Raw genomic sequence first — 72,089 nt, forward strand, 5'->3', positions numbered from 1 at the left:
AGACAACAATCCCATTCCCTAAAAGCCCCAAAATGCAAAATAAAATTGTGAGTATAGACAAAATATATATATTTGGGTGAATATCCAAATTCCATTCTGGATAATCATAACTACTATTGTTGGAGAAGGAAGTTGCATTGTCTTCTTCATAATAGTCTTCTTTAGCACTGAAAGGAGACAGGGACATTGGGCTTAAACTGGCCATTGTACTCAGTCGTTGCTGTTGCGCTTCTTCTGTAGATATGTCTGCTGGGGGTGAAAAGGGTGGAATTAGTCTTTGTTAATGAATAAAGATGAAACTAAAGCTTTTCAACCTACTCTTCCATGTCTTTGTGAGTTAATTCTTGAGTTAATTCCTAAAATGAGAGTTAATTTTTAAGGTGAAATGGCTCATCTGTTTCATCTTGAGTTCAAGCTACCTCTTCAGTAACAAACCTAATGTCAGGGCGTGGCTGGATGAAGAGGAGTGGTGGGAGCCTCGTGCCCTATAGCCCCCCGCCCCCGAGGATGTGGAAGATTAGGACATTTTTAATCCAGCAGAAAGCTGTACTGCCACATGGCTTCTGAAGTAATTTCTCTCCCATCTCTGTCCTGCAGAGAACAAGGGATGGGGTGCTGTTAGTCCACCTGTCAATCACCTGGCATCACAAGTGGTTCTCAGGTGCCTCAGAATTTACACAAGGGGCCTTTGCAGGCATGGTTAGTTAAACCCATTTTGGTCAAGCTCTACCTTTTCTTCCTCACACAAACTAGGACCCTTGTACCTATGGGACCACCTCTCCTGGTATTTCCCACAGAGGACCTTACGGTCTTTAGATAAGAACATCTTGGAGGTTAGGCTGGCCTCAACCAGAGATAGGGCTTTTTCAGCCATGGCCCCGATCTGGTGGAACGCTCTGTCACAAGAGACTAGGGCCCTGCAGGAGTTGACATCTTTCTCCAGGGCCTTCAGGACAGCGCTGTACCATCAGGCCTTTGGCCAAAGCACAATCTGACTCCCTCCTTCCTTCCGTAATCCTCACAGACCTCTAGCCCAATGGTTGCCATTAATATGATTCTGAATTGATTTTAGGATGATTTTTAATTAATTAGATGTGATTTTATGTAAAATGTGCTGTTTTTCCTGTTGTTAGCCGCTCTGAGCTGGGCTTTGGCCAGGGAGGGTGGGGTATAAATAAAATGTTGTTGTTGTTGTTATGGCATAAATGCAGAAGGTTGACAGGCCATATTTGGCCCATCAGTTGGAGGTTCCCCACCCCTGGCTGATAGAGGTACAAAGATTTTTGGGTCATGCATAATGAACAACGGGGAGCTTGCTCCAAGGCTCCTGGTTTTTCTTTTGCAGTTTCACTGGCCAAATTAGGAACCTGGCTAGGACTAGATTTGTCCATGGGTTTGGAGATTCTCAGTGCTTGATTTAGTACAACATCAGGCTCAGCGCACTCCCTGTCCTACTGGAAAAGGCAAAACAGAAATGGGGAACACAGAACAAAATGAAAAAAGTGGTGAAACTGGTTTACTGAGATAAGCAAGAGATGGCTAGAGGTATTCATTTTATTGTAAAAAGTGGAAATAAGCAGGCAAGAATTTCTAACATGAGCTTTTTGCTTACCTGTGACAAACATTGGATCAGATATCATGATGGAGAGAGAAAAAACCAGCAGTAGATATTCCTGGGCTGCAATAAACAACCAGAAGATTTGCAGACATAAATGCCACTCCCAAGTCTTGAGGAAACATTCAATGTATTTAAAAGCTCATGGAAAGATGTACAGCAATGTGCCCGTTTGCCTTCACTTATGCTTAATCAGTTTGCCAGTATCATGTGACAAGACAAAAACGATTATCACTGGATTGCCAATACAATCACCTGCAAATTTAGGAGGAGATTATTTTTTGCAATACCCTACAATATCACTCTTGCAAAAAGTGGGCTTGCAAGTAGTAGGGGAAAAATGACTCTGAATTGATCAGGTGAAATGCATTTATTGAATAGAATCATAAAAAGCTTCTAAATTTTCATGCTGAAACGGGAATTATGGATGTACGAAACTGGAAATTATGGATGTACGAAAAAGCACTAAGAGCATGCAATATTATAGCAAATGTAAAAACTTAGGGTGGTATAGGTGAGAATAGGGTATTAAACAAATTCTAATAATAATAATAATAATAATAATAATAATAATAATAATAATAATTTATAATGCCATATTATTATTTTTCTCACTCTCCTATAATACTAGAACTCAGGGCCATCTAGTGCATCTGAATGCTGGACAATTCAAGAGAGACAAAAGAAAATACTTATGTGAAAAGTAGATACATAAACTGTGCAATCTGCTCCCAAAGTATATACTAATGGCCACCAGCCTGGATGACTTTAAAAGAGGAATGAACACAAGGATATGAGAGGTGATTCTTTTGTGCCATTGCTTATTCCCCTGAAAACCTGCTACAGTGGTACCTCGGGTTATGTACTTAATTCGTTCCGGAGGTTCGTTCTTAACCTGAAACTGTTCTGAACCTGAAGCACCACTTTAGCTAATGGTGCCTCCTGCTGCTGCCACACTACTGGAGCCCGATTTCTGTTCTTATCCTGAAGCAAAGTTCTTAACCTGAAGCACTATTTCTGGGTTAGCGGAGTCTGTAACCTGAACCGTATGTAACCCGAGGAACCACTGTATTTGCTGTTGATTGGGGACAAACATCAGTAGGGTTTTGGAAGGGACATTCAAAGCCTTAGTGTTGGACCTGAAGCTACTAAGTTATCAGGCGCTGAGATCTCCTGAACTCATTCTGTCCTAGTCCTGCCACCTGGGATCACTATAACTCCTGCCACCCTTGCAGATGAAATATGTTCACATACCTGTGAGAATCTGTGGCTCAGATATCATGAGCAGGAGGAAGCAGGAGTAAGAGCGTTCTGTGGTGGAGAAAGTAGGCAATCAAAGGATTTGCAGGAATCAATGCAATCCCCAAGTCACAAGGAAAATTTGTAAGACTGACCCAGCCAACTTCAAGATGTCCTGTGAATTATCCTCTCTTCTTCATCTGCGCTTAATCGGTTTGCCAACATCTTGTGACAAGAAGAAACTGTTTCTTTACTGGTGATCAAGATAGCCGTCAGTGAAATTAGGAAGAGTTTGTTGCCGCCTTAATTCTCACTGTTGTAGAAAGTACTCTTGATAAAAGGCGGTTTCTTAGTCATCGGGGAGCAGAAAGCAGTTACCAACTCTGTGACTGCATCGAGCGATATTCATTTATTGATTAATAGCATAGTATGCTTCTATCTGGGACGCAGGTGGCACTGTGGGTTAAACCACAGAGCCTAGGACTTGCCAATCAGAAGGTCGTGGTTAGAATCCCTGTGACGGGGTGAGTTCCCATTGTTCGGTCCCTGCTCCTGCCAACCTAGCAGTTTGAAAGCACGTCCAAGTGCAAGTAGATAAATAGGTACCGCTTCAGCGGGAAGGTAAACGGTGTTTCCGTGTGCTGCTCTGGTTTGCCAGAAGTGGCTTAGTCATGCTGGCCACATGACCCGGAAGCGGTACGCTGGCTCCCTTGGCCAATAAAGCGAGATGAGCGCTGCAACCCCAGAGTCGGTCACGACTGGGCCTAATGGTCAGGGGTCCCTTTACCTTTACCTTATGCTTCAATCTTTCCATGCTCAATTTGGTTAACATAATAATGTATATACCAAAAAGTACAAAAACACAGGGAATATTGCAGCCAGTGGATACAGTAACATAAGAGCCATGAGACGTTTCTTCTGGAAAGTGGCGAATTCCTGTAGATTTCCCCCACTGCCACATGTCACCCCCTACTAATGACTCAAAACTCTGCCATTTCTTAAAACCTCCACTTTCCTCATATCAGATTCCCCCAAGGATGCAGCATCCTCAAATATACCATTGCTTGAAGGTATTTAACTCAAACTGCTGCTTTATTTAAAATTGCCACTTTCCCCCCTCTCAGTTCCCTCCATCACTGCTTTACTCAAATGTCTGCTGTTGTTTGAAGTCACCATATCCCACTTGAAAAGTGCCCATTCTTTCGTTGGTATCTCTTCTTGTTTTCATCTTTGGGCTAATAATATTCTTGCTGCAGTTGTTGCATTTAAAAACAATGTTTTATCTTGCTTATGCATTTCTCTACCTATTAAGAAGGCTTCTGGTTTTTGTGTTTGTTTTTTTAAATGTATATTTCAACATTTTTTTAAAGTTCATTATATATCATTTCCCAGAAAGCCTTCACCTCCTTACACACCCACCACATATGATAAAAGGTACAATCTTTTTCTTTACTTTTCCAACATTGGTTATTTGTTCCATACATTTTTTCTAGTTTCACTGGCGTTAAATACCATCTATACAGTGGTACCTCAGGTTAAGTACTTAATTCGTTCAGGAGGTACATTCTTAACCTGAAACTGTTCTGAACCTGAAGCACCACTTTAGCTAATGGGGCCTCCTGCTGCCGCCACGCCGCCGGAGCATGATTTCTGTTCTCATCCTGAAGCAAAGTTCTTAACCTGGGGTACTATTTCTGGGTTAGCGAAGTCTGTAACCTGAAGCATATGTAGCCCGAGGTACCACTGTACATCATTTTCATTACATTTTATTTCAGCAAACTACATGCAGTAAAATTTATTTCATCTTTTCACAATCTTTCCCAATCTTCTAAAAGTATGTTATGCCCAATATCCTTGCCCCAATGTCTCATTACAGATTTAGCTACTTCATCTTTTGTATGCCATTCCAAAAGCAACTTTTACATTTTTGACAACATTTTTACTTTATTACTTAGAAATTCCAATTCAAACGTAGATCTTATATATTCATATCCATTTTTCTTGTTGTCTTCTTTAAGCACTTCATTTATTTGATGATAATGCAGCCAATCATTTACCAGGTTTTTTTTATTTCCTCATAAGGTTTTAGTTTCTACTGGTTATCCATCTCCATCACCAAATCTCCATAGGTGGCCCATCATTCCCCCCATATTTAACTTTTTTATAGTTGTTGCCTCTAACAACAACAGCCACCATGGTGTTTTACATTCTATTAAATCTTATATCTATTCAACACATCATATATTGATTTTCGAATTATGTGGTTCAGAAAATCTTTATGGACTTTTGCCTTCTCATACCATTAATATGTGTGCCACCCAAATCTATTATCAAATCCTTCCAGATCTAATAGATCTGTATTTTTTTAACAATATCCAATCCCTTAAGCAACAAAGCTTCGTAATACACTTTCAAATCTGGTAGAGAGAAACCTCCTCTTTCTTTGGTATCTGTAATTAATTTAATTTTTATTCTTGGTTTCGTTCCTTGCCAGATAAATGTAATTAATTTCTGCCACTCTTTAAAAATCACGAACACCTTTTATAATCTCCTATGTCTTCCAACAGGGAAATAAATCAAAGGGTTAAGACAGCTGTTCAGGCACTCACAACAGTTTTCATAATATAGGATCTAGGGAGGTTCTGAAATAAAAAATGCTGATGCATAAGGGATTCAATGTGTGTGTAGAGGTTCCCTTCTGCCAGCCAAATCGACTTTCCCACCCCAGCCTACAACTTTCCCCAGAAGCTCCAACCTCAAGCTCAGGGCTCCCTGAATACATTAAATGCTCTTCCCATCAATGGACCCAGGCTTCCTTCATAGTCGTATACGATCTAGATTTATAAAATAATAAGAATAATAAGAAGTTCGTCAAGTCCATCCATCTGTTCAAGACTGAAATTCTATGCACACTCTGAAGTCAATAGCCAGCATTGAGCACAAGTTTGTAAATTGGGAACTAGATTGTGTCATCAGAATAACGGTGATAAAGACATATTTTGGAAATATTTTTGAGCCATCATAACTAAGTTTCCAAAGACATCTCCATTGGCTCTGTAGGGTTTTCATCCTCTTTGAAAACATTCTGGAATGTGGCTTTCATGCTCTGCCTACACCTGCCTCTCTTCTGTCTTCCAACCAGGAAATAAATTAGAGGGTTAATACAGCTATTCACACAGGTGAGTATGGAGGCATATTCTAAGAAAGAAGGAGGTTCTGAATCAAGAACATAAACAGTGATGAAAAGGGCATTGAGTGGAAAAGAAAAAATGATGAAGAAGAAGAGAGCAAGCAGGACAATAATTAGAAGTTTCCCCCTCCTCCTCTGGTGTGATTTAAAGCAGACCCTGACAAAAAGGATCAGAGTGGCGACAGTCATGAGTGGGAGGCAGAGGAAGCCACTCACAATAAGATGAATCTCCAGTATGTTAGAAACATTTAAATTAGCCAGAAGGAGAGTGAAGTCAATTGCAGGGGAAATAGAACAAACTCCCCATATTGAGGCACAAACAGCGGTGGACATATTTGGTGGTCGGTGGCATCGATGCCAAAGTGGGAAAAGGACAGCCACACACCTATCAATGCTGATGGCTGTCAGCAGAAATTGACCCGTGCCGTAGAATAGGAACATGAGAATAAGAATGTATACTAGAAGGTGTTTGAGGACAGATACTTCTAACAGGGACAATATATACAAAATAAGATTAACTGTCAGTAAACCAAAGTCAGCCATGGAGAGGTTCAGGATGTAAGTGGTGAAAGGAGTCCTCTTAATGCAGAAGCCAAGCAGCCGGATGACAGTCCCATTCCCCAAAAGCCCCAAAATGGTGATTAAAAGGTAGCTGATATTCAATATAGACTGTCCTAATGTCAATCCTGAATCATTACCAGTGTAGCTATTGTTAGAGAGAACAGTTCCATTGTCCGTTCTGTAATATTCCTCTCCAGCATTCATTGGGGACGGTGATGAAAGGGTGTAATTGATCATCGTGATCAATCTTTGCTTTTCTACTTTGTCCGTTGTTTTCCTGCTGGAAGAATTTAGAGAACAGTAGAATTAATCTTTACTAACGGAAATAAGCAAATAAACAAGCTAAAGCTTTGGAGATTAGTCTTTCATACTTTGTAGCTATTTTGGAGTGGGTGGTTAAGGTGACATGACTTGCTCTTTAATTGCCAGGTAAAGGGGCCAGTGGGGCTTGCAGCTACCTGAATATATTTGGGGTTTCAGAGAGTCTCTATGATAGGGTTCTCATATTCCCCAAAGTAAAAATGCTTCTGAGGGCAAGGAACATAGCTCTGTGGTGCAACATCTGCCTCCTGTGCAGAAGGGTTCCATCCCTGGCATCAACCATTAGGACATACCCTTATCTGAAACCCTTGAGAAGTGCTGTCATCCAGAGTCACACAACCATAGAATCTTAGAGTTGGAAGGGACACAAGGGTCCTCTAGTCCAAACCCCTGCAATGCAACAATGTAAAGCAGTACTGGGCAAATTGGAAAGAGCCAATGTGGCATTGTGATTCCAATTTTGGAGTAAGATCTGGGAGACCAGCGTTCAGATTCCCACACAGACATAAAACTCACTGGATAACCTCAAACCAGAGTTCCTCAGCCTGACCTATCTCACAGGTTTGTTGTAAGGATAAAAAGAGGAGCAAGACAAACTGTGTATACCACCTTGAACACCTTGGAGGAAAGGTGGGTATAAATAAATAAATGGACTAAATTTAGGAGGCAGCTTCCTATACTTTTCTGTTCCATAAAACTCATACAGAACCTTTCACAGCTGGGTTATCTTTTAATTTTTTAACCCCAGGGATCGAAGCTGTGCTTGTCAATCATCATCATTATCAATGCTTAATTCTGCCACACCAATAACTCGTCTTTTTACTCCTGCAAGTGAAGAATTTCTAACTTGAGCTTTTCGCTTACCTGTGACTAACGTTGGATCAGATAATGTGATAGAGAGAGAACCAGAAGTAAGTAATCCTGTGCTTGAAGATTTGCAGACAGCAATGCAACTCCCAAGTCTTGAGGAAGCATTCATTGCATTTAAAAGCTCATGACAAGATGTGCTGGAATATGCTTGTTTGCCTTCATTTATGCTTAATCAGTTTGCCAGTGTCATGTGACAGGAGAAAAACAATTGTCACTGGGTTGTCAATATAGTCTTTAGAGGATTGTGATCATGCACACTAACAGCTTCATTTGTAAAATATACAAAAGTGCTTTGAAGGCTCCATTACAATTGAAAAGCCTGCAAGTAAGTTTTAAACACTGAGAAGCACTTTGCTCCCAACGCAGGAGATTTCCAATACACCCGGGGAAAGAAAGCCCAGCAAATGGGCTCTAAAGAGCAGGATGATGGTACAGTAGGGATACAGAACCTTTTTCCAGCAAGATGAACTCATTCTTTTCAGGGAAACCTCTTAGAAGGAGATACATAAAGCCAATCTACTCCAACTTCTAAGCAGAGAGTTATGTTTGGATAAAAGTAGGATGCTTGGAATCTCTCAAGCCTCTTTCCTCCCAGATGCAAGCTACACAAATTCTATGCATGGCAGGAGAGAGTGCAGGAAGGTAAGGAAGGCCCTTCTCATGGCAGAATTGGGGTGAATGGGAAGGATGAAGGCAGGAAAAGGGGCACCAAGACTTTAAGAGTGACGTTTGTTCCTCTGCATCAGGCAGGAAAATGTCTTGCACCAGCACTAACACATCACATCATTTCTTCTTGCTTTTTTCCTCCTTCTCTTTGGTGTCCTCACATTTCTTTTCCTTCATGCTCCTCCTCAAAGGCAACCTTTATGGTGAAGCTTCTGGACTCCATTTTCTTCATCCCTGACCAGCAGGGATATAGGCAGGAATCAATCCTGTCCCTACCTGGAGCTGCCACTGAGTGAATCCTTTCTGCACACTAAGTCAAAGCTCTGCAGATGAACAAGTGCCCTCAAAACACCTGCAAGCATAAAGTGCATATGTCTCTGGAGACTTGGATAAGTGTTGTCTTTTTTCTTTTTCTAAAATTGTGTTTGTGTGTTTGTGTGATAAGTTCATTTCCTGAACACACAAGAGATTGCTGAAGTATCTATGTTCAGAAAATAGAAACCTGCCCATGACTAATTGGAACACCAACTAGTAGATATGAACAGTTTTACAGGATATGAATTAGCCCTACCCGGCAGAGACTGAATCTGGAATCTTCTGCATGCAAACCTCTCAGCCTTAGACTTTGGATACAAAACTCTACGTATACCTCTCTAACATACATTGAACTGTGATTTCTATGCAAGGAAATGAGAGGTTATTCTTTTGTTCCATTAGTTTCCCAATGAAAACCTGCTGTTTACTGTTGATTTGGGCCAAAGATCAGAAGGGTCTTTGAAGGGACATTCAACATCCTAGTGCTAGACCTTAAGCTACTAAGGCTATCAGGCACTGAGATCTCCAGAACTCATTCTTTCCTAGCCTGCCACTTGGGATCCCTATGATTACGTTCATGTCAGTGTACAAAATGCTTGCTAATTATCCCACAGAGCAGTGGCTCTCCTGCCACCCTTGCATGTTAAGTATGTCCACATACCTGTGAGAATCTGTGGCTCAGATATCATGAGTGGCAGGAGGAAGCAGGAGTAAGAGTGTTCTGTGGTGGGGAAAGTCGGCAATTGAAGGATTTGCAGGAATCAATGCAATCCCCAAGTCGCAAGGAAAACTTGTCAGTCTGACCAAGCTGAATTCAATATGTCCTGTAAATTATCCTCTTCTCTTTGTCTGTGCTTAATCAGTTTGCCAACGTCTTGTGACAAGAAGAAACTGTTTCTTTATTGGTGATCAAAATAGCCATCAGCAAAATTAGGAGGAGGTTGTTGTTGTCTTAAGTCTCACTGTTGTAGAAAGTACTCTTGATAAAATGTGGTTTCCTAGTCACTGGGAAGCGGAAAGCAGTGAACAACTAAGTGACTTCATAGAGTGATATTCATTTATTGATTAATAGCATAGTATGCTTCTATCTTTCCATGCTCAACTTGATTAACATAATACAGTGGTACCTCGGGTTAAGTACTTAATTCGTTCCGGAGGTCCGTTCTTAACCTGAAACTGTTCTTAACCTGAAACACCACTTTAGCTAATGGGGCCACCTGCTGCTACCGTGCCGCCTGAGCACAATTTCTGTTCTCATCCTGAAGCAACATTCTTAACCCGAGGTACTATTTCTGGGTTAGCAGAGTCTGTAACCTGAAGAATATGTAACCCAAAGTGTATGTAACCTGAGGTACCACTTTAATCTATATACAAAAAAGCACAAAAACACAGGGTATATTGCAGCCAATGGATACAGTAACATAAGAGCCATGAGAAGTTTCTTCTGGAAAGTGGCAATTTCCTGTAGCTTTCCCCCACTCCCACTGTCACCCCCAGCTAACTACTCAAAACTCTGCCATTTTTTAAAACCTCCATTTTCCTCATATAAGATTCCCCCAAGGATGCACCATCCTCAAATATACCATTGCTTGAACGTATTTAACTCAAACTGCTGCTTTATTTAAAATTGCCAATTCCCCCCTCTCAGTTCCCTCCATCCCTGCTTTACTCAAATGTTCACTGTTGTTTTAAGTCACCATTTCCCCTTTGAAAAGTGCCTCTTCTTTCGTAGGTATCTCTTCTTGTTTCCATCTTTGGGCCAATAATATTCTTGCTGCAATTGTTGCATTTAAAAACAATGTTTTATCTTGCTTATGTATTTCTCTACCTACAATACCTAATAAGAAGGCTTCTGGGTGTTTTAAAAATAAATGTATATTTCAACATTTTAAAAATTTCATTATACATCATTTCCCAGAAAGCCTTCACCTCCTTGCACACCCACCACATATGATAAAATATACCATCTTTTTCTTTACTTTTCCAACATTGGTTATTTGTTCTATACATTTTTGCTAGTTTAACTGGCATTAAATACCATCTATACATCATTTTCATTACATTTTCTTTGAGCAAACTGCATGCAGTAAAATTTATTTCATCTTTTCACAATCTTTCCCAATCTTCTAAAAGTATGTTATGCCCAATATCTTTTGCCCAATGTATCATTACAGATTTAGCTTTTTCATCTTTCGTATGCCATTCCAAAAGTAACTTATACATTTTTGACAACATTTTTACTTTATAACTTAATAAATCCAATTCAAACCTAGATCTTATATATTCACATACATTTTTCTTGTGGTCTTCATTAAACACTTCATTTATTTGATGATAATGCAGTCAATCATTTATCAATGTTTTTATATCCTCATAAGATATTAATTTCCACTGGTTATCCATCTCTATCACCAAATCTCCATAGGTAGCCCAACCTTTCCCCATATTTAACCGTTTTATAGTTGTTGCCTCTAACGGCAACAGCCACCAGGGTGTTTTACATTCTATTAAGTCTTCTTAATAGAATGTAATCTATTCCACACCTCATATATTGATTTCAGAATTATGTGGTTCAGAAAACCTTCATGAACTTTTACCTTTTCTTACCATAAATTTTCGTGCCACCCAAATCTATTATCAAAACCTTCCAAATCTAATAAATCTACATTTTTTAACAATATCCAATCCCTTAAGCAACAAAGGCAAGAAGCTTCATAATACTATTTCAAATCTGATAGAGAGAAACCTCCTCTCTTTTGGTATCTGTAATTAATTTAAATGTCATTCTTGGTTTCTTTCCTTGCCTGATATATACTGTAATTACTTTTTGCCACTCTTTAAAATCACGAACACCATTTATAATCTCCTGTGTCTTCCAACAAGGAAATAAATCACAGGGTTAACAGAGCTGTTCTGGCAGGGACAAAAGTGGTCGTAATATAGGATCTAGGGAGCTTCTGAACTGAAAAAAAATAATGCTGTTGCATAAGGCACTCAAAGTGTGTGTAAAAGTTCCATTCTGCCAGCCAAATCTACCTTCCCACCTCAGCCTACATCTTTCCCCAGCAGCTCCAACTGCAAGCTAAGAGCTCCCTGAATACATTAAATGCTCTTCTCATGAATGGACCCAGGCTTCCTTCATAGTCATATACTATCTAGATTTATAAAATAATAAGGATAATAAGAACTTCATCAAGTCCATCCATCTGTTCAAGACTGAGATTCTATGCACACTCTGAAATCAACAGTCAGCACTGAGCACAGGTCAACCAGGTTACAGACAGAAAGTTTGTAAACTTGGAACTAGATTGTGTCATCAGAACCACAATGATAAAAACATATTTTGGCAATATTTTTGAGCCATCATAACTGAGTTTCCAAAGACATCTCCATTGGCTCTGCAGGTTTTTCATCCTCTTTGAAAACATTCTGCAATGTGGCTTTCATGCTCTGCCTACACCTGCCTCTTTTCTGTCTTCCAACCAGGAAATAAATCAAAGGGTTAATACAGCTATTCAGACAGGTGAGTAGATAGATATATTGAAAGAAAAAACGAGGTACTGAATGAAGAAAATAAAGAGTGATGGCAACGGCATTGAGTGGAAAAGAAAAAATGATGAAGAAGAAGAGAGCAAGCAGGACCATAATTAGAAGTTTCCCCCTCCTCCTCTGGTGTGATTTAAAGCAGACTCTGACAAAAAGGATCAGAGTGGCGACAGTCATGAGTGGGAGGCAAAGGAAGCCATTCACAATAAGATGAATGCCCACTATGGTAGACACATTTAAATCAGCCAGGAGGAGAGTGAATCTAATTGCAGGGAAAATAGAAGAAAGTCCCCATATTGAGGCACAAACATATTTGGACATATTTGGTGGTCGGTGGCATCGATGCCAAAGTGGGAAAAGGACAGCCACACACCTATCAATGCTGATGGCTGTCAGTAGAAGTTGACCAGTGGTGTACATACATAGGAAAATCAAGAAAAGCATGTAATCTGCAAGGTAAGTGGAGAAGTCTGCTACCACTATCACACATATTATATGAATAAACACAACAGTGAGTAAACCAAAGTCAGCTATGGAGAGGTTCAGGATGTAAGTGGTCAAAGGAGTCCTCTTAATGGAGAAGCCAAGCAGCCAGATGACAGTCCCATTCCCCAAAAGCCCCAAAATGCAGAGTAAAAAGTAGCTGATATTCAATATATACTGTTCTAATGTCAATCCTGAATCATTATCAATGTTGCTATTGTTAGAGAGAACAGTTCCATTGTCCGTTCCGTAATATTCCTCTCCAGCATTCATTGGGGACAGTGATGGGAGGGTGTAATTGATCATCGTGATCAATCTTTGTTTTTCTACTTTGTCCAGTGTTTTCCTGCTGGAAGAATTTAGAGAATGGTAGAATTAGTCTTTATTAATGGAAATAAGCAAAGACAAATCTAAAGCTTTGGAGATTAGTCTTTCATGCTTTTATAGCTATTTTGGAGTGGGTGGTTAAGGTGAAATGACTTGCTTTTTAGTTGCCAGGTAAAGGAGCCAGTGGAGCTTGCAGCTACCTGAATATATTTGGGCTTTCAGAGAGTCTCTAAGATAGGGTTCCCATAGTCCCCAAAGTAAAAATGCTCCCGAGGGCAAGGAACATAGCTCTGTGGTGCAACATCTGCCTCCTGTGCAGAAGATTTCCATCCCTGGCATCAACCATTAGGGCAGACCCTTGTCTGAAACCCTTGAGAAGTGCTGTCAGCCAGAGTCACACAACCATAGAATCTTAAGAGTTGGAAGGGACCCAAGGGTTATCTAATCCAACCCCCTGCTATGCAACAATGTAAAGCAATACTGGGCAAATTAGAAAGAGCCAATGTGGCATTGTGATTCCAATTTTGGAGTAAGATCTGGGAGACCAGCGTTCAAATTCCCACACAGACATAAAACTCACTGGATAACCTCAAACCAGAGTTCCTCAGCCTGACCTATCTCACAGGTTTCTTGTGAGGAAAAAAAGAGGAGCAAGACAAACTATGTATACCACCTTAAAAGCCTCGGAGGAAAGGTGGATATAAATAAATAAATGGACTGAATTTTAGAAGGCAGCTTCCTATACTTTTCTGTTCCCAAAACCTCATACAGAATCTTTCACAGCTGTGTTATCTTTTTACCTTTTTAACCCCAGGGGTTGAAGCTGTGCTTGGCAATCATTAGCATCATCATCATCATCAGTGCTTAATTCTGCCACACCAATTACTCGTCTTTCTGCTCTTGCAAGTGAAGAATTTCTAATGAGCTTTTCGCTTACCTGTGACTAATGTTGGATCAGATATTGTGATAGAGAGAGAGAGAACCAGAAGTAAGTAATCCTGTGCTAGAAGATTTGCAGACACCAATGCAACTTCCACATCTTGAGGAAACATTCAATGCATTTAAGAGCTCATGACAAGATGTGCTGGAATGTGCCTGTTTGCCTTCATTTATCTTAATCAGTTTGGCAGTGTCATGTGACAAGAGAAAAAACGATTATCACTGGGTTGTCAATATAGTCTTTAGGGGATTGTGGTCATGCACACTAACAGCTCCATTTGTAAAATATACAAAAGTGCTTTGAAGGCTCCATTACACTTCAAAAGCCTGCAAGTAAGTTTTAAGCACTGAGAAGCACTTTGCTCCCCTCGCAGGAAATTTCCAAAACACTCGGGGAAAGAGAGCCCAGCTAATGGGCTGGAAAGTGCAGGATGATGGTACAGTAGAAGAGTTTGGATTTGATATCCCGCTTTATCACTACCCGAAGGAGTCTCAAAGCGGCTAACATTCTCCTTTCCCTTCCTCCCCCACAACAAACACTCTGTGAGGTGAGTGGGGTTGAGAGACTTCAGAGAAGTGTGACTCGCCCAAGGTCACCCAGCAGCTGCATGTGGAGGAGCGGAGATGCGAACCCGGTTCACCAGATTACAAGTCCACCGCTCTTAACCACTACACCACACTGGCTCTCAGTAGGGATGTTGCTGTTGTTATTTAGTCGTTTAGTCATGTCCGACTCTTTGTGACCCCATGGGCCAGAGCACGCCAGGCATTCCTGTCTACATATAGACAATCTACTCCCACTCTTAATCAGAGAGTCCTCTATGGATAAAAGTAGGATGCTTGAAATCTCTCAAGCCTCTTTCCTCCCAGATGTAAGCTACATAAATTCTATGTGTGGCAGGAGAGAGTGCAGGAAGGTAAGGAAAGCATTTCTCATGACAGAATTGGGTTGAATGGGAAGGATGAAGGCAGAAAAAGGTGCAGCAAGGGTTTGTGAGTACAATTGCTCCTCTGCTTCAGGCAGGAAAATGTCTTGCATCAGAACTAACACATCACATCCTTTCTTCTTGCTCCCCCCCCCCCTCCTTGGTGTCCTCACATATTTCTTTTCCTTCATGCTGCTCCTCAAAGGCAACCTTTATGGTGAAGCTTCTGGACTCCTTTGCCATCATCTCTTCTTCAGTGTGTGTTGGTATCCAGCCCAACAATACACACATCCGTTCTCAAGCCATGCATACATTCAAAATTCTGAATAAATAAATAAATATAGAAATCTACCTTGTAGAAGACAAGACCATTATTCCACCCAGCTCAGATTGATGACACTGATCACCAGGGATATAGGCAGGAATCAATCCTGTCCCTACCCAGAGCTGCCACTGAGTGAATCCAGGACTTTCTGCATGCTAAACCAAAGATCTGCAGATGAACAAGAGCCCTCAACACACCTGCAAGCATAAAGTGCATATGTCTCTGGAGACTTTGATAAGTGTTTTATTTTTCTTCTTTCTTTGTAATAGGTTCATTTCCTGAACACACAGGAGATTGTTGAAGTATCTGGAATGAGAAAATAGAAACCTCCCCATGAATAATTGGAACAATAACTAGCGGATATGAACATTTTAACAGTATATGAATTAGCCCTACCTGGCAGAGACTGAATCTGGAATCTTCTGCATGCAAACCACTCAGCCTCAGATTTTGGATACAAAATTCTATGTATACCTCTCTAACATACATTGAACTGTGATTTCTATGGCAGGATATGAGAGGTTATTCTTTTGTTCCATTAGTTTCCCAATGAAAACCTGCAGTTTACTGTTGATTTGGGCCAAACATCCGCAGGGTCTTTGAAGGGACATTCAACAGCCTAGTGTTAGACCTTAAGCTACTAAGGCTATCAGGCACTGAGATCTCCAGAACTCATTCTTTCCTAGCCTCCCACTTGGGATCCCTATGATTATGTTCATGTCAGTGTACAAAATGCTTGCTAATTATCCCACTGAGCAGTGGCTCTCCTGCCACCCTTGCATGTTAAGTATGTCCACATACCTGTGAGAATCTGTGGCTCAGATATCATGGGCAGGAGGAAGCAGGAGTAAGAGTGTTCTGTGGTGGGGAAAGTAGGCAATCGAAGGATTTGCAGGAATCAATGCAATCCCCAACTTGCAAGGAAAACTTGTAAGTCTGACCAAGCTGAATTCAAAATGTCATGTAAATTATCCTCTTCTCTCTGTCTGTGCTTAATCAGTTTGCCAACATCTTGTGACAAGAAGAAACTGTTTCTTTATTGGTGATCAAGATAGCCGTCAGCAAAATTAGGAGGAGGTTGTTGTTGTCTTAAGTCTCACTGTTTCACTCTTGATAAAAGGTGGTTTCCTAGTCATTGGGGAGTGGGAAGCAGTTAACAACTCTGTGACTTGATAGAGTGATATTCATTTATTGATTAATAGCATAGTATGCTTCTATCTTTCCATGCTCAACTTGGTTAACATAATGCAGTGGTACCTCGGGTTAAGTACTTAATTCATTCCGGAGTTCCGTTCCTAACCTGAAACTGTTCTTAACCTGAAGCACCACTTTAGCAAATGGGGCCTCCTGCTGCTACTGTGCCGCCTGAGCACAATTTCTGTTCTCATCCTGAAGCAACGTTTTTAACCCGAGGTACTATTTCTGGATTTGCAGAGTCTGTAACCTGAAGCATATGTAACCCGAAGTGTATGTAACCCGAGGTACCACTGTAATCTATAAAGTACAATAACAGAGGGAATATTGCAGCCAATGGATACAGTAACATAAGAGCCATGAGAAGTTTATTCTGGAAAGTGGCGAATTCCTGTAGATTGACCTCCACTTCCACATGTCACCCCCTGCTAACTACTCAAAACTCTGCCATTTTTTAAAACCTCCATTTTCCTCATATAAGATTCCCCCAAGGATGCACCATCCTCAAATATACCATTGCTTGAATGTATTTAACTCAAACTGCTGCTTTATTTAAAATTGTCATTCCCCCCTCTCAGTTCCCTCCATCCCTGCTTTCCACAAATGTCCGCTGTTGTTATAAGTCACCATATCCCCCTTGAAAAGTGCCTCTTCTTTCGTTGGTATCTCTTCTTGTTCCATCTTTGGGCTAATAATATTCTTGCTGCAATTGTTGCATATAAAAACAATGTTTTATCTTGTTTATGTATTTCTCTACCCACAATACCTAATAAGAAGGCTTCTGGGTTGTTTAAAAAATATATGTATATTTCAACATTTTTTAAAGTTCATTATATAGCATTTCCCAGAAAGCCTTCACCTCCTTACACACCCACCACATATGATTAAAGGTACCATCTTTTTCTTTACTTTTCCAACATTGGTTATTTGTTCCATATATTTTTGCTAGTTTCACTGGCATTAAATGCTCATCCTTGCTTATAAAACCTAGCCGGGAAGGGCTGGGCGATGGGCTTCGCGGTGTGGTGAATGCTTCTGTGAGGGAGCCTTCCCAGACCCACTAAAAGAGACGGTTATCAAACAGATTCTTAAAAAAAATCTTTATATGCGGCCAATATGGCCAACTATCACACAGTCTCAAATCTTCCATTCCATCATGGGACTGAAACTGTCTTGTTTGCACTGGTCAATGATCTCTGGTAGGCTGGGGACCAAGGTGATAGCTGCTTCCTAGTTCTGCTGGATCTCTCTGCGGCTTTTGACACCATTGACCATAACATCCTTTCGGACCGTCTAGAGGAGCTGGAAGGTGGGGGCACTGTTATACAGTGGTTCCGCTCCTTCCTCCTGGGCCGTGTTCAGAAAGTGGGGGGGGGGTGTGAGTGTTCAGATCCCTGGGCTCTCACTTGTGGGGTGCCTCAGGGTTCTGTCCTCTCCCCCATGCTTTTCAACATTTACATGCAGCCGCTGGGAGAGATCATCAGCGGGTTTGGGCTGGGTGTTCATCAGTATGCGGATGATACCCAGCTCTACCTCTTTCAAATCAGAACCAACGAAGGCAGTGAAGGTCCTGTGTAAGTGTCTGGAGGCGGTTAGAGAATGGATGGCAGCTAGCAGACTGAGGTTGAATCCTGGCAAGACAGAAGTACTGTTTTGGGGGGACAGGAGGCAATGAGGTGTGGAGGACTCCCTGGTCCTGAATGGTATAACTGTGACCCTGAAGGACTAGGTGAGCAGCCTGGGAGTCATTCTGGACTTAAAGCTGTCCATGGAGGCGTAGGTCAATTCTGTGTCCAGGGAGTAGCAGTTGATCAGCTTGATCTGGTATGCCGGCTGAGACTCTACCTGCTCGTGGACTGTTTCGCCAGAGTTGTGCATGATTTAGTTATCTCTTGCTTGAACTACTGCAAAGTGCTCTATGTGGGGCTACCTTTGAAGGTGACCAGGAAACTACAACTAATCCAGAATGTGGCTGCAAGACTGGTGACTGGGAGCAGCCACCAAGACCACATAACACCTGTCTTGAAAGACCTACACTGGCTCCCAGTACATTTCGAGCACAATTCAAAGTGTTGGTGCTGACCTTTAAAGCCCTAAACGGCCTCGGTCGTTACCTGAAGGAGAATCTCCACCCCCATAGTTTTGCCTGGACACCGAGGTCTAGTGTTGAGGGCCTTTTGACGGTTCCCTCACTACGAGAAGCCAAGTTACAGGGAACCAGGCAGAGGCCCTTCTCAGTAGTGGCACCCGCCCTGTGGAATGCCCTCCCACCAGATGTCAAAGAGAAAAACATCTACCAGACTTTTAGAAGACATCTGAAGACAGCCCTGTTTAAGGAAGCTTTTAATGATTAATAGACTATTGTATTTTAATATTCTGCTGGAAGCCGCACAGAGTGGCTGCAGAAACTCAGCCAGATGGACGGGGTATAAATAATAAGTTATTTTTATTATTTGCATTATTTGTATTATTTCATTACATTTTCTTTGAGCAAACTGCACAAAGTAAAATTTATTCCATCTTTCCACAATCTTTCCCAATCTTCTAGCTGTATGTTATGCCCAGTATCTTTTGCCCAATGTATCATTACAGATTTAGCTTCTTCATCTTTTGTATGCCATTCCAAAAGTAACATACATTTTTGACATCATTTTTACTTTATTACTTAATAAATCCAATTCAAACCTAGATCTTATATATTCACATCTTTTTTTTTTGGTCTTCTTTAAAGACTTCATTTATTTGATGATAATGCAGCCAGTCATTTACCAAGGTTTTTTATTTCCTTATAAGGTTTAAGTTTCCACTGGTCATCCATCTCCATCACCAGATCTCCTTAGGTGGCCCATCCTTCCCCCCATATTTAACTTTTTTTAATAGTTGTTGCCTCTAACGGCAACAGCCACCATGGTGTTTTACATTCTATTAAGTCTTAAATCTATTCAACACCCCATATATTGATTTTGAATTATGTGGTTCACAAAAGCTTTATGGACTTTTGCCTTCTCATAACAAAAATATGCATGATAGAGCTGTATTTTTTAACAATATCCAATTCCTTAATCAACAAAGGCAAGAAGCTTCGTAATACAATTTCAAATCTGATAGAGAGAAACCTCCTCTCTCTTTGGTATCTGTAAGTAATTTAAATTTTATTCTTAGTTTCTTTCCTTGCCAGATACGGTAAATCTTGGAATTACTTTTTGCCACTCTTTAAAATCACAAACACCATTTATAATCTCCTATGTCTTCCAACAGGGAAATACATGAAAGGGTTAATATAGCTGTTCAGGCAGTCACAAAAGTAGTCATAATATAGGATCTAGGGAGGTTCTGAATGGAAAACAAAAATGCTGTTGCATAAGGCATTCAAAGTGTGTGTAGAGGTTCCATTCTGCCAGCCAAATCTACTTTCCCTCCCCAGCCTACATCTTTCCCCAGCAGCTCCAACCGCAAGCTCAGAGCTCCCTGAATACATTAAATGTTCTTCCCATGAATGGACCCAGGCTTCCTCCATAGTCGTATACTATCTAGATTTATAAAATAATAAGAATAATAAGAAATTCATCAAGTCCATTCATGTGTTCAAGACTGAGATTCTATGCACACTCTGAAATCAATAGCCAGCACTGAGTACAGGTCAAGAAGGTTACAGACAGAAAGTTTCTAAATTGGGAACTAGATTGTGTCATCAGAATCACAATGATATAGACCAGGGGTCTGCAACCCGCGGCTCCGGAGCCGCATGCGGCTCTTTTACACCTTTGCTGCGGCTCCGGGGCAGATACTAGCGAGGGGAGGAGGCGCATTGTGCACCCCGACACTCCCCACTGTGGCGGGCGCTGTACTGGCTGTGACGTCGCATGGGGCGGTGCGTGCGTTAGTCACGCACCGTCCCAATGTCACCTTCCCGCCCGCTGTCAGATCGGAGGGCAACAGCGCGCATGCTTTACATGTCGCAATGGTTTTGCGGCTCCCAGTTGTTGTTTTTCTTCGGAAACGGGTCCAAGTGGCTCTTTTTGTCTTAAAGGTTGCAGACCCCTGATATAGACATATTTTGGCAATATTTTTGAGCCATCATAACTGAGTTTCCAAAGAGATCTCTCCTGCTTCTGGAGGGTTTTCATCCTCTTTGAAAACATTCTGGAATGTGGCTTTCATGCTCTGCCTACACCTGCCTCTTTTCTGTCTTCCAACCAGGAAATAAATCAAAGGGTTAACACTGCTGTTCAGAGAGCCGAGTATGAAGGCATATTGTGAGAAAAAAGGAGGTACCGAATGAAGAACAAAAAGAGTGATGAAAACGGCATTGAGTGGAAAAGAAAAAATGATGAAGAAGAAGAGAGCAAGCAGGACAATAATTAGAAGTTTCCCCCTCCTCCTCTGGTGTGATTTAAAGCAGACTCTGACAAAAAGGATCAGAGTGGCGACAGTCATGAGTGGGAGGCAAAGGAAGCCATTCACAATAAGCTGAATGCCCAGTGTGCTAGAAATATTGAAATCAGACAGAAGGAGAGTGACGTGAATTGCAGGGGAAATAGAACAAACTCCCCATATTGAGGCACAAACAGCGGTGGACATATTTGGTGGTCGGTGGCATCGATGCCAAAGTGGGAAAAGGACAGCCACACACCTGTCAATGCTGATGGCTGTCAGCAGAAATTGACCGTTGGTGTACATAAATAGGAAAATCAAGTAAAACATGTACTCTTCAAGGTAAGTGAAGTATTTTACCACTATGAAACACATTCTATTAATAAACACAACGGTGAGTAAACCAAAGTCAGCTATGCAGAGGTTCAGGATATAAGTGGTGAAAGGAGTCCTCTTAATGCAGAAACCAAGCAGCCGGATGACAGTCCCATTCCCCAAAAGCCCAAAAATGCTGATTAAAAGGTAGCTGATATTCAATATATACTGTCCTAATGTCAATCCTGAATGATTACCAGTGTAGCTATTGTTAGAGAGAACAGTTCCATTGTCCGTTCCGTAATATTCCTCTCCAGGATTCATTGGGGACAGTGATGGGAGGGTGTAATTGATCATCGTGATCAATCTTTGCTTTTCTACTTTGTCCGTTGTTTTCCTGCTGGAAGAATTTAGAGAACAGTAGAATTAATCTTTACTAACAGAAATAAGCAAATAAAAAAGCTAAAGCTTTGAAGATTAGTCTTTCATACTTTGTAGCTATTTTGGAGTGGGTGGTTAAGGTGGCATGACTTGCTCTTTAATTGCCAGGTAAAGGGGCCAGTGGGGCTTGCAGCTACCTGAATATATTTGGGGTTTTAGAGAGTCTCTATAATAGGGTTCCCATATTCCCCAAAGTGAAAATCCCACATAGCTCTGTGATGCAACATCTGCCTCCTGTGCAGAAGGGTTCCATCCCTGACACCCTTGTCTGAAACCCTTGAGAAGTGCTGTCAGCCAGAGTCACACAACCATAGAATCTTAGAGTTGGAAGGGACCCAAGAGTTATCTAGTCCAACCCCCTGCAATGCAACAATGTAAAGCAATACTGGGCAAATTGGAAAGAGCCAATGTGGCATTGTGATTCCAATTTTGGAGTAAGATTTGGGAGACCAGCCATCAAATTCCCACACAGACATAAAACTCACTGGATAACCTCAAACCAGAGTTCCTCAGCCTGACCTACCTCACAGCTTTGTTGTGAGGATAAAAAGAGGAGCAAGACAAACCATGTATACCACCTTAAAAGCCTCGGAAGAAAGGTGGATATAAATAAATAAATGGACTAAATTTTAGGAGGCAGCTTCCTATACTTTTCTGTTCCTAAAACCTCATACAGAATCTTTCACAGCTGTGTTATCTTTTTACCTTTTAACCCCAGGGGTTGAAGCTGTGCTTGTCAATCATCATCATCATCAATCGATGCTTAATTCTGCCACACCAATTACTCGTCTTTCTGCTCTTGGAAGTGAAGAATTTCTAATGAGCTTTTTGCTTACCTGTGACTAATGTTGGATCAGATATTGAGATAGATAGAGAGAGAAACAAAATAAGTAATCCTGTGCTGGAAGGTTTGCAGACACCAATGCAACTCTCGAGTCTTGAGGAAGCATTCAAAGCATGACAAGATATGCTGGAATGTGCCTGCTTGCCTTCATTTATGCTTAATCAGTTTGCCAGTGTCATGTGACAAGAGAAAAACAATTGTCACTGGGTTGTCAATATAGTCTTTAGGGGATTGTGGTCATGTACACTAAAAGCTCCATTTGTAAAATATACAAAAGTGCTTTGAAAGGCTCCATTACAATTCAAAAGCCTCCAAGTATGTTTTAAGCACTGAGAAGCACTTTGCTCCCCACGCGGGGGATTTCCAATACAGCCAGGGAAAGAAAGACAGATTTTGGCAATATTTTTGAGCCATAATAACTGAGTTTCCAAAGAGATCTCCCCTGCCTCTCCAGGGTTTTCATCCTCTTTGAAAATATTCTGGAATGTGGCTTTGATGCTCTGCCTACACCTACCTCTCTTGTGTCTTTCCACCAGGAGATAAATCAAAGGGTTAACACTGCTGTTCAGACAGATTAGTATGGAGGCATATTATGAGAAAAAAGGAAGAAATGAATAAAGAAAATAAACAGTGATGAAAACGGCAGTGAGTGGAAAAGAACAAATGATGAAGAAGAAGAGAGCAAGCAGGACCATAATTAGAAGTTTCCCCCTCCTCCTCTGGTGTGATTTAAAGCAGACCCTGACAAAAAGGATCAGAGTGGAGACAGTCATGAGTGGAAGGAAAAGGAAGCCACTCACAATAAGATGAATCTGCACTATGTTAGAAACATTGATATCAGACAGAAGGCAAGTGATTTCAATAGCAGGGAAAACAGAAGAAAGTCCCCATATTGAGGCACAAACGGCAGTGGACATATTTGGTGGTCGGTGGCATCGATCTCAAAGTGGGAAAAGGACAGCCACACACCTATCAATGCTGATGGCTGTCAGCAGAAATTGACCAGTGGTGTACATAAATAAGAAAATCAAGTAAAACATGTCATCTACAAAGTAAGTGAAGTATTTTCCCACTATGAAAGACATTCTATGAATAAACTCAACTGTGAGTAAACCAAAGTCAGCTATGGAGAGGTTCAGGATGTAAGTGGTAAAAGGAGTCCTCTTAATGCAGAAACCAAGCAGCCGGATGACAGTCCCATTCCCCAAAACCCCCAAATTGCTGATTAAAATGTAGCTGATATGCAATATATAATGTCTTAATGTCAATCCTGAATGATTACCAGTGTAGCTATTGTTAGAGAGAACAGTTCCATTGTCTGTTCCATAATATTCCTCTCCAGCATTCAAAGGGGACAGTGATGGGAGGGTGTAATTGATCATTGTCATCTGTCTTTGCTTTTCTACGTTTCTCTGCTTCAGGCAGCAAAATGTCTTGCCCCAGAACTAACACTTCACATCCTTTCTTTTAGTTTTTTCTCCTTCTCTTTCGTGTCCTCACATATTTTTTTTCCTTCATGCTCCTCCTCAAAGGAAACCTTTATTGCGAAGCTTCTGGACTCCTTTGTCTTCAGCTCTCCTTCAATCTGTGTTGGTATCCAACCATACACTCATCCATTCTCAAGCCATGCATTCATTCAAAACTCTGAATAAATAAATGTCCCTACCTGGAGTTGCTACTAAATAAATCCAGGACTTTGATAAGTGTTTCCTTTCCTTTCCTTTTTTTTTTTGGGGGGGGGGAGGAATATATATATATAGATTGCTGAAGTGTCTAGACTGAGAAAAAAGAAACCTGCCCATGACTTATTGGAACACCAACTAGTGGATATGAACATTTTTGCAGGATATGAATTAGCCCTACCCGGCAGAGACTGAATCTGGAATCTTCTGCATGCAAACCTCTCAGCCATAGATTTTGGATACAAAACTCTATGTATAACTCTATAACATACATTGAACTGTGATTTCTATGCAAGGATATGAGAGGTTATTCTTTTGTTCCATTGCTTTCCCAATGAAAACCTGCTGTTTACTGTTGCTTCGGGCCAAATATCAGAAGGGTCTTTGAAGGGACATTCAACATCCTAGTGCTAGACCTTAAGTTACTAAGGCTATCAGGCACTGAGATCTCCAGAACTCATTCTTTCCTAGCCTGCCACTTGGATTCCTATAAATAATAATAATAATAATAATAATAATAATAATAATAATAATATCTTTATTGTCATTGCCCCCTCTCGGGGACAACGAAATTACTTGGCTGCTCCATCCACCCAGGTAGGGCACTCCACACAAAATCAAAACAACTATAAAAACACTAATTAAAATAATACAGTATAATACAGCAAGGAAGATTAGATGACTTTCAAAGTCCAGGCTTCCCATTCAGGGCCGAGATCGCTCTGGGGAAGAAGCTGTTCTTAAGACGGCTCGTTCTTGTCTTCATCGTCCTGAATCTCTGTCCCGACGGCAGGAGCTCGAAGAGACAGTGACCAGGATGCGATGGATCTTTTACTATGTCCAGTGCCTTCCTATGGCACCTTGTGGCATAAATCTGCTCTAAGGTGGAGAGAGGGCAGCCAACAATGCTCTCTGCTGCCTTAACAACTCTGCACAACCCCAACCTGTCCCAGGTAGTACAGCTTCCGTACCACACACATAAGCCATAAGTGAGCACGCTCTCAATGGCACAGTGATAGAAGGCAAGCAGCAGTTTCTGCGGAAGATGGTTTTTCCTTAGAATTCTCAAAAAGTACAGTCTCTGCTGCGCCTTCTTCACAAGACCCCTTGTGTTGACACTCCAGGACAGATCCTCTTGTAATTCAATGCCCAAAAATCTGAACGTTGTTACCCTCTCCACACAGACCCCATCAATCAAAAGTGGCTGGACATTGCTCTTCTGTCTCCTGAAGTCTGCCACAAGCTCCTTTGTCTTCCTTGTATTTATGAGCAAGTTGTTAGCTCTGCACCACTCTGTCAGCCGCTCCACCTCATCTCTATAGTCTGTTTCACCCTCCCTTTCAGAGATGAGCCCAATCACGGTTGTGTCATCTGCAAATTTGACAACCCTATTACTAGGGTGAGAAGCGACACAATCGTACGTGTAGAGAATATAAAGGAGCGGACTGAGCACGCATCCCTGTGGTGTTCCTGTGTTAGTCTTAAGCATACTAGAGGTATAAGGGCCCAACCGAACCCTCTGGGGGCGGTCTGACAAAAAGTCCAATATCCACCCACAAAGTGATAACGCAAGCCCCAGATCTTCCAGTTTAGACATCAGACGTTGTGGTAGGATGGTATTAAATGCCGAGCTGAAATCTAAAAAAAGCAGTCTGGCATAACCCCCCCCCCCCGCTGCTCCAAATGTGCAAGAACGGCATGGAGGGCAATCGCCACAGCGTCCTCTGTCAATCTTTTCATTTTATAAGCAAATTGGAATGTGTCCAGTCCCTCTGGTAGGCAGGCAATGACATAATTTCGTACCAGCTTTTCAAAGCACTTCATGATTATAGGTGTGAGTGCTACTGGACGAAAGTCATTCAGATCTTCCGGGTTAGATTTTTTTGCTATTGGAACGATAGTAGAGGACTTTAGGCAGGATGGAACAATAGCCTGGGCTAGGGATCGATTTAAGATCCCAGTGAAAACTCCTGCTAGTTGATCTGCACAGTGTCTCAATACCCTTCCAGCTACCCCATCTGGCCCTGTGGCCTTCCTTGGGTTGATTCCCTTCAACACCTTCCTCATCTCTTCTTTTTCCACAGAGACTACTACATTCCTTTGTACTGATGATGGTGATGGTGGCAAGGCCTTCACAGGGAGTGGTGGTGGTGGTGGTAAAGCCTCAGCAGGTGTTGCTGCAGATGTTACTTCAAAACGGGCAAAAAATCCTTGGATTTATACCCTGTTAATTCTTGTACACCTTGCCACACCTGCCTGGTGTTGTTACTTTGTAGATGATTCTCCAGCCGCTGTCTATACACCTCCTTTGCTACACGGATACCTCTCTTTAAATCCGCTCTAGCTAAGCTGTACAACGACTTATTTCCACTTCTGAAAGCAGTATTTCTTGCCTTTAGCAACCCCTGAACCTCCCTTGTCATCCAGGGCTTCCTGTTTGGGTAGATCTTTATCCGGCGCCTCCGTGTTACATTGTCAGTGCAGAACCTAATATAGTCCAACACTTGCTCAGTATGAGTCTCTACATCCTGTTGGGCGAATACCTCCCAATCGGTGTCATGAAAACAGTCTTGTAGTTGTTGGGATGCTTCAGCTGGCCATATTGTAATATCCCTCTTTATAGCTGGAGTCCGTTTCCTCAATGGAATATATTCAGGAGTCAGGAGCAGGGACACATGATCAGATTGGCCTAGATGTGCCAGTGGTTCGGCCTTATAGGCCTGTTTGACATTTGTATACAGCCTGTCCAGAGTCCTTTCTCCCCTGGTTGCACACTTTATGTGTTGATAGAATTTAGGTAGGACCACTTTCAAATCTGCCTGGTTGAAATCCCCGCATACAAGAAATGCAGCCTCGGGATACTTGCCTTGTTGTCTGCTGATGGCATCATGCAGAAGACCCATTGCCTCATTGATGTTCGCATCAGGTGCAATGTATACTATAGTTATCAGTACTGCTGTAAATTCTCGAGGGAGATATATAGGTCTGCATTTAAGCGTCATAAATTCCACAGTTGGGGAGCAATGACTGGCTATCACAGCGTGGATTGTGCACCAGCTGTTATTCACGTATGCACACAAACCTCCCCCCCTTCTTTTACCAGAGTCCTCTGTTCTATCATGGCGGAACACTGTATAGCCTGTTAGTTCTATGGCTGAGTCAGGAATAATTGGTGTCAGCCAAGTTTCTGTAAGCAGCAGAAGACAGCATTCACTCACAGCTTTCTCCGTTGCTATCCACAATTTCCACTCCTCCAGCTTATTCACCAAAGATCTCACATTCGCATAGAAAATGCTGGGAAGTGGTAAGTTATAATGTTGTGTCTTCAACCTTAATTGCCTTAATCGCCTTCCTCCTCTGCAGCCTCTCTTTTGTTTACGGTCTCTCCTGTGTCTCTTTACTCCCCAGTTCTTTGAAGTCAAAAAATCTTCCTTGCAGACGCGGAGACACTCACAATTTGTGCAGCACTCACTCCTTAGCCGAATAGATAACATGTCCTGCCGACTATAAACAAGTCTATTTTGGCAGGACAAAAAAGCCAAATTCTGAGTTGAGGAGCAACCAGCCGCTGCATCAACACGCGCCACCATCTTATCTCCCAAACCTGTCAGTGTGCAGAATGCTTGCTAATTATCCCACTGAGCATTGGCTCTCCTGCTTCCCTTGCATGTTAAGTATGTCCACATACCTGTGAGAATCTGTGGCTCAGATATCATGAGCGGCAGGAAGCAGGTGTAAGAGCGTTCTGTGCTGGGGAAAGTTGGCAATCGAAGGATTTGCAGGAATCAATGCAATCCCCAAGTCGCAAGGAAAATGTTTAAGTCTGACCAAGCTGAATTCAAAATGTCCTGTAAATTATCCTCTTCTCCTTGTCTGTGCTTAATCAGTTTGCCAACATCTTGTGACAAGAAGAAACAGTTTCTTTACTGGTGATAAAGTAAAGTGATAGCTGTCAGTGAAATTAGGAGGAGGTTGTTGTTGTCTTAAGTCTCACTGTTTCAGAAAGTACTCTTGATAAAAGGTGGTTTCCTAGTCATTGGGAAGCGGAAAGCAATTAACAACTCTGTGACTTGATCGAGTGATATTGATTTATTGATTAATAGCATAGTATGCTTCTATCTTTCCATGCTCAACTTGGTTAACATAATGCAGTGGTACCTCGGGTTAAGTACTTAATTCATTCCGGAGGTCCGTTCCTAACCTGCAACTGTTCTTAACCTGAAGCACCACTTTAGCTAATGGGGCCTCCTGCTGCTGCCTCACCGCCTGAGCACAATTTCTGTTCTTATCCTGAAGCAAAGTTCTTAACCCAAGGTACTATTTATCAGTTAGTGGAATCTGTAACCTGAAGCATATGTAACTCGAGGTACCACTTTAATCTATATACAAAAAAGTACAAAAACACAGGGAATATTGCAGCCAATGGATACAGTAACATAAGAGACGAGAATTTTCTTCTGGAAAGTGGCGATTTCCTGTAGATTGTCCCCCACTCCCACATGTCACCCCCTGCTAACTACTCAAAACTCTGCCATTTTTTGAAACCTCCAATTTCCTCATATCAGATTCCCCCAAGGATGCAGCATCCTCAAATATACCATTGCTTGAAGGTATTTATCTCAAACCACTGCTTTATTTGAAATTGCCATTTCCCCCCTCTCAGTTCCCTCCATCCCTGCTTTACTCAAATGTTCACTGTTGTTTTAAGTCACCATTTCCCCTTTGAAAACTGCCTCTTCTTTCGTAGGTATCTCTTCTTGTTTCCATCTTTGGGCCAATAATATTCTTGCTGCAATTGTTGCATTTAAAAACAATGTTTTATCTTGCTTAGGTATTTCTCTACCTACAATACCTAATAAGAAGGCTTCTGGTTTTTTAAAAAATAAATGTATATTTCAACATTTTTTAAAGTTCATTATATAGCATTTCCCAGAAAGCCTTCACCTCCTTACATACCCACCACATATGATTAAAGGTACCATCTTTTTCTTTACTTTTCCAACACTGGTTATTTGTTCCATATATTTTTGCTAGTTTCACTGGCGTTAAATGCCCATCCTTGCTTATAAAAAATAGCCGGGAAGGGCTGGTCGATGGGCTTCGCAGTGTGCTGAATGCTTCTGTGAGGGAGCCTTCCCAGACCCACTAAAAGAGACGGTTATCAAACAGATTCTTTTTAAAAAAACATCTTTAGATGCAGCCAATATGGCCAACTATCACACAGTCTCAAATCTTCCATTCCATCATGGGACTGAAACATCTGAAGGGTATTTGAAGGGACATTCAACATCCTAGTGTTAGACCTTAAGCTACTAAGGCTATCAGGCACTGAGATTTCCAGAACTCATTCTTTCCTAGCCTGCCACTTGGGACCCCTATAATTATGTTCATGTCAGTGTGCAAAATGCTTGCTAAATATACAAAAAAGTACAAAAACACAGGGAATATTGCAGCCAATGGATACAGTAACATATGAGCCATGAGAAGTTTCTTCTGGAAAGTGGCGAATTCCTGTAGATATTCCCCCACTCCCACCCCCTGCTAACTACTCAATATCTTGATTAAAAGGTAGAATCCCAAAGTATATACCAATGGCCACTTGGATGACTTTAAAAGTGTACTGAACACAATAATGGATGATCAATTTATATTCTGCCTCCTCTGTGTGATGCAGTATGCCTCTGGTGACCAATATGCAATATATACTGTCCTAATGTCAACCCTGAATCGTTATCAGGGTGGCTATTGTTAGAGAGAACAGTTTCATTGAAAGTTCCATAATATTCCTCTCCATCATTCAAAGAGGACAGTGATTGGAGGGTGTAATTGATCATTGTGATCAATCTTTGCTTTCATACTTCTTCTGATGTTCTCTGGCTGGAAGAATTTAGAGAAAGGTAGAAATAATCTTTACTAACAGAAATTAGCAAATACAAAGCTAATACTTTTTAGATTAGTCTTTCATGTTTTGTAGGTATTTTGGAGTGGGTTGTTGCTCTTTAATTGCCAGGTAAAGGGGCCAGTGGGGCTTGCAGCTACATGAATTTATGGGGGGGGGTTCAGATCTTAACTGTGATACGGTTCCCTTTTCCCCAAAAGTAAACATGCAATATTATAACAAATGTAAGAACCTAGGCAGGTATAGGGTGGTATATACATTTAAATAATTAATGATGCCATATTATTATTTTTCTCACTCCCCTATAATACTAGAACTCAGGGCCACCCAGTGCATCAAAATGCTGGACAATTCAAGACAGACAAAAGAAAATGCTTCTCAGCACAGCAGATAGATAAACTGTGGAATCCACTCACAAAGTATATACAGTGGTGCCTCGCAAGACAAAAAGAATCTGTTCTGTGATTCTCTTCGTTTAGCGGTTTTTTCGTCTTGCGAAGCAAGCCCATTGACGGATTAGCGGATTAGCGCTATTAGCGGCTTTTAGAGGCTTATCGGCTTATCGGATCAGCTGATAAGCGGCTTAGCGGCTTAGAAAAGGGGGGGAGGGAAAAAACCCCGCAGGAACTCGCAAGACATTTTCATCTTGCGAAGCAAGCCCATAGGAGATTCGTTTTGCGAAGCACCTCCAAAACGGAAAACTCTTTCGTCTAGCGAGTTTTTCGGCTTGCGAGGCATTCGTCTTGCGGGGCACCACTGTACTAATGGCCAGCAACTTGTTTCCTGTAAATTTCTGTGTGAGATGTTTATTTTCCATTTGTTTCGTCATTCTTCCTGTTGTAATCCAACATATACAACATCTCTGCTTCCACTTCTACTTTTTTGTTCTCTTTCTCCTGTTCTCAAAGTCTGCAATTTTTCCTGCATCACACGCCATCTTTGTGTTGAAAAACAAGCCTTCTTTGGGAGAGACTGGCTCCTCTCCGAGGCTCCCGGCTTGCTTACCGGTGACCTCCCTGGCTGCAACCCCTGCAAGTTCATGATAGGTCTCAATAGGCGACATCTCCCGGCGTGGGAAAATGAACACCCCCTCCCTCCATGCTTCCCAGCAGGAAAAGGAGATTAGGCAGAAATGTATTTACCGGTACATCGCTTTATTTCTGACTCTTCAGCACTACATAAAACATGTCCGATCACTTCAGACTCCTTCCAGCAAGTGGCAAATACTTCCTTTACATACACAAGAGGATGGTCTCAAATTACACTCTGAGCAAATTCTGGTGAATCGCCCTGTAAACTGACTGTAACACTGTTTCCCACAGACAGTTCCATCATGTGATGTTTTCAAGCTACCACTTTGCAGCTGCATTGCTTTCATATCGTAACACTTTGCTTGTCAAAGTCTAACAAAATGTCTGGAGTCCTGCCAAACCCCCGGGTAAGTCTCCAACTTATCTTTCTCATCCAACACTCAGCCGCTAATGATCAGGCATCCCTCCAGAGCTGTGGTACATCTTCAAAAGCCATAGCCCTAATTGCGGTTCAGTGGAAGATTGGTGCTTTAAATCGTACCAATATTCTCACACAGTTCTATTTTTGTAACGATCCATATATATTATCTTATTCTCATTAAATTTCTTTTGCTTTTTATCAATCCATTAGCACCCAGGGGGAAGTTTTCCAAATAATTAAAGTAGCAAACACCATGTATATAAAGAAAGGGTAAAGGCTCCCCTTCCCCAACATACTGCAGTTCATTATGAAGAAAATCTTCTTTCCAGGTTGAAACGTTGCTGCTCAGTGGCTGATTCATTTAGCAGATTATCATGTCCTATTAGTCCAGTACACATCTGTAAATTACATCCAAATTCATTCTAAAAAACAGAAGAACCTCTGCCCATAATGGCTGCATCAGATGGTTACCAATAAGCGAATTGCTTTGCACTCAGCGCCTCCTGTAATCCATGTTGGGATGAAAGCTAGGTATCAGACGATCTGCGAGTGGAGTTCACCCCCTCCCGAACACTGTGGGGGGAGGGCTTTCAATGACAGTTACCCTCAAATCGTCCTTGTTTATGATTTGTGATCGATCTCCACCAACATGGGAGCTGCCTTCATTATGGCAGAAAGCACCAGAAGTCTCAGGCTTCACTCATCTGAGACCTCCGGGTATAGGGCAGTATATAAATTCAATAAATAATAATAATACGTACATTCAATAAATAATAATCTGCCGATAAAAAAATGGAAATGGGGTTTACCTCTATGCCTCTCCAGAGATATACAATCTCTAGAAATTAACAAATAGATTTCTAATAAGTTAAACTAATTATAATAGAAGCTTTGCCACCCACCCCACCTCACTCATGTTTACCCCTCCACCGCTTTCCCCCTTTTCTTCACTAATGTTTCAACAAATGAAATTTGAAAAAAGAGACATTGCACATACTTTTGTAAACAAGAAATATTTAATTAAAATATTTTAAGACGAAAAGGAGGAGGAAGAGGGGAGGGGGAGATACTGAGTTCAGAGTAGAACAAGTGCAAAGAAGTATAAGAAGCATTTTTTTTGGGGGGGGGGGATTAACCAGTCATTTTTTATTAAAGCCTTTGTATTACAAAGCAAAGAGATAAGCAGGGAAAGGTATATCTGTCGTCTCCACTTTCAGTACATAGTCTTTTTCATGGCTAAATTCTTCTTTGAAGTCATCAGATCCAGGTTTGGACTTGAACGTCTCGCTTCTTTCTCCCATCTTCCTCCTCCTTAAAAAGCCTCTGTAATATGACCTTCAAGCTCTCCCTTGACCGATTGTGTTTCTTTTTTCCAACCAGGAAATATGGATTAATAAAATGCAGGTATATGGGTTTCTTTGAACTTCTGAACAGCCCGAGGACCTTGCCAAAAGTATCAGAATAGCAAGAGGGAAAAAGTGAATCATTCTGATTCTTTTGAAGCATCATATCTGTGGGCTGACCCAGAGTTCTATCTCCTCTCTTCCCTGTTCCTCCTCCTTGAAAACCCTCTGGAATATGACCAGCTCTCCCTTCAAGCTCTTTCTTGATCGACTGTGTTTCTTTCTTCCAACCAGGAAATAAACCAAAGAGTTAACACTGCTGTTTAGGTAGCTGCATAAGAGCCCAATAAATATTTTAGTACTGTTTCCACTTTCAAGGGAAAAATGGATTAATGAAATGCAAGCAAATGGGAAAGCTAAGAAGAGGAAGAAGAGGAGGGCAAGTAGGATGGCTGTTACAATTTTCCCCTTCTTCCTCTGTTGTGATCTAAAGTAAACTTTTATAAACAGTGACTTGCGATCTCAGTCACACACAGTCTGTAGTCCGCTGGCAGCAGGAGTTCAATATGGGTATGTCTTTGAGTTAACATCTTACATCAAAAACCTGACAGTACCTAACTATCGAAGGCTTTTCACCAAAGCCAGACTAAATGTCTTCCCCTCTGCAGTGCTGGATGGTAGGTTGAGAGGAGTTCCCTACCAGGACAGACTTTGCTCGTGTGCTCAAGACATCAATTCCATAAATCAGATTTTGTTGCATTGTGTGAAGTATGAGCAGGCCAGGGCTGAACTGATACTACCCTTGCTGGTGCCTTTCCCGGGAAAATCAGAGGCTCACTATGTCAGGTTCCTACTGGAAGACCGGACAAAAGCTAGAACGTTGGAAGTGGCAAAGTTTTTATCGGTGGTTGCAAGAACAAACGAGCCCTATATTCTAAACAAAGTGCTTGATTAACCTGGAGGTAGGCTGTATGAACTCTATTGATTTGTAATGTTTTGTTGGGTCTCTGGACCGTAATAAAGATTGTTGTTGTTATAAACAGGACCAGAGTGGAAACGGTCATGAGTGGGAGGCAAAGTATAGCATTCATTAGAAACAGGTAGAAAAGGGGATTCGTAAATAAAATAAATAAAATAAAAATAATCATGCTGATTACAGTGAGCAGGAAAGCAATGATCCATATTAAGGCACACACAAGGGTGGAATAGTGTGGTGGTCGGTGGCATCAATGCCAAAGGGGAAAGACGACAGAAACACACCTGTCCATGCTAATGGCTGTCAACAGATATTGACCAGTGTTGCACATGAACAATAAAGCAAAGGTGCCAAAAGATATTATATTGAAATAATAATCACTGGCATGTAAGAATGAAAATGACTCCAGAAGATATATAATGGGAAAAGTAAATAAGCATATGATTGCCCCAAGGTCAGCAGCAGCCAGATGCAGGATGAAGGTGGTGAAATGATTCATCTTCATGCAAAAGCCAAGAAACCAGATGACAGTTCCATCCCCCATAAGTCCAAAAATGCTAATAAATAAAATGGAGTCGGAGATAAAAATGTCTTCTATAGGATATGGTGATAATTCATGATCAAAACCATCCTGGGGAGTTAGGAGGTCAGTTCCATTTTCTGCTCCAAGATCTTCCCCTGAAGCATCCAAAGTGGACCAGGATCTCAGGCCATCATTGTTCATCTTGCTTAATCTCTGCTTCTGAGCTATTTCTTCCATAGAGAAGAATTCCTACCAAGAGAAAATAAACAAATGTGGAGTCAGTTTTGGCTATAAAGCTCAACCATATTAAACTGAGACACTCAAACAATAACAAAAGAGACATGCTGTAGTGGGAATTCATGACTGATAAACAAAGAAAGAAACAAAAACTTTAGGAATATTCTTCTTTAGAATGTTTTTCAAAATTTATCAGTTTCAAAAGTTATGGGGGGGGGGATGCAGTTCGGCGGTGGGTTATGGATTTTTCCCCCAATTAAGGAATCTGCAGGCATAACATCAGTAAGCATATCATTTTAAAACTAAAATTCCCCTCTTCTGCTCTCTGAGTCAGACATAACACCTGAAATTAACGTGTTGTATGCTATCCACTGAGAGTGGGGCGGTTGGATGGGGTCAATGTTTCAAATCTGGAGTGGAGAAGAGGAACGGGAGAAGGAGTTGAACATCAAGAAAACAAAAGCCATTATCAGTAGTAGTACCCCAGCCACATTGGACAGCTACCAACATATATAAAAACATAACAAAACAATGCACTGGGTAGGCATGTGTAAGTTTTTATTATTATTAAAATGTGATTTTTAACAAACCCAGATTAAATAAAACTCAAGTAAAATCCACTGTCCTGGTCTCACAGTGGCCAAACAGATGTTTAAGGGAAGCCTACAAACAGCTTTGGAACACAACAGTCCTCTCCTCTGCTGTGCTTTTCTGCTGCCCCAACAGCTCTTTGATCTCCCAACCCCACTCGGGGCAACTTTGACATTTGTGGGAGACCAATCTGCTTTTTTTTAGGAGGGCATGGGAACACTTCTCTCCAATCCCAGATTTGATAACATAACCCCTAACATTCTTCAGATGGAAATAGGGATATTTTCACTCCTCTCCTATTGACCCTCCTCGACCCCCATTATTTGTCCCCCGCATAGTATTTCCTAACATAAGAAGGAGGAGTGTCACCACCAGTAAATGGTTTATGAAAGAAACACACACTATAAACGATAACAGAATAATAATCTACACAAGTTAAAATGAGTTCAAAGCAGCAAAATGAGAGCTAGTATCTGTGTGTGTATGCATGCTCACATGTGCTGATGAGCCTGACATTGAGATTTTTAAAAAATAAGGTTGTACCCCTATAGTAGAGCACTTGTGAGGCAGATTATTGGTTTCTCCAGCCCTGTATTCCCTTCCCCAGGGATTCAGCCTAGGATTTTCTGCCTTCAATGCATGTACACTTCTGCTTATGGTTCCCCTTCTGCTTTTGCAAGCGAACTATGTTAACCTGAGACATTCACATGCCTGTGAGCAACTGTTGATCAGCAGTCTAGTACAACATCAACCTCAGTGCAGTCCCTGCCCTGCTGGAGAAGGTGGCACTCACCATGGGGCCTGCAGCACGCCAGAGCCACATGTCTCTGCTGGTAGTGACACGGTGGCTTGGGCACCCATAGGTTACAGAGCCAGTGTGGTGTAGTGGTTAAGAGTGGTAGACTCGAAATGTGGGTAACCAGGTTCGCGTCTCCACTCCTCCACATGCAGCTGCTGGGTGATATTGGGCTAGTCACACTTGTCTGAAGTCTCTCAGCCCCACTCACCTCACAGAGTGTTTGTTGTGGGGGAGGAAGGGAAAGGAGAATGTTAGCCGCTTTGAGACTCCATCGGGTAGTGATAAAGCGGGATATCAAATCCAAACTCTTCTTCTTCTTCTCCACACTGCCCCAAACAGTCTGCCCGCCTCCTCCCCCTCAGCTGTAGGGCGGCTGAGTGGGAGGAGGCAGGCAGACTCCTTGGAAGCCCCACGTAGTGTCCTGCCCCAGTGCCCGGTAGGCTTGTTCTGCCGCTGCATCTATGAGAAGTTGCCTGTTGAGAAAAACTATCTGTATGCCAAAAGGCTACATTTTTAGTTCAGCAGGAAGCAGGGCTGTCACAAGACTGCGTAGATACTCCGTCTCCATTCTGTCTCTGTAAAGCAGTTTCGTGCAAAATGCACGTGTGCCAAATGCATGCATGATTCTGCCACTTTGCCATGGCTCACCTGCCACCCTTCCAAATGAAGTATGTTCACATATGTACTGTACCTGTGAGAAGCTGTGGTTCAGATATCATGAGAAGGAGAAAGCAGGAGTCACAGAATTCTGTGCCAGGAAAAGTAGGAAATTGGAGGATTTGCAGGAATTCATGCAATTCCCAAGTCGCAAAGGAAACTTCTAAGTCTGACCAAGCCGATTGCAAAATGTTCTGTAACCTACCGTCTCCTCTTCATTTTTGCTTAATCAGCTTGCCAACATCTTGTGACAAGAAGAAACTGCATTTACTGGTGAACAAGATAGTCATCAACAAAATTAGAAGGAGGCTGTTGCCCTCTAATTCTCACGGTTGTACAAAGTACTCTTGAGAAAAGCTGGTTTGCCAGTGTTAGGGATGGGGGAAGAAGCTAACACCTTTGTGACTTGATCGGGAGTAATTCATTTATTGATTAAAACCACACCATGCTTCTATATTTCCATGCTCAATATGTTTAACAAAATTACAAATATACATGACAGTAGAAAAACACATGGAATATTGCAGCCAATTTATATAACGATTAACTAACATAAGGGGCTTGAGAAGTTGTTTCTGTAAATTGGTAATTCCCTTTAATTTTCCATCCACTCTGAGGAATTCATGGAGGGTACAACTACATATCAGGTTCTTCTTCTGCTCTTATATTCGCTTGCCTGGGAGTAGGTCAAATACATCTCTTAAGTTTTCACTGCAGAGTAGACGAGTACTTGGTCTGCATGCTCTTATTTATTTGTGCTACTGGATGTGTATGGCTATATGTAAAAATTAAACTTTTTCTTGGATTCAATTTTGTTTTCTAGCTCCAACTTAGAGCAGAACACAAAAAACAGACAATGTAACCACAAAACCTTTGAAGTGTCTGGAAGAGAAGACAGTTTTTCAAACCTGTTTCTGTTGACAACAACCAATAATAGATTTTTTCCATATGTGAACAACAGAATAAACCCAAAAATATACATACATGATTATTTCATATGTAAGTAGCAATGTAAGAGAAGAAGACCATATATCATCAGCTGTAGGGCATGATGATACGTATACTTGACAAAAGTTTGTTTCCTAGTCATCAGGAAGCAGGAAGCAGCTAACAACTCTGTGACTTGATCGAGTTATAATCATTTATTGATTACTAATAGCATAGTATGCTTCTTTCTGTCCCTTCTCAACCTGGTTAACAGAATAATGTATACACAAAAAGGTACAAAAACACAGGGAATATTGCAACCAATGGATAAGTAACATAAGAGCCATGAGAAGCTTCTTCTAGAAATTGGGGGTTTCCTGCATATTTTTCCCTACTCCCACACGTCCCCCCCTGCTAACTACTCAAAACTCTGCCATTCTTTACAACCTCCACTTTCCTCATATCAGATTCCCTCAAGGATGCAGCGTCGTCAAATATTCCATTGCTTGAAGGGATTTAACTCAAACTTCTGCTGTTGTTTACAGTTGCCAATTTTTCCCTCTCATTTCCCCCCAATGTACACAAATGTCTGCTGTTGTTTGAAGTCACCATTTCCCCCTTGAAAACTGGCTCTCACTGTATGCAGTGATGGCCACCAACTTGGAAGGCTTTAAAAGAAGAATACACAAATTAATTGGGAATAGGCCTGTCAATAGATACAAATCATGGTGGAGGCTGTGCTCTGCTTCCACAGCACAAGGCAATGTGCTTTTGGATGCCAGCTGCTGAAAATTGCAGAAGGGGAGAGCGCTTTTGTGATCAGGCCCTGCCTGCTCGTTTCTATCATGTATCTGGTTCAGCGGTGTGAGAACAGGATGGTGGACTCAATGGGCAATTGGCCAAAGTCATCAGGTCCTTCGTATGGTCTTAGATTCACTTCCTTGGGAGTAGGCCCTATTGAATTCTAAAGGGCTTACTTCTGAGTAGACATATATAAGATTGCTCGCCATGCATGCCACTTATTTGTGGTGCTGGATGAGTATAGCTATGGGCAGCAATTAAACATTATTCTTTGATCCAGTTAACAGCAGAAACAGACAATTAACAACCATGATTTAACAGTGTTAACAACAACCATAGAATAGATTTTTCCATATTATGTGATTCCATCTCTGTTCTTTTTATGCTGCTTTTGAGGCAGCAGTCAATTTGTGTTTTGCCGTATCCATGATAGTCATTTTCTCACTTCACCTCTTGAACATTTCAAAATGTGCCTCCACAGGCAAAAACTGGCTTAGTAGGAGCTAGAATGCCTAAATGGGACTGAAGTGATAAAGCTCAAAGTGATGACTTTTTAGAGCTTCCATAGCTTGAGTTTCAGTGGAGGTCTTGACTCCGTAGAGTTTGTCTCATTCCAGAAGGCTACTGGGATATGGCTTTCATATTCTACCTACACCTGCCTCCCTCCTGTCTTCCAACAGGGAAATAAATCAAAGGGTTAACACAGCTGTTCAGGCAGGCACAAAAGTAGTCGTAATATAGGAACTAGGGAGGTTCTGAACTGAAAACAAAAATGCTGATGCATAAGGCATTCAAAGTGTGTGTAGAGGGTCCCTTCTGCCAGCCAAACTACTTTCCCACCCCAGCCTACTTCTTTCCCCAGCAGCTCCAACTGCAAGCTCAGAGCTCCCTGAATACATTAAATGAATGTATGAATACAATGGACCCAGGCTTCATCCATAGTCGTATAGTATCTAGATTTATAAAATAATAAGAATAATAAGGAGTTCATCAAGTCCATTCATGTGTTCAAGACTGAGATTCTATGCATACTCTGAAATCAATAGCCAGCACTGAGCACAGGTCAAGAAGGTTACAGACAGAAAGTTTGTAAATTGGGAACTAGATTGTGTCATCAGACTCACAGTGATAAAGACAGATTTTGGCAATATTTTTGAGCCATCATCACTGAGTTTCCAAAGAGATCTCCCCTGCCTCTCCAGGGTTTTCATCCTCTTTGAAAACATTCTGGAATGTGGCTTTGATGCTCTGCCTACACCTGCCTCTTTTCTGTCTTCCAACCAGGAAATAAATCAAAGGGTTAACACTGCTGTTCAGACAGGTGAGCATGTAGCCATATTTAAAGAAAGGAGGAGGTTCTGAATCAAGAAAAAGAGTGATGGCAAAGACATTGAGTGGAAAAGAAAAAATGATGAAGAAGAAGAGAGCAAGCAGGACAATAATTAGAAGTTTTCCCCTCCTCCTCTGGTGTGATTTAAAGCAGACCCTGACAAAAAGGATCAGGGTGGCGACAGTCATGAGTGGGAGGCAAAGGAAGCCATTCACAATAAGCTGAATCTCCAGTATGTTAGAAACATTTAAATCAGCCAGAAGGAGAATGAAGTCAATTGCAGGGAAAATAGAAGAAAGTCCCCATATTGAGGCACAAAGAGCGGTGGACATATTTGGTGGTCGGTGGCATCGATGCCAAAGTGGGAAAAGGACAGCCACACACCTATCAATGCTGATGGCTGTCAGCAGAAATTGACCAGTGGTGTACATAAATAGGAAAATCAAGAAAAGCATGTAATTTGCAAGGTAAGTGGAGAAGTCTGCTACCACTATCAAACATATTATATGAATAAACACAACGGTGAGTAAACCAAAGTCAGCTATGGAGAGGTTCAGGATGTAAGTGGTGAAAGGAGTCCTCTTAATGGAGAAGCCAAGCAGCCAGATGACAGTCCCATTCCCCAAAAGCCCCAAAATGCAGAGTAAAAAGTAGCTGATATTCAATATATACTGTCCTAATGTCAGTCCTGAATGATTACCAGTGTAGCTATTGTTAGAGAGAACAGTTCCATTGTCCGTTTCGTAATATTCCTCTCCAGCATTCATTAGAGACAGTGATGGGAGGGTGTAATTGATCATCGTGATCAATCTTTGCTTTTCTACTTTGTCCGGTGTTTTCCTGCTGGAAGAATATAGATAATGGTAGAATTAGTCTTTATTAACGGAAATAAGAAAATACAGAGCTGAAATTTTTCAAATTAGTCTTTCATGCTTTTATAGCTATTATGGAGTGGGTGGTTAAGGTGAAATGAGTTGCTCTTTAATTGCCAGGTAAAGGGGCCAGTGGGGCTTTCAGCTACCTGAATATATTTGGGGTTTCAGAGAGTCTCTATGATAGGGTTCCCATATTCCCCAAAGTAAAAAATGCTTCCCAGGGCAAGGAACATAGCTCTGTGGTGCAACATCTGCCACCTGTGCAGAAGGGTTTCATCCCTGGCATCAACCATTAGGGCAGACCCTTATAGAATAGAATAGAATAGAATAGAATAGAATAGAATAGAATAGAATAGAATAGAATAGATTCTTTATTGTCATTACACAAGTGCAACATTGCACAAAGTGCAACGAAATTGGATGCCATCCCTTAAAACAACAAAAGCAAAACAACAACAACAACCAAACAAACCACATTCCAGCCACACCCACACCACACCCATCAAACTCCCAGGTCACACTATCGAGTTACAGCATTCAAAAAGGCCACAGCTCTTGGATAGAAACTGTTTTTCAGTCTATTTGTCTTTGACTTGATGTTTCTATATCTCCTGCCAGAAGGCAGTAGTGCAAACAGACAGTGTCCCGGGTGAGATGAATCCTGCAGGATGTTATTTGCTTTCCTAAGACAACGGGAACCGTACAGTTCTTCCAAAGATGGGAGAGGATGACCAATAATCCTTTGGGCTGTGGTTATGACCTTCTGGAGCACCTTCCTCTCCCTAGCTGTACAACTGGAGAACCAAGCACAAATACAGTATGTAAGAATGCTCTCTATGGAGCCTCGGTAGAAGGACACCAGCAGTCTCTCACTCAGATTGTTCTTCTTTAAAAAAAAGAAACCCTTGAGAAGTGCTGTCAGCCAGAGTCACACAACCATAGAATCTTAGAGTTGAAAGGGACCAAAGGATCATCTAGTCCAACCCCCAGCAATTCAACAATGTAAAGCAATACTGGGCAAATTGGAAAGAGCCAATGTGGCATTGTGATTCCAATTTTGGAGTAAGATCTGGGAGACCAGCTTTCAAATTCCCACACAGACATAAAACTCACTGGGTAACCTCAAACCAGAGTTCCTCAGCCTGACCTACCTCACAGGTTTCTTGTGGGGATAAAAAGAGGAGCAAGATGAACCATGTATACCACCTTAAAAGCCTTGGCGGAAAGGTGGGTATAAATAAATAAATGGACTGAATTTTAGAAGGCAGCTTCCTATACTTTTCTGTTCCTAAAACCACATACAGAATCTTTCACAGTTGTGTTATCTTTTAACCTTTTAACCCCAGGGGTTGAAGCTGTGCATGTTAATAATAATAATAATATTAATAATAATAATTTCTTAGTTCTTGCACAGTAATTACTCTTCTTTCTGTTCTTGAAAACGAAGAATTTCTAACTTTTTGCTTACCTGTGACTAACGTTGGATCAGATATTGTGATAGAGAGAGAGAGAACCAGAAGTACGGTAAATAATCCTGTGCTTGAAAATTTTCAGACACCAATACAACTCCCAAGTCTTGAGGAAACATTCAATGCATTTAAGAGCTCATGACAAGATGTGCTGGATTGTGCCTGTTTGCCTTCATTTATGCTTAATCAGTTTGCCAGTGTCATGTGACAGGAGAAAAATGATTATCAATATAGTCTTTAGAGTATTGTGATCATGCACACTAACAGCTTCATTTGTAAAATATACAAAAGTGCTTTGAAAGGTTTTAAACTTCAATAGCCTGCAAGTAAGTTTTAAGCACTGAGAAGCACTTTGCTCCCCACCAAGGAGATTTCCAAAACACCGGGGGAAAGAGAGCCCAGCTAATGGGCTAGAAAGAGCAGGATGATGATACAGTAGGGATACAGAACCTTCTTCCAGCAAGAGGACCTTTTTGTTTTCAGGGAAATCTCTTAGTAGGGGATACATATAGCCAATCTACTCCAACTTGTAAGCAGAGAGACCTCTCTGGATAAAAGTAGGATGCTTGAAATCTCTCAAGCCTCTTTGCTCCCATTTGCAAGCTACACAAATTCTCTGCGTGGCAGGAGAGAGTGCAGGAAGGTAAGGAAGGCCCTTCTCATGACAGAATTGGGGTGAATGGGAAGGATGAAGGCAGGAAAAGGTGCAACAAGGGTTTGTGAGTGACATTTGGTCCTCTGCTTCAGGCAGCAAAATATCTTGCGCCAGCACTATTGCATCATGTCTTTTCTTTCTGCTTTTTTCTCCTTCTTTTTGGTGTCCTCACATATTTCTGTTCCTTCATGCCCCTCCTCGAAGGCAACCTTTATTGCGAAGCTTCTGGACTCCTTTTTTTTCATCTCTCCTTCAGTCTGTGTTGGTATCCAGCCCAACCATACACACATCAATTCTCAAGCCATGCATACGTTCAAACCTCTGAATAAATAAATATAGAAAACTGCCTTGTACAAGGCAAGACCATTATTCTACCTAGCTCAGACTGCTGACACTGACCAGCAGGGATATAGGCAGGAATCATTCCTGTCCCTACCTGGAGCTGCCACTGAGTGAATACAGGACTTTCTGCACGCTAAGCCAAAGCTCTGCAGATGAGCAAGAGCCCTCAGAACACCTGCAAGCATAAAGTGCATATGTCTCTGGAGACTTGGATAAGTGTTTTCTTTTTTTCTTTTCTTTTTTGAATATATATTGTAGTCCATGCCAGAATGATGAATGGTGGGCATACTTGTGGGGAAAACATTGCAACTATGAAATTTACATGATTTTGACCAAATTCACTGCAAGATGCACAGCTGATTACATTGATCTCCACCTCTTCTTAGCTTGCCAGCCTCATACAGGGAGAATGAAATGTTATTTTATCGCCTGTCAATATAGTCATTAGTGACCTTAGAGGAGAAGCCTCTTGCCACATGAGGTTTTCTCTCCTAAAAGAGCAGAGTGAGTTTTCTGCTTTAGGCAGCTGGTTTTTTTGTATCATGTATCCCTTCATGGATCACTGCCTTGTTGTGACGAAGGGGCTTGAATAACTCAGAGAAGCTATGAGCTATGCCATGCAGGGCTACCCAAGATGGACAGGTCATAGTGGAGAGTTTTGACCAAAAGTGATCCACCTGGAGCAGGAACCGGCAAGCCACTCCAGTATCCCAATTCTATGAGGACTTACAACACCTTACAGAAATGACACCAAAGAAGGATGTTCTTCTCATTATAGGGGATTGGAATGCTAAAGTAGGGAGTCAAGAGATAAAAGGAACAACTGGCAAGTTTGGCCTTGGAGCGCAAAATGAAGCAGGGCAAAGGCTAATAGAGTTCTGCCAAGAGAACAAGCTAGTCACCACAAACATGCTTTTCCAACAACACAAGAGACGACTCTACACATGGACATCACCAGACGGGCAGCATCGAAATCAGATTAATTATATTCTCTGCAGCCAAAGATGGAGAAGCTCTATACAGTCAGCAAAAACAAGACCTGGAGTTGACTGTGGCTCAGATCATCAGCTTCTTATAGCAAAATTCAAGCTTAAACTGAAGAAAGTAGAAAAAACCACTGGGCTGGTAAGATACAATCTAAGTCAAATTCCTTATGAATACACAGTGGAAGTGAGGAACAGGTTTAAGGATTTAGATTTGGTGGACAGAGTGCCTGAAGAACTATGGATGGAGGCTCGTAACATTATACAGGAGGCAGCAACTAAAACCATCCCAACAAAAAGGAAATGCAAGAAAGCAAAGTGGCTGTCCAACGAGGCCTTACAAATAGCAGGGGAGAGAAGGCAAGCAAAATACGAGGGAGATAGTGAAAGATACAGGAAATAAAATGCAGATTTCCAAAAAATAGCAAGGAGAGACAAGAAGGCCTTCTTAAACGAGCAGTGCAAAAAAATAGAGGAAAACAATAGAATGGGTAAAACCAGAGATCTGTTCAAGAAAATTGGAGATATGAAATGAACATTTCGTACAAAGATAACCATAATAAAAGACAAAAGTGGAAAGGACCTAACAGAAGCAGAAGACATCAAGAAGAGGTGGCAAGAATACACAGAGGAATTATACCAGAAAGATATGGATGGCTCGTATACCCCAGGTAGTGTGGTTGCTGACCTTGAGCCAGACATCCTGGAGAGTGAAGTCAAATGGGCCTTAGAAAGCACTGCTAATAACAAGGCCAGCAGAAGTGATGATATTCCAGCTGAACTATTTAAAATTTTAAACGATGATGCTGTTAAGGTGCTACACTCAATATGCCAGCAAATCTGGAAAACTCAGCAGTGGCCAGAGGATTGGAGAAGACCAGTCTACATCCCAATCCCAAAGAAGGGCAGTGCCAAAGAATGCTCAAACTACCACACAATTGCACTCATTTCACACGCTAGCAAGGTTATGCTTAAAATTCAACAAGGCAGGCTTAAGCGGGATGTGGACCGAGAATTCCCAGAGGTGCAAGCTGGATTTTGAAGGGGCAGAGGAACCAGAGACCAAATTGCAAACATGCGTTGGATTATGGAAAAAGCTAGAGAGTTCCAGAAAGACACCTACTTCTGCTTCATTGACTATGCAAAAGCCTTTGACTGTGTCGACCACAGCAAAATATGGCAAGTTCTTAAAGAAATGGGAGTGCTTGATCACCTCATCTGTCTCCTGAGAAATTTCTATGTGGGACAAGAAGCTACAGTTAGAACTGGATATGGAACAACTGATTGGTTCAAAATTGGGAAAGGAGTATGGCAAGGCTGTACAGTGGTGCCCCGCAAGATGAATGTCTCGCAAGACGGAAAACTCGCTAGACGAAAGAGTTTTCTGTTTTGGAGGTGCTTCGCAAAATGAATCTCCTATGGGCTTGCTTCGCAAGACGAAAATGTCTTGCGAGTTCCTGCGGGGTTTTTTTCCTCCCCCCCTTTTTCTAAGCCGCTAAGCCGCTTATCAGCTGATCCGATAAGCCGATAAGCCGCTAAAAGCCGCTAAAAGCCGCTAATAGCGCTAATAGCGCTAATAGCGCTAATCCGCTAATTCGTCAATGGGCTTGCTTCGCAAGACGAAAAAACCGCTAGACGAAGAGAATCACAGAACAGATTCTTTTCGTCTTGCGAGGCACCACTGTATATTGTCTCCCTGCTTATTTAACTTATATGCACAATTCATCATGTGAAAGGCTGGGCTGGATGAATCCCAAGCCGGAATTAAGATTGCCGGAAGAAATGTCAACAACCTCAGATATGCAAATGACACAACCTTGATGGCAGAAAGTGAGGAGGAATTAAAGAACCTTTTATTGAGGGTGAAAGAGGAGAGCGCAAAATATGGTCTGAAGCTCAACATCAAAAAAACGAAGATCATGGCCACTGGTCCCATCACCTTCTGGCAAATAGAAGGGGAAGAAATGGAGGCAGGCAGTGAGAGATTTTACTTTCTTGGGCTCCGTGATCAATGCAGATGGTGACAGCAGTCACGAAATTAAAAGACACCTGCTCCTTGGGAGAAAGGCAATGGCAAACCTAGACAACATCTTAAAAAGCAGAGACATCACCTTGCCAACAAAGGTCCATATAGTTAAAGCCATGGTTTTCCCGGTAGCGATGTATGGAAGTGAGAGCTGGACCATAAAGCAGGCTGATCGCTGAAGAATTGATGCTTTTGAATTATGGTGCTGGAGGAGACTCTTGAGAGTCCCATGGACTGCAAGAAGATCAAACGCATCCATTCTTAAGGAAATTAGCCCTGAGTGCTCACTGGAAGGACAGATCCTGAAGCTGAGGCTCCAATACTTTGGCCACCTCATGAGAAGAGAAGACTTCCTGGAAAAGACCCTGATGTTGGGAAAGATGGAGGGCACAAGGAGAAGGGGACGACAGAGGACGAGGTGGTTGGACAGTGTTCTCGAAGCTACAAACATGAGTCTGACCAAACTGCAGGAGGCAGTGGAAGACAGGAGTGTTTGGCGTGCTCTGGTCCATGGGGTCACGAAGAGTCGGACATGACTTACCGACTAAACAACAACAACATTTGCCCTGGCTGGTGCATTACGTGACCCACAGCAAAATGGCTGTGAGCTCTGGGGGAAGCAGCCTTACTTAGGCTTTTCCCTCCCCTCTTTGCCCAGTATTTTGCTGCAATCTATGGGCCACAGTGCCACCAGACAAAGGTGCCCCATGCTTTTTGGGCATGGAACAGGACTTAACACATTCACATCCTGTTCTGCCATTAGCACAGCAGATAGCAAGCCCACTACTGTAAAGGCCAGTTACAGGAAATGAGAGCCATCATATGGAAAATAAACCTTATTCTGAAATTGGTGAGCTGGTCTTAGACACTTGCCCTGTTCTCACAGTAGTACATTTTGAGCTATGATGATGTGCTATGGCAGCCTTGGAGTGAAAGTCTGCATGGTTTTCCTTTCCAGAAACTGGCTTGCATTGAAGCTGTATGTTGACCAGGGTATAGTCCTTTCTGTAGCACTTTCTTTGGTAACTTTGAGTTTGGATTACTGTAATGAAGTCTATGTGGAGCTGCCCTTGGCATGGGCTGTAAATGTCAGCTGGTACTGAACGCAGCAACTTGACTGCTGATGGGAACAAATGGGGACTCCTTCCTTGCTAAGTAAGCCTTGGGTATGTGAACCCAACAGGCACAGATGGGTCCCAGAGTCCACCATTCACCAAGGTGACCCAAGAGTGCCCTTAAACCTAATAATGCCTCAGGGTGCCTGCCAAGATCCATTCTTGTAGATGAGACCAATTCATGTCTTCTCAAAAAAAAAGGTTTTGTAGCAAATTCGCCCCTGCTATATATATTTTTCTCCTTTTTTGGAAGAATTTTTATTTAGGATTTACAAAGAGAAATACAAAGCTTTATATCATACCCCCCAAAAAAACACACACCCTAAAACATTAATATGAAAACAATAAGAACATAGAGAAAAAGAGAGAAAATGAAAAGCAGGAAATATAGAACAAGAGAGAGAGAGAGAAATAAAGGAGAAACAGTCATATTTCTGATCACACCTTCCATAATCTGCATCTTCAGGAAAAACACTTAGAGCAAGAGGGAAGCTTGTAGTTACCTCAGATATGGACAGGCAAGACACACAGCCAAAATCTGTGAAACTTGAACCCAAAACTTGCGGTTCTTTTCCTCAGTTTATATTCTCTTAGGATTATAGCTAACCACACAATCATGCACACAAAGCATATAACAAAAGAGTCTGCTTTTATTACTTTGATTTTCCACAAAATTTACAGTATATACTACATGATTGTAAGAAAAAAACATCAAAGCAGTTTACAAAAAGAATAAAGCAATAAAATTCACACACAAAACAATTTGATATGTCTATGATACAGTAACGGAATCATAGATTTGTATAATTGGGAGGGATCTTGAGGATCATATAATCGAACCACCTGGTATGCAGGAATCTTGGCTAAATAATCCCTGACAGATGGCCATCCAACCTCTATTTAAAAACCTCTAAGGAAGGAGAGCTCCACTGTTGAACAGCTCTTACCATCAGAAAGTTATTCCTGATGTTTAGTCAGAATCTCATTTCCTGTACTGTAATTTGAATCCATTGGTTCGGTTCCTACCTCCAGAGCAGGAGAAAACAAGCTTGCTCCATTTCCCATGTGACAGCACTTCAGATATTTGAAGAAGGATATGCTATCTCCTCTCAGTATCCTATGCCCCAGGCTAAACATGCCCAACTCCCTCAACCGTTCCTCATAAGGCTTGGTTTCCAGACCCTTGGTCATCCTGTTTGCCCTCCTCTGCACACGTTCCAGCTTGTCAGCATCCTTCTTAAATGGTGGTGCCTAGAACTGGACACAGTATTTGAAGTCTGTTGGAGTGGCATCATCCTTTTTCTGAGGAAATAAGGTATTCTCTCTGTATCTTCTTGGATTGGAAGAAATGATTCATAACTTTACGAGATTTTTACTTGTATTGCTTTAAACTATGAAAGACTTGATTCACTCGGTGCTCTCCATATGATTTGAACTACAGTGTCCACCACAGTTGATGGAGGGAACCAAGTGTGAGAAGGCTGAACTATATAAACTCAAAGTGGGGAGCTTAAACTTCTATTTAGCCTATTACATTTTGACTGGGGAATTCCGGTTCCTCTCTGCTTTCTTCCTCCTCCTTTAAGATATTCTCAAGGATACTTTTAATTAACTCCTGCAAACGACGGCCCTTCTGTCTTCCTACCAGGAAATAAATCACTGGGTTAACAGTACTGTTAAGAGAGGAACATATGAATGCATATTCTAGGACGTAGGGATCTTTCTGAAACAGGGCCAGGTACTGAACAGCATCCATTGGGAAAGCAAGGAGGAGGAAAAGCAGGAGAGTAATCAAGATGGCTGTTAAAAGCTTCCTCTGCTTACACTGTTGTGGTCTGAAGTAGACCTTCCAGGACAGGGTTGCGGTGGAGAAGGACATTAACAGGGTGCAGAGCAGGGCATTGACAAGAAACTGGTAGGAGCTTAGATCACAATATTTCCCAGTTAGCACCAGTGTGATGTGAATTCCAGAAGGTAGGAAGGCAAGGATCCATATTGCGGGGCACACGATGGCGGACAGGTGTTTGTGCTTATGTAAATGATACCAAATGGGGAAAAAGACACACACGCACCTGTCAATGCTGATGACCGTCAGTAGAAACTGGCTAGCACTGTATGTGAATAGGAAGCCGGTGTAAAACAATGACCTTAGAAGCACAAAATGCAAGGGATATGACTGACATACAATCCAGTTCAAATCAATAGCAACTACAGCAGTGAGTACGCCAAAGTCAGCAATGGAGAGGTTCAGGACGTAGGTGGTGAAGTGATTCCTCTTGGTGCGGAATGCCAGGAGCCAGATGACTGTCCCATTTCCCACAAATCCAAAAAGGCAGATAAGCAAAGTGAAGGTGATCATGAAAAACATTGCTAAAGAACTAGTGGAACAGCTCATTGGATCACAGTTGTCATTTGTTGGGATACTTTGCATTCCATTGTGTTCTTTTCCAGCATCCAGCTGGGACAGAACTGACTGGCAGAAATTTGCCATCCTGGTCAGTTTCTGCTTTTCTGATGGAGAGAGACTTGCTAGGAGAAAAGAAACATATTGAAATATTTATTATAGTATTTGCAGTGCTCATTTCCTGCATGAAGAATTCTGCAATTACCTATTAACGGTCAGGAATCCCTTTACCTTTACCTTTACGCATGTCAATAATCTTGTCTCTAAAACAGTCAACTTCTGCCATAAATTATTTGCAGAGGTCAACAAATCTTTTGGACATAATCACAGCATTGTTGATATACCAGTTCTTAGATATTAATGCAGAAAGCTACTACAGTGGTACCTCTGGTTAAGTACTTAATTCGTTCCAGAGGTCCGTTCTTAACCTGAAACTGTTCTTAACCTGAAGCACCACTTTAGCTAATGGGGCCTCCTCCTGCTGCTGCACTGCCGGAGCACGATTTCTGTTCTCATCCTGAAGCAAAGTTCTTAACCCGAGGTACTATTTCTGCATTAGCAGAGTCTGTAACCTGAAGTGTCTGTAACCTGAAGCGTCTGTAACCCGAGGTACCACTGTATTAGATATTTGGAGGAAATGGCTCTGAGGCCAAGCTGAGAAGCAAATAGAATTTTGCCATGCTTCTTATGAAACAACAACAGTGTGAAACATGGCATTGCCTGAACAATTTAATTTTGTAAGAAACTGAGGTTTTATTTTAGGGGGGAATCTACCAACTTCTTTGCCTTTATTGTTGCCAGAATAGATGAATTACAGTTTAAAATTACAAAAGATAACATTTCAGAAAACATGCAAACAGAAGGTCTGGACAGATGCTCATTGCACCCAGAACCTTGTTATCAAAGTAGTCAGATAAGTACCTACGGAAGCCTTCAAGCGGAATCCAACTGCAATAGCTCTCTCCTCATATGGGATTTCTAGCAACTGGTATTCAGAGACATACTGCCTGCAACAGTGAAGGGTGAAACACAGCCAGCATGGCTAGAAGCTTTTGAGGCAACCATTACAGAGTCATTAGCATTCATCTCTATGTTGGGAGTCCAGAAAATTTCTCCAGCAGGTTTTCATACCTGTGAGTAGGCACTGATCAGCAGTCTTCAGATGTGGTGTGGGAAAAGAAAAGCAGCAACGGTGTTGTATCTTGAATGGGAGTGCTGTGGGGAGTCCTGAAGAGAAAATGCTGCAACCATCAAGGGAATATGAGGTGATTTCCACCAAATCCGTTGCAAGATGCACCATAGATTCTGCTTGCTTGCCAGCCTGGCTTTTTCAGCCTCATAGAAGGGAACTAATGTGTAGCTTTATTGCAGATCAAGATAGCAATCAGTGATTTTAGGGGGAGGAACCCCTTGACATATAAGTCTTTCTGTCCTAAAAAGGTCTAGTCCTTTCATTAGGCAGAATGAGGTTGCCAGTTCAGGAAGCAAGTCTCTCTCCCCCCCCCCCCCCGTTTTTGTTCATCAGGTTCATGTGCTATCTTTTCATTATCAGTGTACCCACCCATGATTACGCACGTAAACTGTAGGAAACAAGAGTGTCATCATTTGCCAGCACACCCTTAAAGAAGAACCAAGAAACCATAACTGGTGTAAAACGATAAATTTATTCAAATATAATGAGATGGAGGATCTGCAAAGCAACAAATAAATATAATTATCCAAATCAAAATATAAGCCAGGCAACGGTGTTTCCTAAAGCAGGAGCCATCAGCTCGCTTCCCAATTCCTAGACACATGTTCAGGTGTCACCTGTGACCCAATAGCAAAGGATGGGAAGGGATACTTTCCCCCTTTACTATGAGAACTGTGTGGATGTGAATCGTGACCACAGAGTTCTTGGAGGGCAGTTGCACAGCTTCATTACCAACCTGGGAACATTCTGCTGAAATTCTGGAAAAAATTATGCCATGACACAAATGTTCCAGCTTATGTTTTTGTCCTGCTTTTTTCAGCTCTAGCCCCTCCTTGCAGCAGGGATGTGGTAGCACAGGAGAAGCATCACAAAACAAAGTAAAGTAGAATAAACCCATCACTTATTTATTTAGATCTTTTGCAATCCGCCCAACACTCAGAGGCCTCAGGGTGACTGGATGGGAACATATGCATATTGGAACAAAGTAGCTCACTAAAAGAGAAAATTACACAGTCAATATAAGTCACCATAAAAATCACAGGACACTGTTTACTGTGGGGATGGGCTTGGAGGAGAGGGAAAGGTGGCAATGAATCAAAGGGATATACCAGGCTGTAAAGGTGGTGTCTCCCCTTCGCATTAACACCCTGGCACAGTCAGCTTGATATTTACAGTCTGTATTACATATGTACAAGAAACAGCTACAGTTCAGGATTGTGCGTCTGAACCCGTTGAGTCAGATTTGGGGTGTGGCTTTCTTCGATTCCCATGCAAACAAAGTAGGCGGGGGAATCGTGTGAGACATATTTGACCCTTATGTTTTATTTCCCTCCTTGTCTGTGCTGATTTGAAAGCCCCCTCCCTTCCAGAGTCTGAGCTCCCTTCCCGGGCCTCTGGGCGGTGGAAGGGCTCTGCAACATCCCTGAGCCCTTCCTCCTCATGGCTAATCTCCACCCTCTCTTCCACTTCCTCTGTCTCTGGCCAGTTGAAAGGCTCCACAGCATCCCCGACCCCCTGCTCTGCCTCTTCTGTCACTTCCTCCATCAAATTCTCCCTGACACAGGTGTCCAGGCAGGTGTGTGTGTGTGTGTGTGTGTGTGTGTGTGTGTGTATACACACAAGGTGTGGCTGAACAATTCGGTGAATGGTCACAGAAATCATAGAATCATAGAATCATAGAATCATAGAGTTGGAAGAGACCACAAGGGCCATTGAGTCCAACCCCCTGCCAAGCAGGAAACACCATCAGAGCACTCCTGACATATGGTTGTCAAGCCTCTGCTTAAAGACCTCCAAAGAAGGAGACTCCACCACACTCCTTGGCAGCAAATTCCACTGTCGAACAGCTCTTACTGTCAGGAAGTTCTTCCTAATGTTTAGGTGGACAGGGAGAAATATTTGAACATACAATTGGCAATGGAAACCCACGAAATACTTACAATTGTGTACCGAGATGAAGCTGTAACTCGTAATACAGTGTATGAGTAGTTTTAAGCATTTCCATGAAGAGTGGAAAACCATCAAAGATGACCCTCAGTCTGGTAGACCGTCGACAATGGCAAATGCCGACAGAGTTCATGAGTTATTGATGCAGGATCGGCGTTTGTCCATCTGAATGGTGGTAGAAGAATTGTATATTCTGTGTGAAATCATTACTGAGGTTACTGAGTTGTCCCACCCTCCATATTCTCCTGATCTGGACTCAGATTTATTTTTCCAAAACTGAAATCTGCACTGAAAGGGCACAGATTTTCACACGTCCAAGCTGCTGTGACAAGGGAACTGAAAGCAGTACAAAAAGAGGACTTCTCCAGAAGTTTCTGACAGTTCTACGAATGTTGTCAATGGTGCCTTGTATCAGAGGGGTCTACTTTGAAGGCCTGTAAGGTATGTATGTTTGAATATTTCTCACTGTCTGATTTCTGTGACCCTTCACTGAGCTCACACACACACACACACACACACACACACACACAACTTTCCATAATCCATGTCCTCACCTCAAACACTCAATGCAAGGAGCAGCTTGTAGCTACCTCCAGTATAGAAAAACAGACCAAACAAAAGTCTGTGGAACATGCACACATACATTGTGGTTCTTTCCTGAATTCCATGCAAAGCATCAGTTTATATGCTCTTAGCATCACATATAACTCCACAAGTGTGCATGCACACACAGCGTTATAATATGAAAGGTGCTCATGGCCAGCCATACTTCCAGTTTGAGCCCATACCAGTATGAGCCCCTAGGGTATATTTTCAATGTTGCAAGAAAGGAATGAACACCTACAGTGAGGTAACTCTTTGCTGCCGAGTTCAGAGTATGTTGCATTAGAACCATCCCTCTTCAAAAGCAAGCAGTATCTTATTGGATATGAATAAATGTTTGGTAACATTAAATAATCTGTACATGCATTTTTTTCCAGAAAACAACAACAACAACTAGGAAATTCTTCTGCCACTTAGACTACAACTTCCATAACACCAGACAGAGGGCACAGACTGGTGAAATGCTCAACTATACAGTAATAACAAAAGGAGAGAGCTTAAGCTTCTATGGAGGCTTCAATATTTATTTTCACTGGGGAACTCCTATTCCCCTTTGCTGTCTCCCTCCTCCTTTAAAACATTCTCAAGTATACTCTTAATTCTCTCCCGGGAATGATGACTCTTCTTCCTTCCTACCAGGAAATAAATCGCAGGATTAATGGTGCTGTTAAGAGAGGCACATATGAACGCATATTCTAGGAGGTAGGGATCTTTCTGAAACAGGGCCAGGTACTGAACAGCATCCATTGGGATAGCAAGGAGGAGAAAGAAGAGGAGTGTAAGCAAAATGGCCATTATAAGCTTCCCCCGCTTACACTCATGTGGTTTTAAGTAGACCTTCATGGACAGGGTTACGGTGGAGAGGGACATTAAAAGGGTGCAGAGCAGGGCAATAACAAGAAACTGGTAGGAGCTTAGATTACAATATTTCCCAGTTAGCAAAAGCGTGATGTGAATTCCAGACGTCACAAAGGCAAGGATCCATATTGCGGCGCACACGATGACGGACAGGTGTTTGTGCTTATGGAAGCGATACCAAATGGGGAAAAAGATGCACACAAACCTGTCAATGCTGATAACCGTCAGGAGAAGCTGGCTAGCACTGTATGTGAACAGGAAGCCAGTGTAAAACAATGACCTTAGAAGCTCAAAATGCAAGGGATATGACTGACATACAATCCAGTTCAAATCAATAGCAACTACAGCAGTGAGTACGCCAAAGTCAGCAATGGAGAGGTTCAGGACATAGGTGGTGAAGTGATTCCTCTTGATGCGGAATGCCAGGAGCCAGATGACTGTCCCATTTCCCACAAATCCAAAAAGGCAGAGAAGCAAAGTGAAGGTGATCATGAAAAACATTGCTAAAGAACTAGCGGCATAGCTGGCCCTTGGATCACAGCTGTTATTTGTTGAGGACTCTGTGATACTTTGCGATCCATTGTGTTCTTTTCCAGCATCCAGCTGTGACAGGAGCGACTGGCAGAAATTTGCCATCCTGGTCAGTTTCTGCTTTGATACTCCTTCCGCTGTGGAGATTCCTTCTAGAAGAAAAGAGAAGAGTTGGATTTGTTTCTTGCTTTGGGGCTAAATGTATAATGATACTGCTCAAGTTCTCAGCTTGGTCTTCTTGGATCCCCACTATTGATCAAAGTTAAAAGCGATTTAGATTATTCCAGATCTGTGTTATTTTCAGATCAGTTCATATTCATACTACACTGCTCCAGAGAAAGTTTCTCAGGTGCAGAGCGATTGCAGAAGGAACCACAAAAAATTAAAATGATAGAAATGAAAATACAGCTCCTTTCATTTAGAGAGTAATTCTACTCATAGGACAGTTCAGGTGATGGAACTCAAAGAGTCATTTTTAATGCACCAGAAATTGTGTTCAAGCCCATCCAAATAAGAAGGTGCATGCTGGACTTGCAACTTTCATGGGGTTGGAAACATACAAAGCTTTTATATTTGGAATATACCTTGCTTGTATTGTCTATACTAGGTTGAATCCATATTAAATGAGTTACAATAAGTTTCCATTGAAATCAGTGGGACTTAAGTCATGATTTGGGTCAGCTAACTTGGCTACCACTCCAATTACCTGGGAATAAACTACTTCGAATTCATTGGAACTTGAAGTGGTCATGGTGAGGATTGCATTGTGAGCTATTCCTTAACTCTAGCTTTCAGAAATTTTTCCCAACCAACTACTTTTTGCACATACTTTTTGGCTAAAGCACACATTTCCACATTTTATTTTCACTGACATCTTTATTTCATTCTACAATTTCACTTAAATATGTACGTTAGTTTAAGCATTCTTCGGTTGAAGAACTGCATCACAAAATTCAGATAAGTGTGAATTTTGAAGGACAGTTGTATTTTAGTTCACTTATGGTTCCAGTAAGGGTTAATTTGATTGATTCAGCTTTAAATGTACATTGAATCAATTTCTCCCCCATTTCTAAGAATGAGGACCAGGAGGATGGGCCAAAGGCTTTAGAGAAAATATTATCTTTGAACAGGAATCAAAGGAAGAGTAAATGAGAGCATGCTGGAACCACAGGAGAACTGACCATTAATAAAAGTTGTCATGCACAGAATGTCCTACCTTTACAAATCACACCTGTTGGCTCACAGCTGGGTATAGATATACTTCTGATGTTCTCCTCCTTGATTTTCAGGACCTCAAGCCATACATCTCCTTTCTGCTTCAAAAAAGTGCCAACTACAACATGCCCATGCACACTGAGCATACTACCTGGAGCCAGGAGGGTCAGGGATGGGCTTTATGTTCAGACAGGGTGGGGCACAATCTTCACATCATGATGAAACGTACAAGAAATCCATTAGTTGGTGCCTCAATAACCAAGGTCAGGGCTCTGCAACTTTCTGTGTGGGCAGGAAAAAAATGCTTCTCAAATGTAAAGTCTCAAGGGAAGTTTGCACTTATCCTTGCAGGTGTTTCAAAACATACTCCAACTCTCTAGGATGAGAATTGAGATCTTATTTACAGTGGTACCTCGGGTTACATCCGCTTCAGGTTACAGACTCCGCTAACCCAGAAATATTACCTCAGGTTAAGAACTTTACCTCAGGATGAGAACAGAAATCGCACAGTGGTGGCGTGGCAGCAGCAGGAGGCCCAATTAGCTAAAGTGGTGCTTCGAGGTAAGAACAGTTTCAGGTTAAGTATGGACCTCCAGAACAAATTAAGTACTTAACCCGAGGTACCACTGTATTACCCTGATTTTGACCACCATGCCCTAACAAAGAAATGAATTTTGCTTGATCATATTATTCAATCCTATTCAATCAAATTGCACATTCTGAAAATCTCAGAGTAGACAAGACCCCCTAAGACCCCCACACGTGCACCTGATAAACTGGCAATGACCCCTTTCCCTGTACTTACTACCTGGGCATCTTTTATTCATGGACAAAGAGCCCTTCATGAGGTGCATCTGAAATTCTCCTTCTTCCAGAATACTGGAGTTCTGAATTGCCTTGTCTAGTTTCTTGTTTTTGATCTCTAAACTTCCCCCACTATTTCCTGCACAGCTATCTGTTCCTTTCAATTACTTCATTCCACCCTCTCTCTATATCATCAAATCACATAGGCCCATTGATTAAAAAAAATGGTTGTGTGGGGAAAAAACTTAATACGTGGTCATATGAAGAAAATTGTGAGCATTTGAGAAGTATTGCTCTCAAAAGCAAACACCTATGCTTGAATGCTTGGAATAAGATAAGTACAGCCTTGACTCCCAAACGAAGATGTGTTATCATGAGGCAAATTGCTGAATCATTCAGCCCAATATTGTCTTTTACGGGGCTGCTATCTAAGATCCTTTTAACTAGAGAGCGAACCCAGGAAATTATGCTTGCCACATTTTTGCTCTATCATTGGATTAAGATCATTTTGCCCCCTTTGAACCACACAAATTTCATTTAGAATACCATGTCCCCTTTAGCATGCTTTGCCTGGTAAATGGTTCTGAGTTACTGATATTTTCCTTCATACATTATGAGAGGAAATGATTTTAATTCTGCCATGAAAGTATTTCCTGACTTCTTTCTCCCATTAAATGTGCAGCACATAAATGAATTCCTCTCTCCCCCGCCCCATTGTACTTTTGCAGAAGCCAGTTGCAGCAAGTTCTGCTCATGACTTCTGCTAAAGCTTTCTACGAGGCCACAGAAAGAACTCCCATTTGCCTTCCCAACTTCTCTTCAGACCCCCCAAAACTCAACAAGCGAAGATTCGCAGCAACATTAAGTAACTATTTATAATTATATTATTATTATTTATAAAAAATTATAATAATTATAATAATAATTTATAATTATAATTATCCATAATAATGGATAGACAATGAAGTCAGAACTAATTTCAGCACGTAAAATCTTAGAGTTTCTCATCTTAATTATGTTTCGCTTTTAATAAACACTACTATTCTGAATTGTAGCAATCATAGAATCACAGAATCATAGAATTGTACAGTTGTAATCCCAAAGGATCATCTTTTCCTACCTTGTTTCAAGTTCTCTGCACATTCGAGAGGAGAGACGGTTATGTTGATATCAAATAATGGATAGAACCAAACTTTGCAGATATAACCACTGACTAATCAATGGATACAAGAAATAAATAAATCACATCACCATCTTGGTTGAAGGCCATCACTGCCTCCGGTGGAACTTGGATGTGAGGCTGAGGAAGGGTGCAGATCTCTCAGGTGAGAGGTAGAAGGATTCAAGCCTCTGTATATGGATTGACGATGAAGATAAAATGGTGATAAAGGCATACATATACTTAGATATGTGTTTTGTTTTGTTTTGTTTTGTTTTGTTTTGTTTTGTTTTGTTTTGTTTTGTTTTGTTTTCCCTTCCCTTCCCTTCCCTTCCCTTCCCTTCCCTTCCCTTCCCTTCCCTTCCCTTCCTTTTTTATTATTCCTTTCCAGACTAGTTTGGTTCTTTATTGTATAATAAGTTGAAAATCTTCAATAAAATTGATTTAAAATAAATAAATAAAATACAGTGGTACCTCTGGATAAGAAAGGGATCCATTCCGGAGCCCCGTTCGCATCCTGAAGTAAACATAACACGCAACTGCGTGTCTGCGCGTGTGCGGGTTGCGTTTCACCACTTCCGCGCATGCACGTGACATCATTTTGAGCGTCTGTGCATGCGTGAGTGGCGAAACCCAGAAGTAACGTGCTCCGTTACTTCTGGGTCGCTGCAGAGCGCAATCCAAAAATACTTAACTTGAAGCTACTTTAACCTGAGGTATGACTGTATGCCTCACAAAGAATACCCTATCTTCTTCAGTAACCCTGTGTTTGCTGACAAGTGGGAGTAGACAAAAGTCTGATTTTCTCCTCCTAGAATGACACGATCTTGAGTCCTAGGTCCCCTCTCTTTTTCCAAAAGCATTTGTCTATTCACCTCTTCCCATCCAGAACTGAGCACACAAGCTTGAGCAGAGGATTTCGGGAAGAGGCTTTATGAATTTACGTCATGATGAATGTGCAAATAATTGGTATATGTCCAATTAGCAAAGCCAGGGCTCTTCTGCTTTTCCTGGGTGCTCCAGAAATTGCTTGTGCACAGGAGAAATTGCTGCCCAAAGTCTCAAGAGTGGTGTGTGCTTTATACATGCACTCCATTCAAAGTGCTTTCCAGTACTTTGTGCAATTTGAACATAGTGCTCTTAGCACATAGATCTGATCTCTGAGCTCTGCAAAACACAAATTTTAAGTAGAAAGCTCAATCATACAAATGTCCACTTTTAAACTCTGATGGCACGGAGGAGAAATGAACCACAAATTTGACCACCAAGAGATGGGCAGAACTGGAATTGCAGTCCTATAACATCCTTGGTTTAATGGTAGCATTAGGAATCTGCATCATTATATCAGGATTATTATTAATTTCATTTCTATACTGCTTTATATTTCTAAAGAAAAAAAAATCTAAATGGTTTCTAACCCACATTAAAACTGTCCAGCATAGATCCAGTGGGCGGGGGTCACTTTGATGGTGCACACCATCCCAGGTACCATTGAGGAACATTCTACAACTACAACTGTACAAAGTAAATTTATTCTTTATGCCCAAAGAGTGATATTGATGCACTGGAAAGAGAAATCTACGTCCCTCTTTATTGAATGGTTTACATATATGACAACATTTGCAACTTATGAATAGATTGCTTACAGACATAAATTTTGTATGGACAAGTATAATGTTATTTGGAATGCATTTATTAAAAATATAGTAGGTTATAAATAATAACATGCATACTTGGATCATAATAATTTTCATTTCATTGAAATACTTTCCTTTTTAAGGGATACATTCAAAGCAACATAATTAGCAGAAAAGTAATATATTATCTTAAAGATTTCAAAATAAAACATTGCAAAGGAAGTCAGCTACAGAATGCACATTTAATGCAGCAATGAATTGAATTTATTTATTACGGTCGGAGACCAGCTTGTGAAACACAACATGTTTCGCTTCCTGTTGGGTGTGTTCCATTTCTAAATTGAGTCCCCCGCTGCTATGGGAAAGCACGCCTTGGTTTAAGAACAATTTGGTTTAAGAATGGACTCCCGGAATGGATAAAGTTAGTAAACCAAGGTACCACTGTATAGCATTAAAGTTTGAAGTCGTATCCATGAAGGGCATCAAAGGTGACATGGGGAATAACCCTTCCTCTCTACAGCATTCCTCTTCCTGGAAAAGTGTGCCATCATGCTTTCCCTACAACGACCACTCTTCTTTGTACAAGTTTGGTAATAAATCAATGGTTTAATGCTGGAGCTAATGCAAGCACATAGGAAGCCAAATTATTACAGAGTAACAGCTCATATAGATTTCTGTAAAGTGAAAGGGGATGAGTGGAAGCATAAGGAGGAGGTAGGAGAGTAGAGTGAACAAATAGGTTTTTAAGAGCAGCTGGTGTTGTGATTTAAAAGTGATTCAGAGGAAAAGTGTCACAGTGGAGACAATCATGAATTTTGTGGAAATTAACATGTTGATCATAAAGCAGGGCATTAGGAAAGAACTGGCAAAGGGATCAGTAATATCCAGAGCAACTTGGATTCCAGAGAGTAGGAAAGCAAAGACCCACATTATGGCACATGCTTTGAAGGACAACTCTGAGGCCAGGCTGAGACTGTGCCTATTCGGAAATAGGACAGACCCACAGAGGTGAATGCTGATGCCTGTCAGTAGAAGCTGACCAATGGTGTACAGAGACTGGAACAGCCCCCAAAACACAAAGAAAAGCACAGATTGGACAACATAACTTGTTTTGTAAATACTTAGAGCACAAGATATAAGAATGAGAAAGGGGGGAAAGGAGCACAAGCAAGTCAGCAACAGTAAAATTCACCATTGTTGTTGTTGTTTAGTCGTTTAGTCGTGTCCGACTCTTTGTGACCCCATGGACCAGAGCACGCCAGGCACTTCTGTCTTCCACTGCCTCCTGCAGTTTAGTCAAACTCATGCTGGTAGCTTCGAGAACACTGTCCAACTATCTCGTCCTCTGTTGTCCCCTTTTCCTTGTGCCCTCCATCTTTCCCAACATCAGGGTCTTTTCTAGGGAGTCTTATCTTCTCATGAGGTGGCCAAAGTATTGGAGTCTCAGCTTCAGGATCTGTCCTTCCAGTGAGCACTCAGGGCTGGTTTCATTAAGAATGGAGAGGTTTCATCTTCTTGCAGTCCATGGGACTCTCAAGAGTCTCCTCCATCACCATAATTCAAAAGCATCGATTCTTCGGCGATCAGCCTTCTTTAAGGTCCAGCTCTCACTTCCATACATCACTACTGAGAAAACCATAGCTTTAACTATACATAGCTTTAAAATTCACCATGTAGGTCTTGAAAGGATTCCTTTTTATATGGAAGCCAAGAAGCCAGATGATAGCTCCATTTGCTAGAATTCCCCAAATGCAGATAATGACAATGATGATCCAGATAGAAAAATCTGCCACGTTCTCATAGAAATATACAATGAAGCCAAGAAAATAGTGATGTTCATGCAGGCCCATACTGCTTTAAAACTGGCCATTATCCTTAGATGTTTTCTTTTGGCACGTTCATTCCTCTTCCACTATAGATAATCCTGCAATGCAAAAAGAGATGGTTCAATTCAGTTCCTGTTGTCACTCTAACAAAGTAATGCACCACAAGGCTCTAGCAATCTATTTATTAGTGCTTTACCCAAACCTGCCCTCCAAATTCTCTGTTCCCCTCACCCCCATTAAGGGGCAGGGGTGACATCTAGCCCTCAGTATTGTGGGTGCCCACCACTGTAGTGCAGACATGTGATGTCACAGGCATACGCCTGCAGGTAGTGCCTATGATGTCAAACACACCACATGCAGCTGTCTGCCTGTGACACCACACAGCTGCATAGCGGCAGTGGTGACTGGCTCCTCTTTCTCCTCCTCTCTGCAGCCAGTGAGGCACCCTTTTCCATAGAGAGGGCCTCGGATTTGGAGGCAGAGAGAAAAGGGTGTCATGTGCCAGGTTTGGTAGTCTCTCGCACACAAGACACAACCTTTGAGAGTTTTGTTACTTCAGATTTATTCAGCAATTAACAGGCTCAGCAGTCTGAAGGTGACCCGGAAACTACAACTAATCCAGAACGCGGCAGCTAGACTGGTGACTGGGAGCAGCCGCAGAGACTACATAACACCGGTCTTGAAAGACCTACATTGGCTCCCAGTACGTTTCCGAGCACAATTCAAAGTGTTGGTGCTGACTGTTAAAGCCCTAAACGGCCTTGGTCCAGTATATCTGAAGGAGCGTCTCCACCCCCATCGTTCTACCCGGACACTGAGGTCGAGCACCGAGGGCCTTCTGGCAGTTCCCTCACTGCGAGAAGCCAAGTTACAGGGAACCAGGCAGAGGGCCTTCTCGGTAGTGGCGCTTTCCCTGTGGAACACCCTCCCACCAGATGTCAAAGAGAACAACAACTGCCAGGCTTTTAGAAGACATCTGAAGGCAGCCCTGTTTCGGGAAGCTTTTAATGTTTGATGTATTATAGTATTTTAATATTCTTTTGGAAGCCGCCCAGAGTGGCTGGGGAAGCCCAGCCAGATGGGCGGGGTATAAATAATAAATTATTATTATTATTATTATTATTATTATTATTATTATTATTATTATTATTAACTCATTCGTCACTTTCCGAGTCAGTTGCCGGATCTAGCTTCTTTTTCCGGCAGAAACATCATACTCTCCACCTCTTTCCCCTCCTTTCCTCTGTCATGCGCTTTTCTGCTAAACGACTCAGTCTCTGGCTTTTGGGAGACTCTGGTCCTCTGAGCCCCACCCCCGCTGTTGTATCCAGTTCTCTCTGCTCTGTGTAACTTTCAGAGCTGCCAAGTTGCATTCCTGAGTGAGATAAGTCTATCTCATTCTCACTGTGTGAAGGAATCAGGTTCCTACCAGCGGCGCAGCTTCATGCTCCAGCACCGGGAGCGCGGGGCGGAGAGCAGGTGGGGATGGGGCTGGCGCATGTCCCGGGGGTGTGGCGCACCGCCAGCAGGGGTGGGGCATGCATCCTGTTGGTGTGGCACGCCGTCTGCGGGGCTGTGCCGCCCATCACGGGCAGGGCAGCAGCCACGATGGCACCCCACTGGAATTGCGCTGCCTGGGGCGGTGCGCTTCCCCCACACTCCTCTTCCTTCGCCAGTGGTTCCTACTACTTTTGAAGCACGTGAAAGTTAGTGGTTTTGGCAAAGTGCAAAAATAAGGATCAAACAGACGCAGCAATGGAGAATAAGAAGGTGAAGTTTATTGCCAGGCAATAAGGACCCAGTTGGAATATCTTCCAAAGAACTGGGACCCCGATTGACAGAAATACAGGGGTCTTTATACCTGAGCAAATCACAGCAAATCATAGATCATAAGATAATCATGAGGGACTCATAACTTGGTCAGCAAAAATTAGCCAATCAGCAAGCAGTTGTCACGCTTCTAGCTCCTGGTCTAGCACTGGTCAAGCGCAGGGTTCCAGTTCTGCTTTCCAATGCTCCCAGTGACGCTCTGTCTAACCTTTCCCCTAGTTATGACAGGACACGGAGTTTGGAGATTTTGTGGTTTTGCTCTTCCTGTTCTGTGGATTAATTTAGCCTGTATCTGAGGGGATTTTGTACCAGAATCTCTGATTCATGTCTTTCCCCTTTGTCCGGGGTACACAGATGTTTCTAGGGGAAAGGTCGGTTCCTAACTTTGCTGTTTCAAGCAGTTTGCAGTTAGCTAAGGCACAGCTTCCCTTTTGATTCAAAATGGATTATAAAGTACTGTAATCCTTGATTCGTGTAAGCATATATGAATATATATATATTGAATATATTGATTACTGATAACTGATTATATGGATAGTATAGGGGTAGCCCTTCCTTCCTTGCCTCATTCCCCCCTTTTCAAGCTCAGAGAGAAGATTCATCTGACTCCTGAGCTTGAACACCACTCAGGACATCAGAATAAACCGTTGCCTCCTGCAATTGGGCCTGTTCCTGCACTGGGACCTGTTCCCTGCGCATTCGCTCGTAACCATCGTCTTCCTCTGGCTCATCTGGCACTGGAGGCAAAGCTCTGTTTATTGCCATAATATGAGGGTCAGTGAGATGCTTAACATTGCGGGCTATCATTCCCCTAAGCAAAGACAGACAACAAGGGATTACAGAAAGAAACAACAGAAAAACAATTCCTCCTATGGCTAAGGTGGTCAGAAGGCCATGCACCCACCCCTCTCCTGGTATCCACGACCATACTTTTTCCCAGGAGTTCTGAGTGGGTGTGTTGTCAGCTACCAGAGACTGTAGCTTTAGCAATTGGTCCTCAATTGTCTTGTTGAGGTCGTGGAATTTAACCTGGCATCGACCTTTTGGGACAATTTTACAAAACCCGCCTGAACGTGCAAGGAGGTAGTCCAAAACCAATCTATGGGTCATTGTCAGTTGGTTCAAATCCTCAACCTCTGACTGCAAGGAGCACAAGACATGGGTGGTGGCATTGATAGTTTTCTCCAGCCTGCATGTAAGAGCAAACAGTGCCTTTCTATTTTGCTCAGCAACTATTCCTGGGTAAATCCCCATTGAGAGGAATCCTATAAATCCACCCCCAACGCTCCCTACAGAATTTGTCAGATAAATTTCATCTTCACAGTGTTCGCCCAGGGCCGCCCTTTTCCGTCTGCTTGCAAGATGAGGTACCTTGTGATTGACCTCCACTGCAACCGGAAAGGTAAATGCCCCCACGCCGACACACTGGAAATTTCCTGGGTGGAAATTTGTTGCCAATCCATCATATAGAAACCAGAGGTTAGGATCTTTAATCATCCAACCAGAACAAATGGACCCTTGTCCGGTGAAATTAACCGAGTACTGAGGAAAGTATGGGTACAGATCTGAAGAGGTAGTATTGCCCTGGTAGGAGGCATTGTGGGAGCCCCAAAGCCAAAATTTATCCGAGCATTGGGTGTAATTTCCCAGCCATCCTTTGTCAATGTGGTACTTAACTTGGGGCCAATACTTCCATTTGGAATTCCATACTCCGGTGGCATGACAGCAAAAACATAGACCTTTTGTGGTTCTGGTATATCTGATATATCTGTAGGGGATGTCATTCATTTCAGTAGGTGGGGCCGCAAAGAGACCACTCTGATTGTAAAGTAGGCCTGCCAAAACAACATCAGGATCCTTGATTAATCCTGGTATAAGGGACATGTCTGCTACCTTCCTTGGGTGTTCATAATATAGGGTAGCATTCTCCCCATATATCTGGAACATGTGTTCAGCATGGTTTATAAAGACATTACCTACTACCATTGGGCCTCTCTGGAGCCACAAGCACATCAAAATCAACAGAAGCTTCATTTTCATTTTCCCCATGTATACCTTCAAGGTTGAACCTTATTAGTTCCGGCTCTAGGTCAATGTTTATACGGTGATCCTTCTTATATACACAAAATACAATGATTAGGACCAGAAGGAGTGAAATTGCAACAATTATATAAGGTAGCAGGTACCAGAATATACCCTTTAGTGAGATATAGCCTCCCGCTCGGCCGCACCCAGTGGACTTATTAGTGGTCCCCAGGTTCTGGTCGAACTGGTGAGGTCAACTCACACTGTATACACTCTGCAACTGCTACCTTGAAGGGACCTGTGGGTGGTGGCAGAAAAACAGCTACAGTGACCAGTATCGCACCGGGAAATACTCCTTGGGGAGGTGGGTAGGAGAAGCTATGTATGGCTCTCCTTGGTTCCCCTGGCATGTACTCTCCCTTGTATGTGAACTATTGTTGTGGACCTGCTTGTGCCCAATCTGGTATGTAGAATTCCCAAAGAAAGAAAGGAATGTAACAACCGTATGCAGTTACCCAATCCACCCACTTGTCATGAATGTCCCCCCTTTTGTTCACCCTTGTTATTGTTATTTGTACTAAGGGTTTATGAGCAAAGTCTGGCTGGAATCTGGGATTGACTGAAATTTTTACTTGTAGGGGTCCTCCCATACGCTGGTGCAGCTCCTCAATCTTCCGGTGTGCGTAGACTCACTGGCTTCCGGGTGCAGTGAGAGCAGACCTGTAGTCCCGTTGCCCGTGCTCCTGCCCGCTTCCGGTGGGGCTAGGTGCAGGGGTTCCTGGTGAGCTTCAACTTCAGAGGGTTAGATGGGTTCAGCTCACAGTTCCAATGACCCTAAGACCGCTTCAGACGAGAATGATGAATCCACGGCGTTACTTCCGCTACTTTTACCGCTGTAGGTGTGGCCAGCAGAACCGTGTAAGGACCTCTCCACCGAGCCGTCAGTGGTTCATCTCTCCAGTCTCGAACCCAAACTCGGTCTCCTGGCCGAAAAGGATGTACTGGCTCGGATAGGCAGATGGGAATGCGTTGGAGACACCACCTGTTTAAATCAAGAAAAATACGAGAAAGAGCCTGGATTTGTTCTGCTGTTATTTGCCCCCCCACCTGAGTCAAGTCTGCTGTTTTCCCCATTGCTATTGGAGGTGGTCTCCCATACAAAAGTTCAAATGGAGAAAGTTTCAGTCTCTTTGTTGGTGAACATCTGATCCTGAACAAAGCTATAGGCAACGTGTCTACCCATTTACAATGAGTTTCCTGGCACAATTTTGCTAACTGCGCTTTAAGAGTCCGATTCATCCTTTCTGTTTTCCCTGAGCTTTGAGGTCTATAGGCCGCATGTAGTTTCCATTGTATTTGCAAGGCTTTGCATACACCATCCACTATTGATGCAATGAAAGCTGGACCATTGTCACTGCCTATGCACCTTGGTAGACCAAACCTTGGAATGATTTCCGTTAAGAGGCGTTTTACAACCTCCTGGGCTTTTTCTGTTCTAGCAGGATAAACTTCAGGCCATCCTGTGAGAGCGCATGTGAAAACCTAAAGCGCCTTAAACCCTTTTGCCTTTGGCATTTCTGTAAAATCCACTATTAAATTCTCCATTGGCATTAAGCCTGTTTGCTGTATTCCTGGTGGAGGTACTGGGCCTTGCTTGGGGTTGTTTTTTTGCGCACAGAAGGCATGCACGTGATACTGCTTCAGCCAGCTGGGAAATCCTGGTTATGTAGAATTGCCTATTCAGGCTTTCCCGCAATGCTGTGGCCCCATAGTGAGTGGACTCATGATATTGTTTCACTATGTTCCTGCCTAAGGCTTCTGGGACAAATACTCGCTGGTCTGGGAGGATAAACCATCCATCCTGTGGTGGCATTCTGTATCCCCCTTCCTGTTGGGCCCATTCCTGTTCTGCCTCCGTGTAGATGGGCTTTATTTGCTCTAAATCAACTGCTGTAGGAAGAAGAGATGCTGTTATAGAGGCAGGTGGTGGTGGCAGTAAAGCTGCCCGTTTTGCAGCCAGATCCGCCAATTGATTTCCCTTTGCTGCTTTTGTGGTTCCCTTGCTGTGCCCTCGGCAATGTATGACCGCAACCTTTCTCGGAGCCCACACAGCTTCCAAAAGCGTTTCCAGTTCTGGGCCATATTTCAGCGCTTTCCCTTCTGCCCCTATGAGCCCCCTCTCTTTCCACAAGGCTCCGTGAGCATGTAAAGTTAAAAAAGCAAACTTTGAGTCTGTGTAGATGTTTACGCTACAGCCAGCTGCTAGCTGAAGGGCTCTGGTTAAAGCCACAAGTTCTGCTTTCTGTGCTGAGGATGAAATTGGCAGAGGCTGTGCTTCAATGACATCAGTTAGAGTAACCACAGAATATCCAGCTCTCCTTTGCCCCACCTTTACAAAGCTGCTTCCATCTGTGAAATATTCTACATCTGGGTCTTTTAATGGCTCATCCTGCAAATCTGGACGGCTAGAGTAAATTGAGTCCATTACTTGAATGCAATCATGAGGTTCATGATCCACTGACTCAGGAAGGGGTAACAAAGAAGCGGGGTTCAAGGTGTTTACAACTTGCAAATGTACTTGTGGGTTACCATACAAAAGCCCTTGGTATTTTGCCATGCGCTCGTTGGAAAGCCAATAACTTCCTTTGTATTCCATTAATGTCAACACAGCATGAGGCACATTCACATAAATCTCCTGTCCAAAGGTGGATTTAAATGCCTTTTTGACCCATAGGGCTGTTGCAGCTACTGATCGCATACAAGGTGGCCATCCTTTTGCTACTGCGTCCAGTTGTTCTGACAAATAAGCTACAGGTCTTTTCCAACTTCCCAATACTTGAGTCAAGACCCCTGCTGCAATTCCAGATTTCTCATGAACAAAAAGATAAAAAGCTCTTTTTGGGTTTGGCAAAGCCAAGGCTGGAGCCTGCATCAATTTAGACTTTAACGTATTGAAGGCTTTCCTTTGCTCTGCATGCCATTCAAAATGAGCATTTTCTCTGCCTTTTGTGCTTTCATATAGAGGCTTTGCTAGGGTGCTAAAATCAGGGATCCAAATTCGGCAAAAGCTTGCGCCCCCCAAAAACCCTCGCAATTGCCTGCGGCTTGTGGGTTCCTTAATGACACAAATGGCTTCCTTCCTTTCGGATCCCAACGCCCTCTGCTGGTGAGAAATGTGAAACCCCAAATATTTCACTGTCTCTTGGCAAATTTGAGCCTTTTTCCCAGATACCTTGTATCCTGCCTCCCAAAGGAGATAAAGCAGATCCTCTGTGGCCTTTTTACAAGTCTTATAGGTATCACACCCGATCAATAAGTCATCCAAATATTGCAGAAGAATTGTTTTCCCAGGTACTGAAGGGAATTCAGACAAATCCTGGGCAAGGGCTGTTCCAAAAAGTGTTGGCGAATTTTTGAATCCCAGGGGCAACCTTGTCCACGTTAATTGAGTTTTTGTCCCCTTGTAAGGATCCTCCCATTGGAATGCAAATATTGGCTGACTCTGGGAGGCAATCCGGCAACAGAAAAATGCATCTTTTAAGTCCAACACTGTAAACACAGTTGCCTCTGATGGAATTAATCCTAGGAGATTGTAAGGATTGGGCAAACATGGATGCAGAGTCTGTATTAAATTATTAATCCTTTTTAAATCTTGGACTGGGCGAAACTGATCTGAATTTGGCTTGCGCACTGGAAAAAGTGGAGAATTCCAGCTGGACTGGCACTTTACCAAAAGTCCATATTGCGAAAACTTGTCTATATGCATCTGCATTCCCTCTGCTGCTTGTCTTGGGATTGGATACTGTCTGGTTGCTATTGGCTTTGCCCCTGGCTTTAGGTTTATTATGAATGGGGCTATATTCTTTGCCATGCCTGGTGGGTTGTCCTCTGCCCATACTCCAGGTGGGGCTCTCAGATTTTTAGGAATCTGTGATATGTCCTTTTGGGAGTCTGTTTTTGATAAAGCCCCCATCATTTTCCATGCCTGTTCCCTAGGCACCTCTACTGTGACAATTCCTGCCGCATCCTGTGGTAATTTCATTTCTGCCCCTTTTGGTGTGAAGGTAATCTGCGCTTGAACCTTTGACAGAAAGTCACGTCCCAGCAAGGGGATTGGGCATTCAGGTATATACAGAAATTGATGTGTAAGGGTTTTTCCCCCAATCTGGCATTCTTGAGGTTGCAAAAACGGTTTAAGGACCCTGTTGCCTGTGGCCCCCACAATTGTCACTGCTTAGTTGCTATTTGCTTTTAACGGCTTTGTGAGCACCGAAAATTGCGCCCCAGTGTCAATAATGAAATTTACTAAGCGGCTCCCCAGTTTAACCGAGACCATGGGCTCTTGGGAGCCTAAAGAAAGAGTTGAGCCCGGTCTGTCCTATGCATTTTCATTCTCATATTCCTCCAATTGCGCTAATCCAACAAAATCTCTGCTACTTCCTCTGTTCCTCACATATCTTCCAGCTTGCATCCTTCCTCGCTGCGATCCCCATCCACGTCCACGTTCCCTCTGTTCCCTGTATTCACCTTCTCCCTCTGTTTCCCTTGCATCAGGGCACTCCTGTTTCCAATGACCTTCCTTTCTGCAAATTGCACACTGATTCCTTCCCAAAGGCAGTCCCCTTCCTCTTCCTCTTCCACGTGCCCTACTAGAACCTCTCCCTTGGGCACCTGTGTCAAATGCTGAGCCTTGGCTGATGGCTGCAGCCAAAAACACTGCCTTTTGCTTCATTTCCCGAACTCTGTCCTTCTTAACCTCACTTTCTCTGTTCAAATAAACCTTTTGAGCGATTGCTAGGAGCTGATCCATTTGCAATGTTTCAAAAGCGTCTAACTTTTGCAATTTCCTCTTAATGTCCGTAGCACTTTGAGCCACAAATGCCGCATTTACCATTGCTTACTTTCTGGGGCTTCTGGATCAAAGGGGGTATAAATTCTATATGCCTCCATTAAGCGTTCCAAATAATGAGAGGGGGATTCATCCCCAAGTTGAACCACTTCAGTCACCCTAGAAATATTCGTAGGCTTTCTGGCAGCACCCTTTATAGCCTTTATAACTTCCTGCCGATAATTGTCCAAGGAGTCCTTATCCCTTTCTGGGTCCCACCCTGGATCTGTAAGTGGATATCTGGCACGGACCCAAGCATCTGGATTGCTTTCAGAGTTTGGCACCTGAGCCTTGAGATTGTTGTCTGCAGTTGTATCTATCCTTCTCCTTTCCTCAGAGGTGAAAAGGGTCATCAAAAGATGCCTGCAATCTTGCCATGTAGGCAGATGGGTTACCATAATGGAAGCAACTAAATCCAGCAGGGCCTGAGGTTTTTCTGAAAAGGGTACCGTATGCGTTTTCCAATTCAACAAATCTGTGGTTGTAAAGGGGACATATTGGAGTGTGACTTCCCTGGAAGGCCAAGGACCCGTTGGTCTCCCATTTGCATCCACTGGCCGTGGCTCTTGGGGCCCCAAAACAGCCCTTAGGGGAAGCATTGGCGCTGGTGCCCCTTTGTTATTACGTAAGTAATAGCCTCCTTTAGAAAGCTTAGGCGAGGCTGGGCTTTGAGATGTGCTAGGCAAATCACTTTCTCTCATTTTCAGGACCAACTTCTGTCCAGAATCTGTAATAGCATCCATCAATTTCCATAATTTTGAACTGTCATGGCTTTCTGGGGTTCTCAATGAATTTATTTGTTCTCCCCATGCTCCAGACATTTGAAATGTGCTGGTTCCTCCTTCCGCTCCCTGTGTTTGCCAGGCTGACATGTCCTGGTTGTATTTTTCCTCGGGAGGGGAGGGTAACGTGCTCTGATCTAAAACTGCTGTTTGGTTTGGCTGGGAAGGCAAATCTGGAATGCTAGGCACATCCAGCGATGCTTGAGAAGGTGGGGCTGCCTGCGAAGCACCATTTGTGGCTTGCGGTAAATTATTCATTGCTGGCTGAGATTGGCTGGGTGTAGGGATCTGTTGGGTTCGTCCTGCTATTGCATTTTGGCCTGGCAATACTTGCCCTGAAGGCGGCTGTATTGCTGGGTTTCTGCTGCTATAATTATATGGCGGTGGAGGGATTCCCTCCTCCTCTAAAGGTCCAACATAAATTTTTCTGTCAGCTGCAGAAGAAGTTAAGGGTTTCCTGGCTTCCTGCCTTACAGCAAAAATCTCACAGCTGTTGTCATTCCCTCTTTTCATCCGAAACCAGTCCAGATTTTTTAAACAAATAGCAGTCCATTTTGAAATATAATAGTACTGCTCCTTAAGTAATTCCGTTTTTTGCATTATTGAGTCCATAACTGCTTGACATAACTCAATCCTGTAGGTGCGATCTCGTGGCCAAGATTTGACCTGTTGGGGCCATATCTGTTGGCAATATTTCTTTAAAACCTCCTTACTCGGTCTGACCTCTCCTGGTTCTTCTGGAAAAACTCTTTTAAAATTTTCTATCATGCATTCTAGGGGTGTACAGGCTTGAACTGGTTTTGAACATTTTCCCCCCATAGTTTTTGCAAAAACCTTCCCTCTTCACCAGGCAAAACACTTTCAGCTAGGCAGTTTCAAAAACAGGACAAGGAAAAACCACAGCACACTTCCCCCTTCACTTTTCTTGCCTGTCTGCGCTCATTCACAATTTTTCTTTCAAACACTCTTCCCTTTTTCCCCCCCTCAGATCTTACTCATTCAACCACAGTCCTGGGACTCTCACACACATACACAGCCTTTTTTCACCCCCCCTTTGCCTGCGGCGAACAACTTGGCAGAGAATCACACACACATTCAGCGTTTTTTCCCCCTCTTTTAACCCCCCACAGCTGTTTTTCCCCAACTTTTTCCTGCAGAACCTCTTCCCTTCCTTGGTTGACCCAGCTTCTCCTCCCTCTCCCTTTTTGGGAATCC

At 42.4% G+C, this 72,089-nt stretch overlaps 4 protein-coding genes and 1 pseudogene across 6 annotated transcripts; all 5 read right to left on the reverse strand.

Annotated features, from left to right (window-relative positions):
• Nucleotides 1–5,879: 5,879 nt before the first annotated feature.
• LOC310713805 (mas-related G-protein coupled receptor member H-like) lies at nt 5,880–6,842 on the reverse strand (the record flags this gene model as incomplete). The annotated part of the gene is made up of 1 exon (XM_083518374.1): nt 5,880–6,842. One exon carries the CDS (start codon nt 6,840–6,842, stop codon nt 5,880–5,882), a length of 963 nt encoding a protein of 320 aa, XP_083374500.1.
• A 5,298-nt stretch (nt 6,843–12,140) lies between these two features.
• On the reverse strand, nt 12,141–16,323 carry LOC310713867 (mas-related G-protein coupled receptor member H-like; the record flags this gene model as incomplete). The annotated part of the gene is made up of 2 exons (XM_083518431.1): nt 16,125–16,323; nt 12,141–13,152 (listed from the first exon to the last, which is right to left on the reverse strand). Exon 2 carries the CDS (start codon nt 13,110–13,112, stop codon nt 12,141–12,143), a length of 972 nt encoding a protein of 323 aa, XP_083374557.1. The 5' UTR covers nt 13,113–13,152; nt 16,125–16,323.
• A 4,271-nt stretch (nt 16,324–20,594) lies between these two features.
• Nucleotides 20,595–27,933, reverse strand: LOC310713666 (mas-related G-protein coupled receptor member H-like; the record flags this gene model as incomplete). Of its 2 annotated transcripts, none has more annotated exons than XM_083518100.1 (2): nt 27,862–27,933; nt 20,595–21,603 (listed from the first exon to the last, which is right to left on the reverse strand). In XM_083518100.1, exon 2 carries the CDS (start codon nt 21,561–21,563, stop codon nt 20,595–20,597), a length of 969 nt encoding a protein of 322 aa, XP_083374226.1. In that variant the 5' UTR covers nt 21,564–21,603; nt 27,862–27,933. The 2 variants fall into 2 exon arrangements, with proteins under 2 accessions (XP_083374226.1, XP_083374225.1); XM_083518099.1 differs by lacking the exon at nt 27,862–27,933 and adding an exon at nt 22,353–22,473 and having other exon boundaries at nt 20,595–21,606.
• Nucleotides 27,934–32,605: 4,672 nt separating this feature from the next.
• LOC310713129 (proto-oncogene Mas-like) lies at nt 32,606–34,567 on the reverse strand (annotated as a pseudogene). The gene is made up of 2 exons (XR_014530104.1): nt 33,914–34,567; nt 32,606–33,380 (listed from the first exon to the last, which is right to left on the reverse strand). The product of XR_014530104.1 is annotated as a proto-oncogene Mas-like (transcript).
• A 4,807-nt stretch (nt 34,568–39,374) lies between these two features.
• LOC310713646 (mas-related G-protein coupled receptor member H-like) lies at nt 39,375–40,508 on the reverse strand (the record flags this gene model as incomplete). Its single annotated transcript, XM_083518089.1, has 1 exon — nt 39,375–40,508. The coding sequence occupies one exon, from the start codon at nt 40,506–40,508 to the stop codon at nt 39,543–39,545; it is 966 nt and encodes a 321-aa protein (XP_083374215.1). The 3' UTR covers nt 39,375–39,542.
• Between the last annotated feature and the right edge of the window lie 31,581 nt (nt 40,509–72,089).

The sequence above is a fragment of the Podarcis liolepis genome (genome assembly GCF_965112155.1).
Source record: "Podarcis liolepis genome assembly, chromosome: 8".
Taxonomy (NCBI): domain Eukaryota; kingdom Metazoa; phylum Chordata; class Lepidosauria; order Squamata; family Lacertidae; genus Podarcis; species Podarcis liolepis.